The 68170-nt window shown below is 59.5% G+C and overlaps 2 protein-coding genes across 10 annotated transcripts; one reads left to right on the top strand and one right to left on the bottom strand.

The window, feature by feature from the left end:
• Window positions 1–27594: 27594 nt before the first annotated feature.
• On the top strand, window positions 27595–38332 carry TMEM179 (transmembrane protein 179). The gene is made up of 4 exons (XM_081288921.1): window positions 27595–28032; window positions 34777–34914; window positions 35776–35854; window positions 36722–38332. Exons 1-4 carry the CDS (start codon window positions 27728–27730, stop codon window positions 36899–36901), a joined length of 702 nt encoding a protein of 233 aa, XP_081145047.1. The 5' UTR covers window positions 27595–27727; the 3' UTR covers window positions 36902–38332.
• Window positions 38333–38642: 310 nt separating this feature from the next.
• Window positions 38643–48333, bottom strand: LOC308646683 (nutritionally-regulated adipose and cardiac enriched protein homolog). 9 transcript variants are annotated; one of them, XM_081289950.1, is made up of 5 exons: window positions 47977–48333; window positions 42271–42394; window positions 40543–40667; window positions 40151–40186; window positions 38643–39727 (listed from the first exon to the last, which is right to left on the bottom strand). In XM_081289950.1, exons 2-5 carry the CDS (start codon window positions 42309–42311, stop codon window positions 39438–39440), a joined length of 492 nt encoding a protein of 163 aa, XP_081146076.1. In that variant the 5' UTR covers window positions 42312–42394; window positions 47977–48333; the 3' UTR covers window positions 38643–39437. The 9 variants fall into 9 exon arrangements, with proteins under 9 accessions (XP_081146076.1, XP_081146079.1, XP_081146071.1 ...); XM_081289953.1 differs by having other exon boundaries at window positions 42289–42394; XM_081289945.1 differs by having other exon boundaries at window positions 40543–40672; window positions 47977–48332.
• Between the last annotated feature and the right edge of the window lie 19837 nt (window positions 48334–68170).

Raw genomic sequence — 68170 nt, 5'->3', positions numbered from 1 at the left:
GGGATTTTTTTCTTCCACAACGTGCTTAGAATGGGGCTGTTGAGTTTCAAAAAAAAAAAAAGCCTGCGGGAAGTTTGATTTGCATGGCCTTAATCTAGAGACTTGGGGACAGTGGTGGGTGACAGTTCCAAGTCACCCCATCATGGCACTTTCTCCTCTTTGCTGCTGGCCTCAGCCTTTTCCTGGAGCTCCAACATTTTCTCCCTGAAAATCCAGGCCATTGTTTGGTAGTTTAATCCGCAGCTACTTAATTGCTTGGCTGCTGTCTGGACGACGGGGCTCATTTTCTGGTTGACTCCCATTGGCGTAGAGGACTAGTATCGAGCTCTGCAGCTTTAACTTGCACTGTTCCCGATCCAGTACTTCGCTGCTCTGTTTGCATTTCCTGCAGAGATGGCCCTGTCTCAGTAGCTTTGTCTCTCTCTTCCCCATCCTCACACCTCTGCCTTCATTTTTTGGCTTGTGGTGCCTGCTGGGACTTTCAAGATTGCATCAGCAGAGGGTGATAAGGGACGTTCTTGTCTGACTTCTGATCTTGCAGATTGTGGCTTAGGCTCCTCATGTCTGGTGTTTCCTGAGCGTCTTGGGAAACTGTTTTACCAAGTAAAGGATCTTCGTTTATTTGTGGCCTTCTGAGAGCTTTAGGGGTTACAGGTATGTGCGGGGCTCTGTGTGGTCCATTCCTGTGTCTGTGAGACCAGTGGGACTTTGGTCCTTCAGTCCTTCCAGAGGACTTGGTGGCTCTCTGGTGGACTGATGGAATGGGAGCCGTTTTGCTCTCTGTGGGTTGTAAGGTGCACACTTGTTTTATGAACCTCTAAGAAAGAAAAAATGCTGCCAGTAAAGCCATGTCACGATGCTTCATCATGGAGAGGCTGTGGGTTCCAGGAAGCGTGGTTCCGCAGACTCACGTGATCACAGCCTGTTATCAGAGCTCACTCTTAAGCATTCGCAAAAAGGGAAGTAAAAGCAAGAATAGTGAGTTAAGGTGATCCTAAAATGTCTTCACTCTCAGAACTCAGTCGGGTTTCAACTCCGTGTCACCAGGGTCCTGTTTCTTCCGTCTAGAGTCATTCCCTGGGCCTTGGGAGTGTGCTTAGGGTGCCATGCTCCCAAGGAGACGCCCACGTCCCTCGGTCTCCCCGCCTGTCTGGGTGTGTGACAGTGGGGTTTCCCTGTCTGACCAAAACATGTTGGGAAGTCTCTGGGGTCACAGCCAGAGCTCCTTCCTCGGGTGACCCTCAGGGTCTGTGGATAGGACGCCCTGACCGTTCAGCCCACTGGGGAAGTCCCATCTGGCCTGATGCCGCGGAGAGTGTCATCTGGTGGGTGCAGACTCCTCTGCTTCCCTCGACTGTGGTCCAAGCTTCAGTTCTGCACAAGCCACACACAGGCAGGGCCGACCCCACAGTTTGAGGGATACAGTCCCTGGCTTCTGTCCCCACTGAGGTCCCAGGCCACCTGCACTGTGACCAACTGGTCCAGACTCCCCTCAGGTTTGATCATTCACGAGCCCGGTTTGCAGACTGGGGAAGTGCTGCCCCTCTGGTGGGAACTTGTTGTAAAGGGCAGGACTCGGGCGTGAGGTGGCGTCCTGCACGGCCCCCCTGGCCCAGCCTCCATGGGTCTGCTTCCTGTAGTCAGGACTGATGGAATTGCTGCTGCGGGGCAGGCTCTGGTGAGGCCCTCAGACCGCCGCCTCTCCTCCACCTGCTGCCCCTCTGGTCTGCCCTGGAGAGCTTGGGCCTCGTTGTGGCACCCGCTGGCTTCCCCTGACCGTGGTCCGTGGCCTGCAAGGGGCTGCCTAGGGAAGCCCTGACCCCCAGTGCGATGGCATTTGGGGGTGGGCCTTTGGGAGGTGATGGGCTTCAGTGAGGTCCTGAGGGTGGGCCCCCGTGATGGGTTGGTGTCCTTATGAGGAGAGGAAGAGGCTCTGTCTCCCACCTGCTCATGCCTAGGAAGCTTGTGCCTGGAAGCTCTGGCCTGGGAACCCAGCCCCAGGTGGCCAGACCACTCAGGACCCCACCTGTGCCCTCTTCTGGTTCCTGGTGCCCTCTCGTCCCCACCCCAACACCTGGATTGGCCTCTCAGGTCTGGTCCCTCCTGGTCACTCAGCTGGGACAGGCAGTGTGCGTGCCCTGCTGTCTCCGCAGCCCTGGCCCCAGGACCTGACGATCCTGGCCCAAGCCCTGTCCTCTGGTGTTGGCTTGGCTCTCAGAGACCTCCTTCCTGGTCTGCACAGGGCAGTGGGCAGGGCCTGCGCTGTCCCTGGCCTCCTGCGGCTTGCCCTGGGCTTCTCTACCTCCGCGTCTCACCTGCAAAGCAGGAAAACTGTGGGACCTCTTCACAGGCAGGGAGGTGAGGGACGGTGGTAGAGTCCCTGAGGGGTTAGCAAGTGCCTTCCACCCAGGAAGGCTCTGGCTGCTGTGCCCGCGGGGCCCAGGGCTCTGCGAAGGCAGGGACACGAGGGCCTGGCACCGTGTCCCAGATTCCTCCAGCTTCCTCCAGCACACACCAGTGCCCTTGTGGAGACCTGCAGTGTGCGTGGACGGGGCGGGAGCTCTTGGTGTCGAGGGCCTGGTTCACCCGCCTCAGCGTCTCCTGTGCTCTCTAAGGCCCAGGAGCAGGGTGGGCATCGGGGCAGCTGGGAGAGAGAACGGAGGGAAGGGGGGTCAGAGCATGGAGGCGAGGGAGGGGCTGGAAGGGAGGGCTGCAGGGGTGAGGGAGGCGAGGAGGGTACTGGGGTGCAGGTGGCGCATGGAGCCCAGGGGTGCCTGGGGCCCTCCAAGGGCCTGTGGGTTTTCATGCCAGTGGACAGGCCTCTGTCCCCACCTCCCATTCCTGCCTGTCACTTAAGGGGTCTCTCTCAGACCCAGGGAGGTGACATCTGGGGTCACATTGGGTAAAGGGCCTCTCAGAGACATCCCGGAGCGTGGTCCCATTCCAGGCTGCTGTCGATGCCCCAGGGCTCCTGGGGTCGGTAAGGACCCCTGCCATTCTGGGGTGGGGGCAGTCCATGGGGCCAGACCTCCTGGCAGGGGCCGACCCTTTCACTTGCCGGGAATGGGGTGCTTGGGGTGGGGCTTGACCTGGTTCATGATTCAGTGATTTAAGTGAGATAACAAAGGGCTTTTTATTTGCATATGAAAGTTATGAAACTCAATATATCCTGAACACGGGCAAATTAGTGGGCCGGAAAAGCCCGAGCGGTGGCCATGAGCACTGGGCTGGGAATAAAGGTCAGCGCGAAAGACGGATGGACACGTCCTGTTAATGGCCCAGAGACAAGTGTGTGTAAAAATTTATCCCCTCCCCTGTGACGGTTCCTCCCGCTCCTGTGGTGTGTGTCTTAAATGTGCTCTTGTGTATATAATGTTAATTTAGTCGTAAAATAAAAGGCAGCAGCTCAGAGAGCCCGCGTGCACCATTAAACCCAAGCGCCGCTGTGTGTGTGAAGGATTCGCAGTTCTCTTTGCGGGTGGGGGGGAGGGGCGTCCATGGAGGTGGGGCCTGGCCGCCCTTGGCCTGGGAACTACTGTGGGAGCAGCTTGGAGCTGGGGGGAGTCTGGGTGGACAAGGACCCAGCCCACGAGGGCGTCCTGGCAGGGAGAGTGGCCCACGCCATTGCGTCCCTTGGAGGTCGGGGTGGTACGTGGACGGGGCAGGTGGCGCTTCCCCTGCTGGGCAGAATAGCCGGAGGTCCCCAGGAGAGGAAAGCCGGGAGGGGCCACCCACACGTGGCAGGACTCCACACCTTTCCTGACCTCTCCGTGCTGTGCACCCGGGTGAGCCCAATGGAGTTCACGCGTCCTGGGAGGGCGCTGTGCTGTGGACCGAGTGGCTGCTGGTCTTCTGCGTGGGTCACTGCAGAGCCTCCTGGGGGGCTAAGGTCCAGTGCAGGTCCTCTGTGGGCCTGGGCGTCCTCACGTGGGGACTCAGTGCCTCGCAGGACAGGGCCATGGTGCAGTGGCCCTTCCCAGAACCTGATGTCACAGGGAGGGCTGGCCCGGAAGCCCTGGCAGTCTGCGCGGTCCCCTGAGGCCTGCTGAGCTGTCTCCTGCAGGGACCTCTCCTTGGCCCTCCCTGCCTGGCTGCCCCAAGGGTCCCTCAGCAGGTGGGGTGTGTGCACACCGTGCCTCCCCGTGAGAGGTGGGCTCAGGAAGATCAGTGGTCCCATAAGAAGAGACCCAGATGGCTGGCTCCTTCTCTGCCGTGTTTAGACATCCCTGCCAGCCAGGAGGAGACCCCTGCCGGAGACCCAGCTTCCACCCAGCCTCAGAGGAGAGGCGCCTCTGGTTGAAGCCTGTCTACAGCGCTTTGCTGTGAACTAAGCAGGGAGAGGTGGGGAGGGGAGAGGGTGGGTTGGAAGGGGTGCGGCCGAGCCGAGGCTGGGACCTGTGTACTCTGGGTCAGTGGGGGGCAGGTGGGGTGCATTTGAGGGCCACTGTGCCTCAGGAGGGGCAGGCAGCCCAGGCACTCTGCCTAGCTGACCGGAGCCCCTTTTCTCATTCTCCACAGGCTGGAAAGCCCTCTCCTCTCAGGTCAGGGCCCAGCAATCCGGGGACTGAGCCACGTCCTAGCTGGCCTGGCCAGGACGGGCGAGGTTTTCTGCCTTCTGATGCCCTTCACCTGAGGATGCAGGGGAGGCCCCGCCCCCGCCACCTCACTGCTCCCCCCACTTGCCCAGGACCTCTGGTTTGGGGGGTGGTCTCCACAGGCTCCGTGTCTTCATGGAGGCATTTCTTACCTGGGCATGTGGTGGCCCTCCAGCTGCAGGTCCCTCTGGGCACCAGGACCAGCCCTCGGGGCTCCTGAGGTGTTGGAATGCCAGACCCCCTGGTGTGCCCTTCTTTCTGGTGACTGCTGAGCCTTGACACCTTGTCCCACTTCAGGCCACGGGGTTTGAGGGGCACGCAGAGCCCATAACTGTCCACCTGTGGGGTCCATCTCACCTGTCTGGAGTCCACCCCAGGGGAATGTCTTCAGAATATTTCGGAATCTCTTCCTGGATTGCTGTCTGGGTCACCAAGGGTGAGAGGTGGTCTGCCCACTGCAGCCCCCTCCTCCTGGACTTCCGCCTCCCTATAGGGCAGTAAATCCTGGTGTGGACGAGCTTGTCCCCATGGAGAAGGAGGCTCTGCAGGGAAGACACTCACCTAGAGGTGTCATTGGATTCCCAGGTCCCACTGGTCCCACAGAGGGACAGTGGCTCCTTCAGACTCCCCTGTGTGCTGTCCCAGCCCTGCCGTTGGCTCTCTGGGCCCCCTTGGGGCAGCTCTGGGCTGGCTGTGGGGGCTCCTCTTCCCTGTGGGCTCAGTGGGCTACAGGAGGTGCTGGGCAGGCCTGTGCCTCTGCTCGCCAGGCCTAGCCTCCGTGCAAGTTGCCCTTTGTAGGGGGGGGGGTTGCCCTGATCTTCTCTCCCCCCAGGGGCACAGATTTGGGGGTCACAAGGCTGGACTGCTGCTTAGTCACCTCTCTGAGCCTCGGTTTCCTTGTCATATGTGGACAGTGGCCATGGGCCAGGGTTAGGGGCTCAGTTGGAGCCAGCTCCTTCTGTCTCCAGGGGGTGGCTGGGCAGGGAGGCCAGGCTGGGCTGGAGGACGTGGCTCAGTGCAGCTGCAGTGCTGGGCAGAAGGGAAGGGGCAGGTCCTGGTCCTGTCCTAGGTGGATGTGATTGGGGGGCACTCAGAGGGGGGAGATGGAGGCAGGGGCCTGTCTGCCTTCAGGGCCCCCCAGGTGGGAGGAGCGAGGACGGCTCCTGGTCAGCCCTCTAGCCCTCTGTTGCCTGGGGACTGTGAGACACAGGCAGGGGTGGTGTGGGGCTCATCCTGGTAGTAGGCACCCTGGCTGCCTGGAGAGCCCGGGGGACAACTTGCAGCAGCTGTTCCACCTTCTGGGTGGCCTCGAGCGCAGTCATCCCACCGGTGCCATTTCCCCGGCTCTCTAATAGGCTAAAGGGATTGGGCTGGATTTGTCAAGGACCCGCAGGGGTCACAAGGCAGGCTCTATGCTGGGAAGAGACAGTGGCCATTCTGCTGGGCACAACCTGAGGCCTGGCTTCAGGGGAGGTTGTGCCCACAGTCAGGTGGGGCTGCATGGGCTGCAGAGGCAGCAGGACAGCAGGTGGGAGGCCAGTGGCCGTGCACTTAGGTCTCTGTGGAGCTGGCCTCGGGCATGGCTGTCCCCACTGAGGGGCCCCACTCCTGGCTCCTCAGGGTCTCGGGCCAAGACAGGACAGCCTCGACTCCTGGGCCCCGGGCTGCTGCCATTTCCTCGGGAGCTTGACCGCCAGCACAGTGGCCCACCATCAGGCTGCTTTGCGCTGGACCCTGTGATCTCAAGAGCAGCTTCACGTCCCCCTGGGCAGAAGCTGGCCCTGGGGGGCCTCACACCTTCACGCCTGAGTGCAGGTGTGTACCCGGGAGACCAGCAGGTGCCTGGGGTGGGCGCTCTGGCAGAGGGGGCATCCCACCCATGACGCTGCTGGCTGAAGACAGGCCGTGTCCAGCACTCGCCGACAAGGCCCAGCAGGACTGGCATTGGCGTGGTCAAAGGTGACCGCTGTGTTCATGGCACCCCAGAGCAGGTGGCTCGCCCTGGCTGGGAACAGCACCCCTCTCCTGCGAAAATTGCCCAGTGGTGTGGCGGCCCTTCACCTGAGGTGGGCCATCCTGCCTTCCCCTCTTGGACGTACCTGCTGGCTCCTCCTGTTGGGGTGTCGGGGGCGAGCAGACAGGGAGCTGTGTGAGTAGGACCTGGGGCTCTGCGGGCACTGGGAAGATGACCCTCCGCCTGTCAGAGGGAAGGTGGTGGGGCTAGGCCCACCTGAGTGTGTGGCTTGGGCACTCTGTGGCAACCTCCACTCCCCCTGGGCAGCCTGCCTGGGGACTGTGCCTTGCAGCCCTATAATAAATTGGTTCTATTGTGGACATTGAGAAGGGCCGTGCCGTCTCTTGCCCACCATCCTGTCTGGTGAGGAGTTAGAGGGCTGGAGGTGGCCAGAGGCTGGTGCCTCTGGAGGGGGCATCCCTGCGAGGGAGAGAAGCAGGAGGAGCTGGGGCACAGCACCCTCGCTCACGCCCTCTGCTCAGGTGTCCACCTGGGCTGTCTGTGTCTTCTTTTTCACCTGCATTCCTACAGGTGCTCCTAGATATTCTGGATTCCGATTTTGAATTATCCACAGGCACTACTGAGATTTCTCCAGGTCTTTTTCTTTGTTAGTGGTACATTTTTGACATTTAGATTTTGATAGTTGCCGCTAGGCAGATTCACTCATGTGCTCCTTTAGGCCTGTTGCTTTTGTGGTTTAAGCGACTGCTCCCGGTCAGTTCCGTACTCAGGCTCTCCTATGCCTCCTTCCAGAGCCTTTGCCCATTTCTTTAACCAGCTGGGATTTAATGTGCAAGTCCTTCCTGTGTGGAAGGCAGCGTTCCCAGCGTCATTTTCTGAAGAGACCAGATTTGTGCCTGTTTTGTAAACCCTGCAGCCACTAGCCACACGCAGCTGGTTAAATCTAAATTAGTCTACATCATGTGCAGCATAAGATTCAGTTTCTTGCACCAGTTGGACCAAGTGCTGGTGGTCACAAGGAACACAACGGTTACAGTGATGGGCCAGGACGGGAGATGGGGTGCGCACCGGCCGGTCAGCCCAAGGGAGGCGTGGCAGCTGCTGTGGCCAGAGGCTGCACCCAGGGGACAGCTGGAGAAGTGGCTACAAGTGGACACACACACAGGGGTCGGGCAGGCCACACCTCTGATCAAAGTGCAGTAAACTAGGAGTCAGTCATCAAAATGGAACCCACAGCTGAGAAAGGAGAGATGCTTATGAACAGTTTGTGTTCAAAGAGCAGATCATGAGGGGACTCAGCCATGTTCGTGGGGCACAGTCGAGGCCAGGGAGCTGGTGGGTGTGGCCGAAGCGAGACGGCCTGTCAGGGCCTCTGTCCCGGGGACAGTGGTTAGTTCTGTGACCTGCTCCCTGCCCCAGGCATTTCTGGTCATGACTTTCTGATTTTCTGCTGCTACCTTCTTGGGTTTATCCTGTTATTATTTTTCTATTCCTTGATTTGGATTTTATTTAAATTTTGCAGTGCTGGTGATGAAACCCAGGGCATCGTGTGTGCCAGGCAAGGGCCCCACGTGAGCTGCACCTCAGCCCTGGGTTCATGGGGACTGGGATAGAGCTCCGCCGGTAGAGAGCTTGCCTCATAGGCACAAGGCCCTGGGTTCAAATCCAGCTCCGGGGAAAAAAAAAAGAATCATGATGATTCATTCTGCTATACTATAAGCAGCTTCAGGCTGTGCGTTTTCCTTTGAGGATTGCTTTAGCTACATTTCACTGGACCACTCTGCCTATCTCTCCACTTCCGTCCTATCCTGATTAGTTTTTGTGATTTTCAGTTATGAAGTGAAACTGATCTTCCAATCTGAGTGTCGATTTCTCAGTTTCTCATTGACAATGATACTGTGCATTTTAGTTGATATTTATTTGAAACTATATTCACCAGTATGTAGTAATTCTCTTAATCCTTATTAAGGCTTTATTCTTGATATCTCTTTTTCTGACAGTATTATAGATTTCTGAACTTTAAGAAAATAGCATAGTGTTTTTTCTCCCCATTTGACGTATGAATGTTCTGTGTTCTTACATCAGATGTCTTAGGAAAGCATGGGATTTCCTGCGATGTTTTTCTCTGCTTTCCATTTCTGATTTCTACTGGGTTGATGACGTTGTCTTTGTTCTTTCTTCTCCCCTCTCATGGTATGGATATTCTCAGTTCTATTTCTATCCTTTTAGTAGGTACTTTTAAGATTTTTAAACACGCATAACTGGCTTAAAAACATTCAGTCAAAATCTCGGAGGCCTTCTATGACCTGAACAAGACTGAGTCAGCTTGTCATCGCTGTGATCTAAATGCCCAACATAAACAGCTTCATGTCAGCAGGAAAGACTGATCTTGGCTCACGGTTTCAGAAGTCTCAGTTCATGGTCGGTTGGCTCCATAGTTCGGGGCCTGAGGGAGGCAGATCATCATGGCAGATGGGCGTGGTGGAGGAGAGCTGCCCACCTCAAGGCAGGCGAGGGTCCCGGGAAGACAGGGCCGTGGCTGAGATCTACCCTTCCAGGGCACACCCCTAGGGACCCTCTAGGCCCCACCTTCTGACTTCCACCACCTCCCAGGAGTCCATTCCATGATGGGGTCAGAGCCCTCGGGACCCAATCACCCCCAAAGAGCCCCACCTCTGGACGTTGTGGCCCACTGGGGACCACAACTTTAACACCCGAATCTTTGGAGGACATTCCAGATCCAAACCAGAACACAGGTCCTAGAATATGTAAGCTATAATGATATCCTGTTTCACATGTTATACTGAATTGTTATCTTAGTTCCACCTTTTTATAATTTTTATCTTTCTGAAGAATATCTTTTTAGAATTATTCCAGTGAGGGAACGTGAATTCTCATTATTCAATTTTTGTGTGTTGAAATTTTTTTTTCCCCCAACTATCCCTGGTTAGTAATTTAGCTAGGTATAAAACTCTAAATTGACTTGTTTTCTCTGCGGCATGAAGACATTTTCCCTCTGTCTTCAGCCTTCTGATGCTGCTGTGGAGAGATCTTGCTGTCACTGCATTGCAGGGACAATGGGGTTGTCTGCTAGATTGTGCCCCACCCCATCCGCACACGGAAGTCCCTATCCTCATACCTCAGAATATAATTGTGCTTGGATGAGGTTGGCCAGAGGATGAGCTAAATGAGGCTGTTAGGGTGGGCCCTAGGTGGCTCAGTGTTGGAGTACTTGCCTAGCATAGGGACCCCTGGGTTTCATCCCTAGGAACACACACACTCCCACAGTAGGCCCTCTCCAGGCCCTCTGGTAACAAAGAAAGAGACACAGGGAGGAAAGGTCAGGGTACTTACTAGGTATCTGCTCAGGGTTCTTACTAGGTGCTCTGTGGGAGGCTGACTAGTACGTGACTGGGTCTATCTCCCCTGCTGAGTGGTGTGGCATCTGGCGGTCATGCTGCTGGACAGCCCTGTCTTCTAGGGTTCGAGTGACTGTGTCTTTGTGCATGGACGTGCCTTCCTACAGCCCCATAGGTGGAGCTACACTCACCTGTTCCTTTGTAATATCACCCTTGCCCTGTTTGGGATAGAATGTTCCATGGAAATGCCTTTTGTGTGTGTCCCCGTCTCTTACTCTGCCCTTGGGTGTGGCCTTCCTAGATGTCAGTCAACCTGCTGACAGTGGACATCAGGAAGCTAGACTCAGCCCCCTGAAACCTGACCCCTTGCCTCATTTGAATAGCTTCTCCTCAATAAAAGGGGTCAGCATGTCTCTCGCTCTCTCTCTCTCTCTTTCTGCTGAAACTTAAGGTCAGAGGAGCCCTCACAGCGACCCCAAAGAAAAAGGTATCTCTGTCTCTTGTGTGGTTATTTTGCGCAGCCCAGTCGGCCCAGTTCCCCCGGAGTGACCCCTGAGCGTTTTAGTCACGTGCAACCTGGCTCCTCACACAGGCACCCCAGCCTGGCACAAGAAGAGGAGCAGGTGTTGGGCATAACCACACTGTTGGTGCACACAGCTAGGGAAGGGTACAGCGGCCAGATGGCTTCTGCACATCAAAGAGAATGGCCCCAGGAGGAACAGACCTCTCACGTGGACAGCCTGACTTTGGACTTCCAGCCTCCAGAACCACGAGCACTGAGTTCTGCTGTTTAACCCCCTGGCAGCTTGAGTTGTCATGGTTTCTGTGGTTACACTGGGGATATGATTGTACACACTCAGGTGCATGCAGGACATGCCAAGGTGTGTGATTGATTTTACTTATTCTGCCTAGAATTTACCATGATTCCTGGCTCTGGGAAGTCCCCCTCAGCATCGTCTCTGTGTAGACAAGTTGTGCGGCAGTCCTGGGCTGCTTCTCAGAAAGACCTGTGTGAAAGGCTGACCCTGGGCTGCCCTCGGGGAATGCCATTTTCCTGGCAGGGCTAGGAGCAGGTCTCTGTCCCTGGCTGTGTGCACCAACAGTGTGGTTATGCCCAGCTCCTGCTCCTCCTCTTGGAGCCTGGAGTCTGGCTTGTGCCAGGCTGGGCTGCCTGTGTGAGGAGCGCCTAGTGAGAACACTGAGCAGAGACTCAGCTCCACTAGGAGAAGACGCTTCCCCAGCACTGTCACGGCTCGCTGCTGGAGGGATCAGGCGTGGCCCAAGGGACTCCATGGGGTCGGGCTTTCTGGAAGCCTGCACCTTGTCTCCTCTGGACTCACCCCCGTGCCTTTTCCTGTGGCTGCTTTCCTTGGCCTCCTTCCCTGCAGTGAGTCTTAGCCACGAGTACCACTGAGTGCTGAGTCCTGTGAGTTCCCACAGCAAACCAGCAGATTTGGGGGCACTGGGGACCCCTGCAGTCCCTCCAACAATGTCTCGGCCTCAGTTCTTTCCCTCCTTCCAGAAGCCCCGCTGGAGACAGGCGCTTGCTTCCTCTCGACCCGTAGGTCCCAGCTCTTCATTTCTCAGGTTTTCCCTCAGCTCTGCATCAGGCTGAGTCTATGCTCCCAGTCGGTCTATGCAGTGATTTCTTCTTCTTTTTCTCTTAGTTTTTTTTCTTCAGTGCTAGGTCTGAAACCAGGGTCTGTGCATCCTAAGTAAGGACGGTGCCTCTGCACCCCAGGCCTCCACTGGATTTTAGAATTCTAATGACTACCGCTTCCTTTGTAAATATTTGTAGGATTCATGCATTTTATTTATTCATTGCTCATTCACTCATTATTTTTTCCAGTGCATACTCATGAATACTTCTCCATTATAATTCAACACTATCATTTTTGATCACTTTTATATTTCAAGATAATTTTTTCTTGTCCTGCCCCAGACATTTCCCCAAAAAGCTGTGGTTCCTTTTACTTATTTATATCTGAGTATGTGAAACATTAGCCTGAAAGTCAGAACCAGACAAAAAAGCTTACTTTCTCACCCCTGCCTCTACCCTGCTCCCACCAAACCCCTGCAGGTAACGACCATCTACATTTCTGCTTTATTCTCATTTCCTTCTTACCCAGAGAGAGCATCCTGGGATACTCTCCTGTCCTTTGCTTTATGAACTTAAATACTTCCTGGCGACCACAACACAGCCCTGGGTCTACAGGGGTCCTAATCATTCTTTTTCAGAGCTGTATGGAATTCCATGTGTGGATGTTTCAGTGTGTATACAAATCCTCTCCTGTTGCCTGAGGTATGGGCTAACTCATACGGGTATCTAGGTTGCTTCCAATATTTTGCAGTTGAGACAGCGCTGCATTGAGTAATCACGTGCTTATGCATCGTGGAGTGGACCCCTAGGAGCTGGACAGCTGGACCAAAAGGCAGGTGCATGTACAGTTTCCTAAGACACTGTCACATTCTCCTTCAGAGGGTGCAGATCTGCATTCCAGTCACACGCAAGAGGCCACATCCGCCCAGCCCGCCAGTGGTGCCTGTCATCATCGGTCCTGATTTCCACCAACAGGAGTTGTGTGTCGGCGTGGCTTTCTAATGAGGTGACTATAATAACCCAGGATTCACAGTCTTCACTTATGTTCATGTAAAACCTGCTCAGCAACGTTCACGGGAACTCTTTGTAATACCCCAAATTAGACACAACCCAGATGCTCCTCGTTGGGCTAGGAACACAGACAGCTGTTGTGTGCCATGGAGATCTTCCCAGCGGCAAACGGAACAAACTGCTGATGATCGGGATAGCTGGGATACTGCCGGGTGAAAACGCTGGTCTGCAGCGCTGGCTATTGCAGGGTCATGGTCCTAGAGACGCAGAGGCCAGCGGCTGTGGCTGGCTAGGCTGGGGGAACGCTGGGGGCTGGAGAGGGGTGGCACCACATCTGGCACGCGGCGCGCACAAGGCATGCAGGGAGTGGGCCAGCTCTGTGCCGTGCTGTCATTGCTAAGATGTGGGGACTGTAGCTCACCTGCAGGGTGCGGGGCGCTGCTGAGATCTGGCCCGGAAGGTCCTGACTCATGGTTTTCCATATTTTCGCGTTTTTGTTTTTCCCTATAAAACCCAGTGTCAAATTTCCTGGCTCCAGAAAAAGCCTTGCTGGTATCTGGCAAGGGTTTCTCTAAATTCGTAAGTTAACTTCCAGAGAACCGACTCTCAGGACGCTGAGTTTCTTACCCAAGAGCCGGGATGTCTCTCCACTAGCTGAAGTCCTAGGAGCAGTTTTGTAAACATTTACTCCTGAGTGTCGGCCTTTGCTGCCGTGTCTCGGGGCTCTGTCCGGTGCTTGCTGATGATTTTCGGTGCTTGTGGAAGCTGCTGGTGCGGTATCTCGGCTCTGCAGGGTGTGGAGGCACCAGCATCTTTTGCCAGTGGAGACAGTTTGCTTCTTTCTAAGGCTCCTCGTCGGCTCGGCTCCTGTTGTCCCTGCCCTGCTGAGGTGCCGGTGAAGGTCTGGGGGCCTCGACTTTCCCTGATGGCGGAGGACCATTTGTGCTCCCTCCCATGTGGGGGATTTAGGGCTGGGCACGTCCGCCTGTGGCCACCAGGCACCTTCCTGTAGGTGTGTTTCATGTACATCTGGTCATGTCACTAAAGTATCTATTCTTATTTTCTTGAGTTCTTTTTTAAAATCTGGAGTGGCTGCTGAATTTTGTTGGAAGCTTTTTTTAGCGTCTGTGGAGATAATCAGATGGTTTTCATTTACGTCTTTTACTCTTATCATTTATTTATTATTATTACTTTTTGGTACTAGGGATTGAACCCAGAGATGCTCTACCACTGAACTTCGTCTCCAGCCATTTTTATTTTTTAAAGAATGATTTTTTTTAAGTTGTTGATGGACCTTTATTTTATTTATTTATATGTGTGCTCAGATTCGAATCCAGGGCCTCACACATGACAGGCAAGTGCTCTACCACTGAGCCACAACCCCAGCCCCCATCTCCCGCCATTTTTAGTTTTATTTTGAGACAGGCTCTTGCTAAGTTGCTGAGGCTGGTGCCTGGTGCCGTGTCACTCAGGTCTTTCCAGAAAGAACGTGTTGCTGGCTTGTAGGACAGCAGTTAGCCTGCAGCCTGTGCTGTGGTTCTGTGGGACCAAGGCTGCTGTTGCCTGGGCAGTGGCAGGCAGTGCCATGCCACGTGGCCATCGGGGCCTGGCCACTTGTGTTCACACGGGACTCCTCGGATGTGCAGACCTTGCCCCGGTGGGTTGCTGCGACTCCAGCAGGTGAGCCTTGACAGGTTCCCCTCAGCAACCTCTGGGAGGTGACTTTGTTGCTGGCCTGCCTCCGGTGCCCTGAGTGACCCCCTCAGTGTGTCCTGAGCCTGACCAGCTGGTTCCAGCGTGGGGCCTGACGTCCTGGTCCCGCGTGTACTCCCCGCCCTCCTGTGTTTCTGTGTGTTTGCTTCATGGTGTTCGTTGCTGAGTTAGGTGACTGTTTCATGTTCGTTGTGAATTGTCTTTTCCCACTGAACGGTCCCTTGTGGTGTTCAGAGCTTCCTGCCCTGAGCCCTGCCGGCTGAGTGCCCTCTTCTCCTCTTGCCTGTGCACACGGGGCGCCCCTGGCTGTTCCTGCAACTTGAGCTTTTGGGGCCACCGCAGGGATGTCTTACACAGCAGGTGCCTGGCGCTCATGGACCAAATGGAAGTTTCCTTCTCTCGCGGGGAGAGTCAAGCCCACCTGCAGTTGCTGAGCCTGCTGTTTTCTGAATGTCTGCATCTCCCCAGACTCACATGCTGAAACCCAGCCGCCACAGCAAAAGCAGTAGGAGGGGCCCTTGGGGTGCTAGGTCCTGAGGGCTCCCCTCTCTAACGGGGTTAATGTCCTTGTAAAGAGACCCAGGGGAGCCGTTTGCCTTTCTCTGGAGTGAGGACCCAGGAGGCTCCACCTCCAAGGAGCCGCCGTCAAGCCTCAGGCTGGTGGCACCTCCATTCCAGCCTCTGGAACGCTGAGCAGTCACTTGCTGTCATTGATAAATGACCCAGTCTCAGGTGTGTGTGGTCCTGGGGATCCAGGGGCGCTCTACCACTGCGCTCTGCCCCCAGCCCATTTTTATTTTGAGACAGGATCTCATTATGTAGCACAGGCTGGCCTTGAACTTGGGATCCTCCTGCCTCAGCCTCTGGAGTCACCGAGGTTACAGGCACGTGCCACTGCACCTGCTGGAGTGTTCTGTGGCAGCAGCAAGGCCCACGTAGGTGTTGAGGACTGACCTGATCAACAGCATCAGTAGGACTGTAAGTTATAGGTTATAGATTAGTAAAAAAAAAGATTGTGGATATAAGATTTTGACAAGTGAGGTGAGACAATTTTAAAGCAAGAACTGTCATGGCCTGAGACTCGGCTCTGCTGCCTTCCATAAAATCTGCTGCAAGAGCTGTCTCAGAGAACTGAAATGAAAGCTGTTTTACCATAAAGAATATATTGTCTTCTGCACTTTGTGGGTTGAGGACCACTAAAAGTACTCCACCCAGGATACGGTGGGCTTGGCCACCTACATGACTTTGAAGTCCATTCTTGCCCCCACTGACCACCCGCTGGAGCCCAGCATAGTTATCTAACACCTGGTGGTCTGAGTCAGTCTGCCACCTGCTGTTTCAGCTCCTGTGATTGGCTTGCTTGCACAACACGCCAAGGAAAGTCCCTTGCTGTGGTTTTTGTCCTTAAATTCCAAAGACACAGGGCAGGAAATTGCTGTTCTCCCATAGAGCTTCGGTCTCCGCGGGTGGGTGACAGTCACTGGCCAGGTAAATAAAGCTCTTTTGTTTGAATTTGGACTTAGGTGTTTTCTGAAGGGCTCCTCATAACAGCAGGGTGCTAGTGGTTCTGATGTCATTCTCAGATGGTGTCCTTTGCCTCTGCCATTTCTCTGCTGCCAGTCACTGGGGGTGACACCCATTCTCATGGATTGCGAGACAGCTAACTGATGAAGCTTCCTGTTTTTCTCTTTTCTCCTCAACTTTTCCAAGTCGCGTTATTTGTACGTTGTCACACCAGGCAACATTAGTGTGTGCGTCTTTCATTCTGTCGTCCCCAGGGACACATTTGAACACACAGCCATAGGGAGGTGAGCCTGTGCTCTTTCCCGGGCTCCTCATGTCTGAAATCTGCAGCTTCCTGGACTTTCGGGTGTCCTTTAGCCCAGGTTACAGTGATTGCTCAGAGAGCCACGGCCTTGCAGAAACGGGAGACGTTTTCTCTGCTGGTATGAAATCTAACCTGGCTTGCCCTCCCTGACATTTTGAAGATGCCCTTCCCTGTGGCCTTGCTTTGCTATTGTTTTTGAGACATCTGGCCTCAGGTAGAACTTTGCTCTCATGGAGTTACTTCTACTTTGTGTGTGAGACAGTTTCATTAGGGACTTTCCAGATCATTACCCAGAATTCCGCAGGCTGGGCCCCCAGGCAGAGCCGAGCCTGTGGAGCGTTTTCTTGGACTGTGGCTGTCGACTGCGCCCCCATCTTCCCCGGGCTCCACTTGTGCAGGTGTGAGTCCTCCTTTGCAAGCTTCCTCTTGTACCACGTCCTCTCTGGCCCTTTCGCCCTCCAGATGGAGGATGCTCTCCCCTCCGCGAGGCCTCTCCACGTCCACTCTTCCTGGGCATCTCAGACTTCAGTCCTCATTTCTGGGATGGATCTGTCTGTTTCTTCATTTCTTTTCTGATGTCCGTCTCTTTGCGTCCTCCTGCCTCTGTCCACGTGTGTTCTTAGCTGGGGGATTTCTGAGTTGAGAGGGGCTTTCAGATCCCAGGACTTCTGTGAGTTCGTAGGATTCGGTTTGGGATGCCGTCCTGCGTTTTCCCTGTTCATTTTTTCCCGGGAAGGGGAAGTTTACCAGGAGAGCTGAGTGATGATCACCTCCTGATTCTTGTGGTGATGAGACTCAACTTTCCTCTGTCCACTCGTGCCCTGGGGGAGGTCACAGGACCCTGCTGCTGTCAGTGTGGGCTGTCTGTGTCTTCTCGGGATCTCGTCTTCACTCTGTGGTGGCCTCGGGAGGGAAGGGCCCTATGTCTTCTGGAGCGTCTGGTTCATTTCTTCTGCGGGGACTGGATCCTCCCCTTCCATTCCCACCTGGGAACAACCCGTGTCCCTGTGGTGCCTTGGCGTCCCCTGCAGCTCTCCCGCTGCCCTTGGCGCTCTGGTCGGCCAGGCCGCCTCCGATGGCGATGGACCTTGCAGGAGTTCTTCCGAGTTCCTTGCCTCTCTACTCGCTTTGCTGAGGGAGCTCAGGCTGTTAGCTTCCGCTGCAATGCCAGTGGTTGGGTCGGCCTTCACTCGGGGCAGAGGGACCTGGGATCAGGGCCTTCCCGTGGGAGACAGGCCGGGGGCACTCAGCTCCCTTCCCTGGACCTGCGGGGCAGAGTCAATGGGGAGAAGGAGCTGCAGAGAGGACTGAGGCACACAGGGAGTACTGTGTGTGCAGCCAGGGGCCTCTGCAGCTCTTCAGGTCCGCAGATGAAGGGACGGCCGGTGACAATTGCCAGAGAGCGCATGATATGTGCACTTGGCTTGTGGGGACCACTTGTATAAATATTGTTTGCAAAAAGCAAATAGCAGTTAGTTCATTTACATTCAGCGAAGCAGCAACTTGCACTTTTTTCCAGGGATGGTGCAGATCCCATGCCTTGCCACGGACCCTTTGGTAGGAAGGCATTGCAGATTAGTTAGTTATTTAAATTTTTTTTTTTTTTGAAAGAAATTTTTTTTTTTTAAGAGAGAGTGAGAGAGGAGAGAGTTAGAGAGAGAGAATTTTTAATATTTATTTTTTAGTTCTCGGCGGACACAACATCTTTGTTGGTATGTGGTGCTGAGGATCGAACCCGGGCCGCACGCATGGCAGGCGAGCGCGCTACCACCTGAGCCACATCCCCAGCCCAGTTATTTAAATTTTTGGCTCCTATCTGGATATCCCAAGACTTGGAGATATTCTTTTAAAAAAGGAAGTGCCCCCATATGAGCCCAAGTTCTCCATATTTGAGGTTTCCCAACAAGTTTCCCTCTCCTCCACCTCGGAGAGCTGAAGTGGTCCTCTGGAGACCACCCCACGTCCCTCCGCTGCCCCAGAGGTCTAAGGATGGCTGTGGGGGCATCTCCTCCGTGGGAAAGAGGGCCAGGCTGGGGCGTGGGCTCCTGCTAAGTCAGACGTATGTGGGGTGCATGAGGGTGGTGGCCTGGTGCCTTGAGGACAGGACACATGGGGCCTACCCCTTCTCTGGCTGCACTCCAGCTTCTGCCCTGGGTCTCCCCCTGCACCTGCATCTGTCTTCCGGCCTCTCACCTGTCTTCACATGACGGCCACCTCTGCCCACTGTCTTCCTCCCCACTTTGGGCTGGGGCTGCAGCGAGCAGGGTTGGCCTGGGCAGCAGTGAGGGCTGTTGATTCAAAGAGTCAGGACCGTCCACATCTGGTGTCCCTAGGAGAAATGTGGAGCATGCTGTCCTAGCGTATGACAAATGTCCCAGCAGACGTGGCCTGCCCTGCTGGGTTCTTTCCGATAATGGAAAGTGTTTTCACCCCCTGAGGGGGTGGCAGAGACTACAGCAGGTGACCTAATGGGAACTCTGCATGTGAGGGTGACTGCACAGGGGAGCAGCCCAGCTTCCAGGGAGAGTCGCAGTGTGGAAGGGGTGTGAGAGGTACAGCACCATAGAGCCTGCAAGAAGGGAAAGCCAGCATGACTGGTGGCCCAGAGGGACACAGGCCTCGGGTGCCTCAGAGAACAGGAGAGAGGAGTTAAAAAAAAAATCAAGGACAAAACCAGATGACCTCCACAGATGGGCAGAGCTGCAGTGGACCTCCGGCGGGCAAGGTGGCCAGGCTTCAGGTAGAGGTAGCACCAAGGACAGAGTTGGGAAGCGACTGCGGCCCGCTGAGACATGGAGGGCAGAGCCTGGAGCTCCAGGCTGCATCCAACAGGACTCCCTGGGGCGAAAGGCGAAGGTGGACGGGGCCGCTGTCCATGCCGCTCCTGGTGGACTTTTCCAGAGCTAAATTCATGCACCAGCTTCACAGAAAAAGCCCACCAAGCACCAAGCAGGACAAACACACATGAGTGAGAAGCCCCTGCACTGGACCTGGGTGACCAAATGTGATGTGGAGCATCGACTCCAAGGCTGCAGAGGGGTGGGGACCCAGCTTGTCCTGAAGGAGCGGGTAGGTGACACCTGGATTCTCAGCAGTCACCAGAAGGGAGGAGGCGAGACACAGGGCTTCCCCTTGCTGAGGAGCCGTCCTGACACCCACTGTTTGTGTGCAGATAGGGAACAAAGGCGCCTGGCTCAGGAGGGCTTCCAGGAGCCTGGAGGTACACAGATGCAGGGACAGGGGCCGTTAAGATGTCACCCTCTGGGCACTGCTGAGTGTTCTTCATGGACTATCTAGGGTTGTCCTCGGCTAGGGTCACACTGTCCCTCCAAAACTCATGCTGAAGTGTAACTGCCACCGTGCAGGGGTCAGGAGGCAGGATCTTTAAGAGGTCATAAGGTCACAGGCTCCACCTCGTGGATGGACGAACGCTGTTGTTCAGGAGTGGGTTAGTTACTGTCTCTGTCTCTTGATCTTGCCACTCTCAACATGGGATGCCCTCGGGCATGTCACCATGCAGCCCTCACCAGGCACAGCCCCTTCACCCATGCACCCCCAGGCTCCAGAATGCTGAGAAGAAATTTCTTTTCTTTACAAATTACCCAGTTTGGGGTATTCTGTTACAGCAGCAGAAGACGGACTAGGGTATCTTCATATTAATGCTGTGGGTCAGGAGCTGTTCCCATTTCACAGGTGAGGAGGTGAAGTACAAGAGTGTTAGTAAGTTCAACCACATGTTAATTCTTAAAAGAGTGAACACTCTAGAACTGAAAGTCCACATAGGAGGAGCATGGGGCGTTGGAGGGAGCCTCGGGGAATAGAGCGAAGGAGAATTGTGTGGGGGGCCTTGTCTTATATGGACATTACATTATCCAGATCCTAATTCTCGAAAATCCACATGTAATGAAGAGTAAATTGGAAACAATGTAAAAAATGTCAAAGCCGGTTAAACCTTTTTCTCTAAAGTAGGGCAAGAAAAGGGAAAAGCAAAACAGAAAATAGTAAGATTTAATGTTATTGGAAACCACAATAAATATCAATGGTTTAAATAAATGTGTCAAAAGATGGAGACTCTTGGATTTAATCAGGACAAATAAATTCTAAATAAAATGTTACAAAAAATATACACATGTCTAAAAGTAAACTAGGAGATTAGAATATAAAGAGATGAACAGTTTTTAAAAAGGCTTACAAAAATCAAGCAGTCCCAGCAATATTTACATGATATAAAATGCAATCTGAGGCAAAATATTTAATGGAGAAAAGGGCGATATTTCATATAGACAAATGGAGCAACTAACGAAGAATACATAAGAGTCATAAACTGAGATGTGCAATGAAAATATATAAAGCAAAGGGTGATTTGTGAATTGCCATCATAGTGAGAGACCTTCCCTGGACACTGAAGAATTGAAAAGGCTATAAATAAGTCTACCCAATATTTCAGTAACGCAAGTAGAGCTTGACCTGATAGACATATAGGAATTTATGGCCAAGAAACAGAATATATTTTTTAACACAGAAAGAACATTCAAACACTGTATTAGGTGACAAGATTTCAGCAAGTTAAAAAATGATTTGTGCAGGATAAATTCAACAATCACAATGCAATAAAATAGAAATCAACAACAAAAAGAAAGTCCTTCAAATTGTGTGCATCTGGAAATGCACTGTTAATTTCAGCAGGTATTGAAGACAGACACAAATAGAAATTGTAAACCATTCGTAACTGATGACTATGAGAATATTTCACATCAAAACCTATCAGATACACAGGCACAGTGGCACATGCCTGTCACCCCAGCGGCTTGGGAGGGTTGAAGCAGGATCACATGTTCAAAGCCAGCCTCAGCAACTTAGTGAGGCCCTGTGCAACTCAGTGAGACTCTTTCTCTAAATTAAATATCAAAGGCTGGGGATGTGGCTCAGTGGTTAAGCGTCTGTGTGTTCAGTCCCTAGTACCAAAAAACAAGACAAACAAAATAAACCTATCAGATATGGCCAAAGTGTTACTAAGAGGAAAATATATAGCCCTATTTTATTTATTAAAATTGAAAAATAGTAGGTTAAGATTTTTTCCTTTTTGATGTTGGGGATTGAACCCATTGTCTTGAAAAGCTAGAAAAGAAACAAAGTACACTCAAGAGAAATGGTGTACTAATCGAAACAGCAGTCCATGGCCCAGAACCTAGTATTGGCCATGTCCTTCCCAGCACTGCCCAGGGACAGAGTCCCCCAGCTCCTTTTGGATCTCAAGTGCTCCCAGTCGGCTGGGCAGGGGGACACTGTTGGAGATGTAGGTGCCATCTCCACTTAGGCTGAGCTCACCGTCATGCGCTGACCTCCGTCCTTTGCTGACTCTGCTCTCCAGTAAGCCTCTCATCTGTGCTCCATGATCTGCTCTCCATGGTGCCTCCCCCGGGCACTGCTGACCAGAAGCAAATGCACTCACAGGTGGGGTATGGATGGCTGTTCTGGTCCTGCTGACAGTCACCTCCCAGGGTCAATCAGTACACTGACCCTTGGGATTTCTCTATCAGACTCTGAATCAGCTTAGGGAGTGCTGCTGTGTCCTCTTGGAACCATGAGCCTGTGTTCTGAGCCTGCTGTACTGAAGCCCTCACCCTCAGGTGGTAAACTCGATCACATCCCACCAGAGTCAGCCTGGGATGCTTTCCCAAGTGTGGCTCCAGGACTTGCTGACCATTCTCTATCCCTCCCCTCCCACCTAGTGATCCACCTACCTACCCACTTACACATCCACCCATCCCTCCACCCTGGCCTCTCCGTCAATGCGTTTATTAACCCTCATCTCCCTCCCATTCATCAATCCATCCATCTACTCTCCCTCTCACCCATGCCCACCCATCCACTCACCCACCCCCTCACCAACGCATCCATCCGCTCACCCACCCCCTCACCAACGCATCCATCTGCCCACCCACCCACTCACCCATCCACCCATCCACTCACCCATCCACTCACCCACCCTCATTCATTTAGCGCCCCCAATGATGCACCAGTCCACTAATCTGCCCACTCGTTCCCCATCTGCCCTGCCACCCTCTACCCCTTACGCCTCTGGGCAGTCCCCATTTGGCCATTCTTCCGGGGAGTGCTCATCTCTCTCCTGGGGTCCAGGGAGAACTGCCCTGCGGGCCTCAGGTGGAGCAGGGGCAGAGGGAGAAGGAACTGTGGACTTCCAGCTGTCTTGAGAAGAGAGGGCTCTTCTCTCTGTGTCACCTTCCCTGTGTCCACCCTCAGAGTGAAGAGGTGGCTCTGGACCTCCTGTTTGTTCCTGGGCCACTTCTCACGCTGGCCTCCCTCAGCCTGGATTCCTCCCTGCCAGCCCCTCCCTCGGCTGGAGGCCTCGCAGGCCAAGTCTGCCACACCCCCCCCCCGCCCCCCCCGCATAGCCCTGGGGCTGGCCACAGCCACAGCTCCATGCAGGGACATGGTGGGCCGGGGAGCGCCCCAGGAGGAGGCTCTTTCCCAAGTCTTCTCTCTCTATCCCGCCTACTTGAAGTCCCTCAGGTCATCCTGTCCCTTTTCTAGTGTCCCCCGCCCCCTCCAGCTCTCCAGGTCCTCCTGGACCCATCAGGTTGGCAGCGTCCTCCCCCCTGGCACCCCTGCCACCTGGCTTCTGCCTGGAGGGAGTGCTGCTGTGTCCTCTTGGACCCATGTGGCAGAGCAGGTGGCCTCTGTCCATGGAGGGAGGAGGGGAGAATGAGGCAGGGTCCCTGACCTGCCCACAAGCCCTGGGTGGTGAGTAGGGCACAGTTACTGCTGCTTGGCAGGTGCCCATCAGCCACCCCGGCTTCATTGCTGTGCCCTTGTTAGCGGGGACTAGGCAGGTGTGTGGCCAGGCCTGATTTGGTTTCTAGCCCTGGAGGGAGCCTGGAGGAGGGCAGAGACTGTGGTGGAGAGTGGATTACGGGATGCCAGCCACCTGCAGGTAAGGGACAAGGGTCACAGTGTGGACAGGACAGGCAGGCCCTGCTGTGGAGTGGCATGGGCAGGAGCCAGAGGAGCCAGCAAAGGTGGGGGCGCAGCAGACAGGAGGCCAGGGAGCCCCACAGAGGGCAGATGGGCAGAGGACGGAGGCAGGGCCTCTGGGCCTCAGAGGCCTCCCCCAGAGCTCTGGGATCCAGCAGAATGAGGACTGAGGGGACTGTATTGGTCAGCGTGCTCTACAGGAACCGAATCAACAGGAAGCATGATGATCAAAGGGGGTTTACTGGGTTGGCTTCGTAACCAGAGGCTGGACAGCGCCCAGGTTATCATCTGGGGGCTGCAGAGCTGGAAGGACAGCAGCTGCTCAGCCCAAGACACTGAAGCCTCAGAACAAGAGGGATCAACGGTGCGACCCTCCTCTGAGACCCAAGGCCTCTGGGAGCTCCCTGGAGAGTCACTGCAGAGTGACTCTGCTTCAGGAGAGTGAAGAAGTCAGAGTCCGGTATACTCAGGCGGTGGCAGCCGCAGTCAAGAACCTGTCAGGGAGAACCGAGGTTGCCTCTGCTGCGGCTCCCTGCTCTTCAACTTTCCTTCCATCCAAGCCTCCGGCCTACTGGAAAGTGCTGCCCACGCTTAGAAGGCTCTGCTCTTTCCTTGCTGTCCCCCGTGCCAGGCATTCCTCGACACACCCTCACTCACACCCAGAAGCCTCGTGGTCCAATCAACTCGACAGTTCAGATGACCTGCTCAGGGCCTCCGACATTCCGTCTGACCTCGGCCCCTCTGTGGGTCCCCCTGGAAGCAGAGGCTCCTTGGGCACAGGAGGCCGGGGCCACAGGGAGGAGTGCAGGGGTCAGCTTGTGGGGCGCCTGGGCCTCAGCTCCTCTGGGCAGCCCTGAGGTTGCTGCTTGGCCTCTGGAGGTTCTCGTGGCTTTCCCAGCTGTGGGTCCACTGTCCCTCCACTGCCCTGCCCTCCTACCCCACTCCGCAGGTGCTCTGCTCAGTGCCTCTTCAAAGAGCTGCCAGGCCCTTACTCATGGGGGCAACAGCTCTGGGTCCTGTCCCCGACCCCCACTGCCTTTGGAGAGGGCTGGGCTCCCTCTTCCCTTGGCCCTCTGGAGCAGGGCACACAGCTGCTCCCTGGGAGAGGTCCTCACCCAGAAGCAAGGATGGGGACACTCAGGTATAGCCATGCCCCAAGGTGAGCCTCCCAAGTGGAAGCCTCGCCACTTTGGGGACCACAGGGAACTCCTAGCCTCCCCTCTGCCCCACCGACCCAGAGGAGGAGGGACAGTCCGGCCCCCAAAGCAGGTGACAGAAACACAGGTGACTGCCACCTCTAGCTTCCAGGCTTGTCTCTTAAAAGCCAGCCCCGAGGCTCTCCTGTGGGTCCGTGGACCACACTGACCTGGGCGTGGGTGGCTTGGTGCCTTGCCAGGCAGGGGGGGAGTGCAGCTAGCTGCGTGGAGTCAGATGCCCACCCCGCTCACACACGGCATCCCCGACACGAGTGCACGCACGGGGCTCGGCCCAAGCAGACACTCCTTCCAGCCACGCCCGCAGTTCTGGCTCCGGCTCATTGGCGCGTGGCTCTGCATCATAAAAGTGACCAGGCTCCCGCCTCTGCCTGGTGTGCCAGCGTCCTGGCTGTTTTTGCTCTTGGCTGGAACAAGCGGCGGGACCAACATGCATGTGCGCGTGTCCTTATGATCAGACCTTCTCCTTGGAGCTGTTGCTTTGTAGAGGTGGCAGAACCAGGGCCAAGGAGAGGTGCCGGCTGTGGCTCCCACAAGTGCTGCCAGGGTCTCTCCTGGAGCAGCACAGCCCCCCTGGCCAGGCCAAGGCTCAGCCTCGCAGAGTCAGCCGGACATGGCTGTGGGCTTGTTTCTGTCTGTTTGTGTCTTCCCAGAGCAGCACGGGGTAACATTCATGCTCAGTCCCACTTCTGTGACTGGCCTGTCCTTTATCTTACCAACCTGCCCATGGGTCAGGGGTGTGCAGTGAAATCTCGCCGGCCTGGTGACGTGACTGCCCATGTTCTCTTTCACTCCTCTATTTCCCTCTTGACTTTGATGATAATACTCTTTATTTTGCCACAAAGGATTTGAAATTTTACATGGTTTCGACTTTCTGTCTTTATATTTTTTTTAAAGAGAGAGAATTTTAATGTTTATTTTTTAGTTCTCGGCGGACACAACATCTCTGTGTGTATGTGGTGCTGAGGATCGAGCCGGGGCCGCATGCAAGCCAGGCGAGCGCGCTACCGCTTGAGCCACATCCCCAGCCCCTGTCTTGTCTCTATTGTCACAGGATTTTCTGTCCTGCTGAGAAGTGGTTCCCTCACCTCCGATTGTGAAAAAATAGTCTTAGGTTTTCTTCCTCAATTGTTGTTGTCTTTCACTCTTGGTTCTGGCCGTGGGAACACAGCGGGTTTGCTCTGCCTTGGGCCTGAGTGTGTGCCCACCTGCCTGGGCCGGTTTTCATCTAATGTTATTCTGTGTGTGCCTGTGAGGCTGTTTGTGTTAGTCAGCTTTTGATGCTGTGGGTAAAACATCTGACAAGAACCACTTAGAAGAGGAAAGATTTACTGTGGCTCACAGCTTCAGAGGATTCAGTCCATGGTTGGTTGGCTGCATTGCTCTGGGGCTGAGGTGAGGCAGGACATCCTGGTGGGAGGGAGAGGGTGGGGGGGAAGCTGAGAGAGAGGTGGACAGGAAAACCCTTCCAGACTCACTCCCAGTGACCCACTTCTTCCAACCATGTCCCACGCTCTAGTTTCCTTCCCTCCCCATAATCCATTCAGCCACAAAGGATTAACCCAGGCATGAGCTTGGAGCCTCAGGATCCATTTCCTAAAAGCTCCTTCTCTGGGCACTGCTGCACTGGGGGCCAGGCTTTCAACACAGGAGCCTCTGGGAGACTTGCAGATCCACACTGTGACACCGTTCCTGGGCCATGAGCTGTGAACCGGTGCCGGAGTGAAGCAGTGGGAGCAGCCCCCATCCAGCCCCTGGTCGATTTGGGGATGCAGAAGTCTAGCCCCTACCCAGTGTGGGGTGATTCTGAAGGGCCATTCCTGTGGGACTGTCCTTACCTGCCTGAGTCACTGGGCACTTCTCCCTGGCCAGTCCTGCTGCTCTTGGTGGCTCCTAGGTGTTGTTCCCAGAGGACCCCCACATTCGTGTCTGTTCCTCAGCACCAGCCCAGGTCAGGTTTTCTGGGAGACACACACTGGGCTTCAAGACACTGGGCAGGAGATTAGGGGGTGGACAAGGGCAGGTAAGTATCGGGGCCACCTTGCTGGTGGTTGGCACAGAATGATTGCCCCTCGCTTGGGGCACCTGAGTACCATGTCAAGGGCAGGAAGTGCCCTAGGTGGCACTCACCTCAGGAGCCTGAGGGGCCGGGGAAGAGCAGGAAGTGCAGGAGCACGGAATGGACTGGATGACAGATGCTGGGTGCCAGGGGACTGAGGATGGTCTCTGATTCAAGGGCAAGTGTCCACCCAAAGAGGAATAGTTATGCACATTGTTGGATCATCATTATTGTGGAGTGTTATGCTGTTATTAAAAAGAATAAAATAGACCTGTGTTTGCAGGCAGGAAACCGTCCATATTGCTGAGTGAAAGGACTTGCAGAATACAGGTACAGCATGAAGATTGATGTGGAAGGCGTGTGTGGTAAAGTGCAAGGTGTCTGCAAGTGTGGATGCTAGGTTGTTAAGGTGGTCACCCTGGTGTGGGGGGTGGGGAGAGGAGAATTTCACCTTTTCCGTGATACATATCTATACAGCTGGGATTTAGAAACAAGCATATATTACTTTGGCAATAAAAGAGTTTTAGTGCTTGCAACAAAAGTGTGGGGCTTCTTCACTCTGGGAATCGGACTAAATGTGACTTAGTCTTCAGGGAAACTAGAAAAGGCATTAATTCTATTAATTAATGCAATCAGTGGAATCCACCTCAGCAAAGATGTCTTAATGAGGTGCCTGGGGCATCCATTATTTATCTTATAAACAGCTCCAGGCCCTGCTGTGTCAGGCTGAGGGCTGGGTGCTGAGATCACAAACAGCACACACTCCTGGCTGGCAGCAGGGCCCTCCCCTCTCCCGAGGGGGGTGGGGGTGACCTCCGTCCCATTCTCATTAACCCAGCCCCTCCGCTCCGCGCCCCTCCCCCACCCCAGGCTTCCTGCGCTCTGGGATCCTGGCAAATGGATCCTCACTCTAGCTCAGACTTCAAACTCACCCCCCACCTCCTTTCCTTAGCGCTCACAAATGTTGCTCGTGGCACAGCTACTGGCAGAGTCTGGTCTCCATAAGTACTGGCTGTACTCCCGCTCCCTCCCCCGGTTTCCGTGCAGCATCTCCATCCATGTAGCTTGGCCTGGTCCAGCGTGGCCCTCACCTAACCCACCTAACCTCCTGCTCCTTCCCCTGTGCGCGCGCCTGGAGCTGTCCGCGGTGCTGACCGCGGGCGCGCCCGGCGTTTGGCCGATGCGCACGCGTCCGGGCGGGGCGCGCGGGACTCCGCAGCGCCGCCACTGCGCAGCCTCCCGCGCGGTCCGGCCTGCGCGCTGCGCCCGGAGACTCTCGCTGCCCGGCTCCCGGCCCGGCCGAGCGCCCCTCGGGCCAGCGCCCGCAGACTCCCGGGCCTGCGGCCTCCTCCCGCCACCTCTCACCCGCGCCCGGCCATGGCGCTCAACAATTTCCTCTTCGCGCAGTGCGTCTGCTACTTCCTGGCCTTCCTGTTCAGCTTCGTGGTGGTGGTGCCGCTGTCCGAGAATGGCCACGACTTCCGCGGCCGCTGCCTGCTCTTCACGGAAGGCATGTGGCTGAGCGCCAACCTGACGGTGCAGGAGCGCGAGCGCTTCACTGTGCAGGAGTGGGGCCCGCCGGCCGCCTGCCGCTTCAGCCTGCTCGCCAGCCTCCTCTCGCTGATGCTGGCCGCCGCGCACGCCTGGCGCACGCTCTTCTTCCTGTGCAAGGGACACGAGGGGTAAGTGGGGGGCTCGGGCCCCAAGAGACGCAGCCCTCAGGCCGCGCAGGGGCCCCTTCCGTGCCCTCAGCGTCCCAGGCCCTCCTACCCACAGGAGCACGAGCACTTCCAGGGTTCCCGCAGCCCAGAGACCTGCAGGTGTCAACACTGGGCCCTCACCACCTACGCACGCAAACACAGGAGCCATGATGATCATCGGTACAAGGCCAGTGCCTCCTTCCCCTCCCCACGAGCTTCCGGGCATCGACCCCCCTTGTGGTGCAGATGTTGCACAGTCATGGCCGAGCTGGCCAGGCCCTTCCAGGCCTTCCTCTGCCTGCGCAGCCAGGCTCCCACTCTCCAGAACTGCGGACAGCTCCCAGCCAGATTCTGTGCCTGTGCTTTGCTCTGCTCTCTCCTGAATGGGGGAAGGGCCCAGGCCTTGGTGGCCAGGAGAGTGGGGGTGCCCTCCAGCACTCCCCATCATCCTGGGACAGAAGCATGTCTGGGGGAATCCTGGGCAGGCACACCCTTGGCTGGGGGCAGGGCAATGAGGGAAGGCCCTGCTTCCTGGTTCCACTACCTCCCTTCCTGGGCTGCCATTGTCCTCGTCACCCTGTCCTGCCCTGGCACTACCCTGGAGCTGGGGGAGGAGGTTCACCGGGGCTGGGTGGGTTCCTCAACCAGTGGCATCTTATTAACCCCCACCCACTTGAGGCCTGCTGGGCCTGGGAGGAGCCAGGGCACCTGTGTGTGAGGGACAGTGAGATCCAGGCCTTCAAACTTTGCCCCGCCCCCATCTGTCACTTGTTGTCAGGTTTTAGTGGCTTCTCCCTCTGCAGGGAGGTGGGAGATGGGCAAGGACTCTGAGGGTGTGGGGGTGGGCAGGAGTGGGGCCAGCAGGAGTGGGGCCAGCTCTCCCACCCTGAGAGCTGTCAGACAGAGAGGCAGAGAGAGGATGAAGGGGGCTCTTGGGGCAGGGAGGGCCAGCAGGCTGTGCCTGGGTGGGGTTGCAGGACCTGGAGGAGGGGTGCAAGTCCTAGGACCCCAGGTGTGGGAGTGTCCTGGAGCCGCTGTAACCAAGTACCACAAACTGGGGCTTGAGGTCCTTCCTCTCTCCCGGGTCTGGAGGCTGGATGTCCAGAATCAAGATGTCTGCAGGGCCCCTTTCCTTAGGAGGGTCCTTCCTAAGTGCCTTCCAGCTTCGGCTGCTCAGCAGCCCTCCTTGTTCCTTGGCTTGGGGCTGTCACTCCTTTCTGCCTCTGTCTTCACATGGCTTTCTCTCCGTTTCTTGGTCTTTCCTTCTTATGAGGACATGGTCACTGGATTTAGTACCCAGGATGATCTCATTCTCAATCCTCAACTAAATGACACTTTTAAAGACCCTATTTCCAAGTAGTCCATGTACCTGGGGCTAGGACTTGGACATAGCTTTCTGGAGACACAGTTCACTCCACTAAGATTCTGCACACAGGGCCTGCAAGAAGCCAGGTGTCAGCTGGGGAGGCCTCCAAGTGCTGAGGGTTTGGGGCCCCAAACTCTGGGCTGTGAGGCTGGGGTCTGCCCAGGGTGAGCCTGGCAGGTCTCCTTCTCTCTCAATTCCTCAGTGGCTAGGGTCCCAAGGAGATGTTTGAGATGTCACCTTCACCCACATCACCAAATCAAGCCTTACCCCGTCAGCCTTCTGCAGGTCCAGGGGGTAGAAACGTCTCTGGACAGGAGCTGGGGCTGAAGAGGGGACATGGGAATAGTCAGAGGAGGGGATGCCCCAGGTCCTGGGGTCCCTCCTGCCTGGGCCTCTGGAGGTGGAGGGTACAGGCCATAGGGGGTCAGCCACTGCTCAAGCACATCCTTCCAGCCTTCTGGGCCTCTGCAGGAGGATTGGCCCCAGGGTGCTCATGGGCTGGCCAGGGCTGACAGGAGAGCAGGTCTCTAGATGGGACTTAGCTTTGTGGCCACAGCAATGGGTGATTTCAGAGAGGCGGGGTGACCACCTGAGGCTGAGGGACAGGCGAGGGAGTGAAGAGACCCAGAGCTTGCAGGGCAGGGATCTGTCACACAGGGAAGCTCATTCTGCATGACCTAGGCAGCAGACCTCGGGAGCCCCGGCTTCTGTCTTGTCATCTTGTAGAAGATGTCCACCTGCCCTGTGGAATGGCCAGCATTGCCCACTTTAAATGTGGAAACTGAGGCATGAGTTTCCAGGTCCTCCCGGGCTCTTGCATGGTGTCATTCCTGAGGTCCTGAGTAGCATCACTGGCTGAAAGGCAAGCTGACCAGCCCACAGTGGGATTTAGGAAGCAGATGGCTGGGTGGTCAGGGCACTCCGAGGAGGACCACATGGCTCGAGTGCACTGGGGCCCGACCCAGGCAACTTTTGCTGGTAGAATCTTGGGGCCTCTCTGCTCCAGTGGTTGGATTCGTGTCCTGCCTGGAATGACCCCTCTCCAGTTTTTGTGTGGGCAGCCATGGTTGGTCCAGCCTTCTTTCCTCCAGCACATAATGTCCCATCAGGAGCTATTGGCTAAGGCCACAGGGCTTTTGGCTGCCTGCCCTCCTCTTAGCCTAGTGCATAATCTAGATGGTGGTCAGCTGTGATGTCAGTACTCATCTGAGTTCTGTAGGACTTGGGTAAAGCTCTTGCAAGCCATTCCAGGCTGAGGGCATCAGTCTGAGGGGACCCTGGTGGGGTGAACTCAGGGCAGGCATCTTATTTGTTTCTGTGTCCTCGGGGCTGGGTGCAGGGCCTGGTGTGTGGGAGTCATCAAATGATGTTTGCTGAGAGGTATCAGCAAGATGCTTGGGTCCTGAGCTGTCCTGCCCTGGGGGCACACAGCTGGTCCTGTAGTCCTTGTAGATTCATGACTTAGCCAGCCTAGGGGTCAGCCCTTCAGACCTGCTGTGTCAGTAAGTTCTGGCCTCCTGAACAGCTTGGGTCTGTAGAGGCCAGCAATGGATGAGGTGGTCAACCCAGAGCAGCACCTCCAATGCAGACGAGCACAAGTGCTGGGTCAGCAAAGGGACTTGGGACAGCTAAAGGGCTAGGGCAGGCATCTACAATGAGCTCGTGTGGTGGGCAAGGCTCTCAGGGCCATCAGTACCCCGTCAGTCTCTGGTTTCTGAGGTCAGCACGTGCACTGCTTCTCCCAAGGCGAGGCAGCAACCTTGAGGCTCTGGCTTCCCTCTGTCAGCACCGAGGCAGAGCCTGGGGCCTGTTGAGGGTCCCTGGGTTGGTCCTGAGCTATGGGTCTGGAGCATCACCCCGGAGCTCTGGGCTGAGTCGGTGGCACCTGTATCTTTGGAGGTCTTGCTTGCAGGGCAAATGGCAGGGCAGATGTGGGCTGTGGGCCTGGGCTAGGGCACTCTGGCCGAGAGGAACCCTTTGCGCCAGGCTTGGCAGCAGCCTGTAACTGGCTGGGGAGCAGGGGGTTAAGACAACCCATCTGCCTGCCTACACCTGTCGCTCAGCCTTCAAATTGCTCCCGGCTTCCCAGGGAAGCCGTCACCATGGAGACGGCACATCCTAGGCTGGGCACCCTGAGAGGCAGGGGGGGGAAGATATGTTAACCCTGTGTGTGCTACACTCCTCCTTCCATGGTGTCCTGTCCTGGGTTTGTGTGTTGGGGGACAGGGTGGGGTGACATTGTGACCCTGGAGGGCTCCATCCAGATGAGGCTTCACATATATCCAATTCTTCAAAAATCTGGAAAGCCCAGCAGGGTCCGTGGGAACCCACCAGGAGTGGCAAGATAGCGGAGGAGGCTGTCAGCAGTGGCTCCGGCTGGGTCTTCCTTGCCTCCTGGGGGCTCCGTGTCCGGCCATGGCAGGAGAAAACCATGATGCTGAAGTGTCTGGCGTCTGCAGATCATCAGAGTCTCTGGCTGTTGGAGCCTGTGTGTGAGCATCCTCAGTGTTGGCAAGGGACAGGGGCAGGGACTGCAGGGCCCCTGTGCGTCCCAGATGTGTTGTACCAAGGGATTCAGGGACGGGCTCAGGAAGACCCTGTGCAGGAGCTCCAGCCCATGGGAAGTGCTCTCCCTGCCTACTTCCCACCCCGCCTGGAATTCACTGCACAGCTCAGGGGCTGCTGTCCCACCCCCACTGGGGAGGCACAGATGTGGCGCTGGTCTGTCAGTTTGTCTGGCCTACTGTCTGCACTGTGGCCAGCCCAGCCCTGCAGAGACCAGCAGGGGGCAGCAGCAGCTGGGATGACCTGTCTGGGAGTTGGGAATGCCGGGTACCTTGGTGGTCCTTGGGAGGACCACAGAGTGCTGTCCAGTAGGTGGAGGGACGAGTGTGTCCTGGCACAGGCTGAGTCCTCACCCTCCTGCTGTCCACTGAGCTGGATTTTTGTGCCAAAGGCAGGGCTCTTGCTTGGCTCTGTCTGTGGAGGCCAAGTCCCTGCCTGCCCCCGGCCACCCTGTCTTCCTTGGCTGGAGCAGAATAGCCAGTGCAGGTCTGCATGGGGGTGAGCTCTGGGTGACTGTCCTGCTGTCCTCCACGAGCCGTCCTCCAGCGGGCCAGGCCCCTGCTCCCCCAGCTTGCTCAGTCCCAGGCTGCTCTGCACAGGGTGCAGCAGTTCTGAGCCCAGTCTCCAGGCACCTGGTGCCCATGGGTGACTGCACTTCTGCAGCCCAGTTTCTTGGTGGCAGCACTGACCTTAGCCCTGGACATAGCTCCAGATGAGCACTGAGGGCTGGGAGGGCAGTGGGCCATTCACAACAGGGGATCTGTCTTGGGAGGCGTGGGCAGGGAGTGAGTGTCCCTGGGAGTGGGACTCTGGGTTACCTGGTGGACAGCACCTGCCTCCCAGCAGGGGTGGGAAGGCGAGTGAAGAGCCATTGTGGGGCGAGCAGGCCGGGCAGGGCACAGGGTCCTGTGCAGAGCGGGGCCACAGGGCAGCGTCCACCCAGGGTGGGGTCTGTCTGCTGCCAGTGTCCATTGTGCACCTGCAGGTGGGATGGGACTCGACTCGCTGGGCCCTTGGCCGGAAGCCTGGGTGGAGGCCTGGTCTCCCACCTGGGTGCCTGCCAGTCCTGCTTGCCCTGCTCTTGCTGCTGTGACTGCTGGGTCACAGCCTGTGGCTTTAAGAGCACTGCATCCTCGGGCCCCTGTCTCCTCAGGGCTGGGGTCCAAGCCTCCCATCCTGGGGCTCGGCTGCTGACCCAGTAGCCACTGATGCGGGTGGCCCCTGGTAGCAGTGCTGTGGGATCGTTGCCGAGACTTCATAAGCCTGGTGACACCTGCCTTGAGCTGGGCACAGGGACTGGGTTTGTCACTGGTGTGTCGCCTCCTAGGCAGGACCACAGGCTCCTGTTCCAGCACAGGGCCTGGCAGAGGCAAGGGGAGGGTGCGGAGGGGGGGAGGGCACGGGGAGGGAGGGCACAAAGCAGGCTCCCAGGGGCATTGCCCATCTGCTTGCCCAGGTAGCACCTGCCACACTGGGGGCCACAGCCCGACCTCCTGGCTGGGATGCCACCTGGTTTCCAGGTGGTCCCAAAGCCAGGTTGCTTTGTCTACACATTGGCAGCACCAGTGGGCTATAAGCCTGTGGCAGTTTGGAGGTGGACAGGCCCTTTCTGGCCACCCTGCTCCTTGCTGCTGTCCTACATGAGGGTATTGCCTGTGAGGGCCCCACTGGGGGACGGTTCCTGTCCCCCACCCCCTGGCACCTTAGTGGGCAGCCGACCTGAGGCTCGCCTAAGGGACTTTGAATCTCAGGGGCTTCTGGATGGTGGATGTTCTGGGCAAGGCAGAGGTCTGGTGGCATGGGTGACCCCACACAGGTCCCCTGTGTGGGCAGACAAGGAAACAGTGACACCCTGGGTGTCGTGGCTGTGTGCACCTGGCGGAGGCCCTGGGGCCCCCGGGGCAGTGGGCCCAGGCCTGAGCCAGTCCCCCTGATGGCTCCTTGACCTGGGCTCCCAGCTTGGCCCTGGTTGGCCTGGCCTGTGCCAGTTCCCCTCACAGCTCGTCCTTTTAGCTTTAAATAGGTCAGTCAGCACCTTCGGCAAGTCCCTAATGCAGCCAGTCCCCAGTGCTTTGGAGACCATGAAGGTAGAAGACCCTCCTTAGTGTCTTAGGCTGTTCGAGATGCTAAAGCAAAGTACCCTGACCTGGGTGTCCTGCTCCAGTCCTGGAAGCTGCATGTCCGCGGCCAGGGTGCTCTCAGGTTGGGTCTGGGGAGGCCTGTTTCCTCGTTCGTGCACGGCATCTTCTTGCCGTGTCCTCATGTGGTGGACACATGATGAGTCCCTTTGATGAGGCAGTAACCCAGTTCCTGGGGCTCCACTCCGTGGCCTGTCTGCTCCCCAAGGCCCATCCCTCGTGCCATCCCCATGGGTTGGGATTTCCACAGGTGAACTTTGGGGTGGGCATTCGGCCCACAGTAGTGGGTGACCGTGGGGGTGGCCTGGGCTGTGGCCTTGTGCTGCACAGCCTCAGGAGGGCGCCTTGAGTGCCAGTGCACACTGTCTCCCATGCCTTGGAACAGCCGTCTCGTCCCTGTGCTGGCCTCCTGCTGGCCCTGCCTCCCCTGTGCAGTGACGGTCGCGGGGTTCCAGCTCTGGGTCTTTGGGAAGGTGAGATGGGCAGCTCGGGGCTGCGTGTGGACTAGGGCCGAGGGATGGCTATAGAAGGAGAGCAGCCCCTGAGCCCTGCTGGGACCCATCTGGGGCCCAGATGCCAACCAGGAAGTCCAGAGGGCTGGGCCCATGTTGGGGATGCTGAGTGCCCCCTGCGTCCATCTCCTGTCCTTGGCTGCAGCTCCTTCTTCTATGCCTTCGTGAACCTCCTGGTCAGCGCCTTCGTGGTCTTCCTGGTCTTCATTGCCAGCACCATTGTGAGCGTGGGCTTCACCATGTGGTGTGACACTGTCACTGAGAAGGGCACTGTGCCCCACAGGTATGCTGCCCCCTGTTGTGTCCCTGGAGGACCCTTCCCCAGCCTTGCCTGTGCCCCAGGGATCTTCCCTCTGAATCCTGTCCTGGTCTGCAGCTTGGCCCTCCCTCCCCCACACCCCCACCTGTGCACTCCTGGTCGCCCCTTCTGGGAGCCCACCCCCTCCTTCCTGGCTAGGAGAGCCACCAGGGGTTGGAGGACCCTGGAAAGCTCAAGGTGGCCATGCAGTCCGAGACCCTGGGGTCTTGCCCTGAGCTGCCTGTGGGGGGGCAGAGGCCCCAGGAAATGTTGGGATGGAGGCTTGGGTCCTGGTGGGGTTGGAGGTTTGGCAGGGTAGGGGGTGGAGAATAGAGTAGAAGGCTCTGGAGGGGCAAGGTGGCTCCCTGCCATCGCCCAGGGACCTCTGTGATCAGGGCGGCCACTTGGCTGTGACCTGGGGCAGCCTCTGACTATCAGGGTGCCCAAAGTGGAGCATGTGACTGCCCATATCCCTCCGGGATACTTCTGCCCAGCCCTAAGAAGGCCCAGACCTGGGGGGCAGGACCTCAGGTCACCTCTTCCGGAGGCTCCACATTCTTTCTTTAAGAAAATCAACTCTGGAACCTGATGTCTAACTGGGTGACGCACACCTGGGCACATGGCCTGCCTGACCTCTGTGTGTCCAGGGGTTATCCCAGGCCAGGCTGGGGTGGGTCTGCGGGTTCCTCTCCCCAGAGCCAGTCCTGCTGTGCTGGTGGGGGTGGGGACCTAGAGGCTCCCCCTCCGCCGGATGGACGGCCCTCAGCACTTGGGGGTGGTGCTCCCTGCTCCCTGCCAGCCACTCGGCCACAGAAATCACCCTCATACCCACGCCTTGCGTTTTAGCTGTGAGGAGCTCCAGGACATCGACTTGGAGCTGAGTGTGGACAATTCTGCCTTCTATGATCAGTTTGCCATCGCCCAGGTAGGGTGGGGCCGTCACTGCTCCCCAGGGAGGAGCAGGCCCAGGGCAGCCTGCAGAAGCAGAAGGTGCACCTGGAGGGGAGGGCCAGGTTCCCGGTGGCTGGATGGGGTGTGGGAGGTGGGACTGGAAAGGGGCGTCACGTCCTGGGTTTGAAGGGAGGGTCTGTGTTCTGGACAGGCCTCAGAGCGCCCTGTGCAGGTGGGTGGTGCCAGGCCCAGGGTCATCCTGGAGCAGAACAGGAGGCCATTGTGGTGTCCCAGGTGTCCCTGTACACGGGAGGCTCCTACTCTGCCTGTCTGCCCTGCCAGCCCTCACTGGGCTCCATGCTGGGCATCCTGTAGGCTGGACACATTGGTGGTCAGTGGGGCCCCAGGCAGAGCCTGGAGGTGAGGATCTTTCTGAGGTGACCTGAAACGGTCACAGACAGTGACAGGTAAATCCAGCGGAAGATGCTCCGGGCCTAATCTGTGCCAGTTAGATGATGTGGGGACAGACATGCTCAGAGGGGAATCGGGTAGACGTGGAGCCGGCCTGGAGCTGATTAAATTGTTCTCTTTCAACTGTTTGGAAACAGCAGATAAAGGTCAGTTTATTTCAGTGGCTGGAGGGGGTCCTGCCGTGTGCAAGCTCCTTGGAGCTGAGCAGCCCCAGCTGCCGGGGGGACGTGGCCCTGGCTCCTCCCCAGGGACCCCCTCCTGGGGGAGAGAATGGAATCCACAGGCTCCTTCACAAACTTGGCTCTGGAGGGGGCTGCAGAGAGGAGCCTGAGGTCCCCAGGCCTCTCGGCACATGTCCTCGCTCACAGAGTGGGACACTCGGCAGGGTGGGTGCGGGCTGTGCCCTGACGTTGCCCTGCTCTCTGTGCAGTTTGGCCTCTGGGCGTCCTGGCTGGCCTGGCTGGCCATCACCATCCTGGCCTTCCTGAAGGTCTACCACAACTGCCGCCAGGAGGACCTGCTGGACAGCCTGGTCCACGAGAAGGAGCTGCTGCTGGCCAGGCCGGGCCCCCGTGCCTCCTTCCAGGGGGAGAAGAGCGCCGTCATCTAGGCTCCCCGCTGGCAGGGGCGCCGACCCCAGGATCCTTTCCCATCATCCTGTCCTGGGGGAGCAGCTGGGGATCCCTGCCTGGGTCCCCACCCCTGCCAGCGCCGCCCTGCATGTGTCCCCCCGCCCTGCCTGCTGTGAGGTGAGCACCCCGATTCCCACCCAGAGCCTGGCAGTGGCTGGCTAGGCAGCAAAGGGCCAGGGGCTGCCAGGCTTCACGCAGCACTCGGCTCTCCTCCTGGCCAGGTCCCCGGGTCCCTTTGCCACTGGGGCGGCTGGTCCATGCTCCGCCTCTGTGTGACTGTGCGTGCCTGTGGGTGCAGGTGCAGACCAGCTGCTCAGGAGGGTGCTGCTGTCCCCTCCTGCAGACTGCAGCCCAGGCCTCAGAGCCTGGCCAGCCCAGCCTGCAGGAGCAGGACGTGGGCAGGGGGCCCTGGCTCCACGCTGCGCTCGGTGGTGAGCGCTGGTGGTGGCTGCGCAGCCCTGCAGGAGAGCCTGGTCCTCCCTGGAGGGCATGTTCCTCTGTGACCTTGTTCCAGGGGCTGGGACCCCACGTGGAAGAGCCCCCCGCCCTGGCCTCCGTGAGCCAGTTGTCTTGAGCTAGTCCACAGGCTCCCTCTGCACTGCCATGCCCTTCTGGAAGGGAGAGCCCAGCATGTCCAGCTGTCTGCTGTCCACCAGTGACTGCTGTGTTTCAGGCGGAAGGTAGCTCAGGCCAACCTGGAGGGGCTTGGTGAGCATGGTCAGCTGGGCCTGGGAAGCAAGGCCAGCAAGGACTTGTCAGGACACTCTGAAGGCAGGTGCCAGTCCTGGGGAAGTCCAGGCCAGGTGGGGCAGGTTGCTGCCAGCCCAGGGTTCAGCTGGGAGTTTCCCGCAGGTACTCAGGGGACAGTATGGTGACAGTCTGAGGTTCCCAACGCTGCTCTCCTCCTGGGCCCCTCACATCAGCCCTAGTCCACTGGACACAAAGACCCTTCCCAACCCCAAGGGTTCTGGTCTGTCTCCCCAACACAGAGTGGAGTGGCTCCTGCCTCACTCTGCCTCCCCCAGCCCCCGGAACCCTGGAAGGAGGAGAGAGGGACAGGGCAGGGGAAAGGGCAGCTGGCCAAGGACAGCCGCTGTCAGCGCTGTGTGGACCTACGTCCGCCTGCACTGGAGCTCCCTGGGGGGCTGTGCATGGCTCCTCAGACACCTAGGCCCTGGGGGTTCCAGGAGGGGGCTGGGTGCTGGCCTGCAGTGGGCCCCGGGTCCCCTGGGGGCTGTGGTGTGGGTCCCCACAGTGGCTCCGCTGCAGACTGCTGTTGAGATGCCTGGACTCCTCCCTGCTGTTTTCAGGGGGGCACCTTATTTTAATTTTCCTTCTGGCTAAACTGAAAGTGAAGAACTTGAACCTCCACGTGTCTCTTTCTCCAAGTCAAAATAAAAGCAAACCCTGTCTCCACTGCGGATGAGGGCTTGTCACGTCTCCTGGCTGCCTCCCCCAGCCTTCCCCAGCCTCCCCCAGCTTCCCCCAGCCTCCTCCAGCCTCCCCCAGCCTCCCTCAGCCTCCCTGTTCCCGTGGCTCTGACTGCCTCCAGTCTGATTTGAACCGCTGCATCCTGAGCTTGTTCTGTCAGTTTCAGGGGCTTATCAGGAATGGCCTTCTGGGCACAGTGGGCCTCACACCTGCATTTCAGGGGTCCGAGTCTCACGGCCCCTGGGTGACCCCTTAGGTGTTTGGACAGATTTGAGGGATTCCTCTATGTCCTTGTTTGAGCAACATTTATTACAAAAACAGCTGGGATGGCAGTTCTGTGGGCCTGAGAGCTGGACACTTCTCTCTGCCATCTTGGCAGTGGACAGCTAGCTATGGGGAGGGGGCCCAGCCCCCTTCCAGCCCTGACCCAGAACCAGGTTGAGAGGCAGCCCCTGCCCAGGGGCTGAGCCTGGGCCGTGAGCCTCCTCTCAGAGCCTCCTTCTCATCTGCAGTAGGGGTGGGGACGTGCCTGTCCTCCTCCCAGGGTGGGTGAGGTGGCACGGGTCTGGGGGCGGCTGGGCTGGTGCAGGGAAGTGGTAACCAGGGGTCCCCTGACCCCCACCATGGTCCTCTGGAGGCCACTTCTGGGAACAGGGCCTCTCTGCAGGGTTCCCCCACCCTGAGGTCCCCTGACCCTGAAGCTGCAGGAAACCCTGGAGACCCCTACCCATGGTCTCTGAGGCCTGGGGGATCCATCCCCTAAGCAGTAGAAGAGAGTGAGCTGGGTGTCCAGGCAGGACTTGCCTCCGTGTACCCCCCATTCAGGCCAGGGTCCCCACTGGGTCGAGGGAGGTGAGGCCCCACAGCTGGCAGTTGGATTCGTCCTCTGACGGACTCTCACAGTGGACCCCAACACATAAAATGGCGGGGAGGTGACGCTGGGCGGGGCAGTGCGTCTCCCGTCTGGCCTCCAGTCAAGGCGGTCACTGTCCCTAGGTCCCCCTGCCACGAGTCCTGGGTTTGCCAAGCAAGCTGGCAGGGCTCTCTCCTGGCTGGGGCCCGAGGACTGCCTGAAGCTCCACCCTAACCCTCATCTACCCAGGGCTGCCCAGAGGGGACATCCTGGCTGGCCACTGGCCAGACACCCAGGAGGCAGTGCCAGCAGGCCAGGAGCACGTGCCACAGGCGCATGAGGAGGACCAGGAGCCGGGCTCGGAGGTCCTCCAGGGGTGTGGCAATGGATTTGGCCCGGCCACAGCACAGGCCCAGAGCTGCCCCGAGCAGGACGCACACGGAGAGCCGCAGGAGCAGGGAGCTGCCGCCCGGCAGGCGCTGGAGCAGGGACCTGCGGCGGGGCAGGCGCCGGCCCGACACTGTGGGCCGAGGCGGAGCGGGTCAGTTGTGGCCTGTGCCCTGACCCTCTCGGGTGAGGACTGGCCAGGGGCTTCCCCTCGGAGGGAAAGGGATGGAAGGAGACCCAGGCTGCCGGGCCACTGTCCTGTGCCCATCAGGATGGACATTTGGGAGGGTTGGGGGTGACTCCCAGAGTCCCTATGGGATGGGGATCCCCACTCCTGGCCAGAGGCAAACTGCACCATGGGGGGGGGACACTGCTCCCCAGCTGTGTGCACCAAGGACCCCAGTGTGGAGCTCAGCTTTGGAGCAGACAGGGGTGGCACTGTGGGGCCCGGGGAGATGGGGGCATGGGGACAAGGTGTGGGGCTGGGACGTGCAGGAACTCCTTGTGGGTGGAGGCCCAGAGCGCGGGGCAGATGGGGCTTGGGCTCAGAACTCACCCTTGACGGTGTCCCTGGTGTCCCTGCTGGCGATGTCTAGGAGGGAGAGTACAGATCCCTCAGCCTGCCGGGCGCCCAGCCCTGCTCGTCTCTCCCTGACCCCAGCCCAGAAGACCGGCAGCCGCCCAGCCCCAGGCAGGGCCCACTCCTCAGGGCCCTGACCCTGCGAGCACAGCGGGATGGAGAATAGTCCTTGCCCATCAGCAGCTGCCCCACTGACCACGACCCTGTGTCCGTGGGACCTATTGCCCAGGTTTTACTGGGGGTCTACCTGGGAAAACAGAACAGGGACTGTGGTCCCTTCTGGGGGTCCAGGGTCCTGCCAGAGCTGTGTGGGCACTGCGGGCACCACCCTCTCCCAGACCCTGATGCTGGCCCACGTGCCCTCTTACAATGAATGGCCGCCTCCAAGGGCTCTCGGAACCGTACGTGCCTGGAAATCCTCTGTGGGTCGGCCCCGTGAGGCCCTTGCTTGGGCTGGCCGCGTCTCAGGATGGAGCGGGGCTGCTTCCTGTCACTGTCCTGGCCAAGAGTGGGAAGCAGGCAGCAGTGAGCACATTTCAGCAGAGTCCTCACTGCCCCCTGGGCTTTAGGCAGAGGGACAGGTGTGGAGACCCCAGAGCTGCCCTCGGCCCCCCACCTTGCCAGTTGCTCTTACATTGGAACCCGGACAGTGCTGAGCAGGCAGGGCAGTAACCAGCAGGCCCCTGTCCAGCCCACACTCTGTGCCTCCCAGTCCGAGTGGGGCACAGTAATGTTTGCATGTTAATAAGAGGAATAACCCATCCTAAGGTGACCCCAGGGTAACTGGCCACTGACGGAGGACTCTCCGCCTCGGGGTTGGGAGCCTGCCCTGAGTCCCACTGAGTTCCTGCAGGGTCTGTCGTGGGGCCCCAAAAAACAGGCCTGGAAAGGCTGGTGACCAGGGATCAGGCGGGGAGGGACGGGGGTGCAGAGCTCTACCCTGTCCAGAACCACCTCATACAGATGAGGGGCAGGGCCTGGACAGGGCTTGGGGACCCACCAGCAAGGCGCGAGGCACCTCCACCCTGAGGGGAAATGCCAGCCCTGGCCCCTTCCTCTGCATTATCTCTGGCTGCTGTTCTGGCCCCTGTAGGGACTCGGGGGACATGGAACATGGGGATGGCGTGGGGAGGGGCCCTGGCTTAGGGGGCCAAGATAACAAGTTCCACCCAGCTCCACGGGGCTGGCTGTGGCCTTGCCTGGCCACTGGGGTCTCGGCCTCCCTTTCTGGGTCTGCATGTTCCCAGGCGGCTCCGGGGTGAGCAGGAAGGCAGCTGTGCACCCACATGCCCACCTGCTCCGTTACCAGCTCATCTGCCCAGCCCCAGGTTGGAAGATGAGCTCCTGGCCTCTGTGGGCCCAGTGTCTTTGTCTGTGGCACAGGGACAACAGGCTTTCTGAGGGCCATCCCCAGGTTCTCCCAGCTGGGCACCACCACCGCACACAGCCTGCTGCTCTGGGGTGAGGGAGGCTGCCCTTCAGAGCACTGGACCTGGCAGTGAGCTTAGAGCCTCCATTGGCCTCAGGGCCTGAGGTCTGGGTCCCTCCTGCTTGGACGCCCCCGATCCTGCTCTGTGGAGACTCCCTTGCTGACACCCCCTCCAGGTCCCCTCCCTGTTCATCCTGGAGGACGCTTGGTGACAGCCTCAGGTGTCCTGTCTCCACCTGCTCCCTCGCTCCAGCACTGGCCTTTCTGCGCTCCTCAGCTCTGTCACCTTCCATGGCTCCCACGTCCCCTGCCTCCATCCGGCCCCCCACCCTGCCAGTTGCTCTTACATGGAACCCAGTCAGTGCTGAGCAGGTAGGGCAGTCACCAGCTCCCTGCCGCTGACCTCCTCAGTCTGGCCATCTCCCACCCCCGTGCTGCTTCCGTGTCTGGGACCCTGGCCTGATGCTGTGTGCCCACCTGGTGCCTCCTCACCAGACCAAGCCCTTCAAGGTGGCCTCCCTACCCCACCAGGCCCCAGAGTTCCCCTCCTGCTGTTCCTGGGGCAGAGGACACCTTCAGAGCAAGAGTGGGGACCCTGCCTTCCTCACTACCCCCACCCCAGGGGACACAGTGTGTGCAGCGGGACGTCTCTGGCAGCCCGCCTCACCCTTTCCGCCCTGGGCACCTGTGAGCCCCACGTGGCCTCATTTCTTCTGGGCTGACGTCGGGGCCCTGGCCGGGGGTCGGGGTGCAGGGCTGGCACCGTGGTCTTCATTTACTGGAACATGGTCCTAGGACAGGAGATGGTTCACTGCATGAGCAGTGCCCCCCGTTAAAGACAAAGGGATGAGGAGATGACTCCCAGGAAGCCAGGTGGCTTCCAGCTCTGGCCGGCCTTGCCCAGCGTGGCCGCGGCCCTCCTGCCCAGCACGGACGAAGCCTGTGCCCTGTGTGCTCAGAACCGCTCCTGCAGGCAGTCTCCTCCGCTGCTGCCCGGTCTCCATCACCCTCGTCTTTCATGGCTGTATAATACTTCTCAGGGCATAATACTGCCCTGATTTGCACCTACCCGCCTGGCAGTGTGCCTTCTGTCATTGTCACTGTGTGTCTCTCTGCATTGCCTCTGCTCAGCAGGGGTGGCTCTGGCTCCCACGAAGGGTGGGAGCTTTGCAATGCCAGGGCTCAGTGGGCCCTGGGAAAGGCTCTTCCAGAGGGTCCTGCAGCCGTCCTGCTGTGCCCCTGAGCTCCTGAGCCCACCCCTGCACTGGCCAGGTTTGTCCCTGCTGCTGTCTGTCCCTCTACCCTCTGTCCTTCTGTCTTTGTCTCTGGTTCTTTGTCTCTAAGCACATCTCTCTCTTCTTGTCAATGTCTGATTCTCTCTCTGTCTCTGACCTGTCCCTCCCTGGGTCACGCTGCTCACTCCCTGGTACAGAGGCACCTTCTTGATCCACCAGTGTGTCCCCAGTTGCCAGGAGCTGTGCATGTCCTCTGTGCCTTGCTCAGGGTGGCTGCCCAGCACAGATTTCCTTCTTCCATAGCCTTGGCTGGGCCTTGACCTCTAAGGTTTCCTGTCCTGCTCCAGGTGTGGACGCCACTGGGCATCCCAGCAGGGGCAGCCGGACACCAGCCCTCCCAGGCCTGGGGCTGCCCAGCACACCTCCCTACCTTCTCAGGGGAAGTGAGGTCAGAGAGGGCAGGAGTGTCCCTGGCCACAGAGGCTGACACAGGGCTGCTGGCAGGCTGGTCCTCCCAGCTCCTTCCCAGTTTGATGGGTGGCTCGGGGCCGTCTGCCCTCCTCCACCCTGCCCAGGCTCTCCCAGGGCCCTGATGAGGGGCATTTGGTGGGCATCATTGCCCTCCGGGTGGTGGCAAAAGTTTGAATTTCATGAGAAGCGTCCTGGTTTCTGTGGACCCTCCCGGGCCCTGTCCCTGAGGGGTGGGAACAGGCTGGGGGCTCCCCTGTCCACAGCTGCCTGGAGGGGTGAGGCTGGGCCGCCTGCAGCCTTCCTTCTGGGAGAGAGCTGGCTCCTGGAGCCCTGTCGGACCTGAGCATGGGGCGAGCCGACACCCTGACATCCACACCACCAGGCCCACCAGGCTTGGTGACCTCATGGGGAGCGCTTTCTCCCAAGGTGGCGTCAGGTTTTACTGCAAACAGGGCTGAGCAAGGAGCGGGTGCAGGAGCCAGCATGTCTACACACGCTCAGGGCGTTCTGCTAAGAGGCTGTGCGGCCTCAGTGCCCAGGGCTGAGGCCACCGGAGTTCAGGCCCACGTAGCCTCCAGGCCAGTGCTGTCACAGAGCACCAGGCTGTTCTGTTTGGGGACACTGCCTGGCAGGCAGCCTGGGCAGCATCTGCAGAGAGGGTGCTGGACCCAGTTCACACTTGGGAGGGCCGGGAACTGCTGAAGCCCTGCCAGGTTGTCAGAGGCTGGGGTCAAGGGTGGGCAGGGACCCTGTCAGTCTCCTGGGCCCGGAAGGGGGAGCTATGGGCTCTTTGGCTTCTCCTGTGGCTGCACAGACTGGGCACCCCAACCCTGCAGCCAGCCTGCCCAGGTCATGCCCTGCACTGCCTTGGAGAGCAGGCTGGGTAGGCCAGGGCCACCCCAGGCAGGGCCACACCAGACTCAGCCCCTTTGCCGTATGGCCAGGAGATCTGTGGTGTGCTGTCCCTGGACAGGGCTCTTTGGGGGATTGCAGGACGACATGTGTGTGTGAGCATGTCTGTGTCATATGTGTGATTATGACAGTAGCCACACGTGGGAGAGCATGTGCGTCCCTGGGAGTGCCCACATGTGTGTACATGTGAGTGAATGTGACGGTGTATGTTGATGTGGGAGAGCACACACCTGCCGGGATTGAATGCACACTCAGGTGTTCCTGTCTGCAACTGTGTGTGCAGTGTGCACGGAAGTGATTGTGTGTCTTATTCGTGTGTGCGTGTGTGTGTGCATGCAGATGTGCTGTGTGTGCCTGTGGGTGTGTCTGTGTGGTGTGCACACGTAGTGTGTAAGCACGTGATGAGCGTGTGCAGCGTGTTGTGCGGGTGCTGGGCTGTGACCTTGCTGGTTGGGGGTTGGGCTCTGGAGCTCCTCATGTGGCCACCTGTGACCTTGAGTGAGACTCAGCCTCCCTGGCCTTGACCTGCTGGCTTGGTGCCAGCAGCCTCGGCAGCTGCGCCTGGACCCTGCCGGGTGCAGGTGGGCTGTGTCACAGCAGATCCCAGCTGGTGCATCTGCCCCGTCGTTCCTCCTGGGAGAGTGGATGCCAGGCACGGGGACAGCCCCTCCCCCATGGCCTGCGGCCCCTCTGGAGCTGTGCACTTCACCTGGCTGCCCTCATCCCTGCTCCCAGGAGGCCACCCACCCCTGTACAGGCAGGTGCTGCCTGCACCCAGACCTCCCCTCCAGGAGGGGAGGAAGCTTCCTCAGGAAGCAGGGCTTTTGGTGTCCCCAGGCCTGAGGGGTTCTGGTCCCTGTGACCTTGGTCATGTGAGTGAGCTCCTGGGGGCTCCTGTCTCCAAGTGACGCAGCAGAGAGGTGGCCCTGGTATGCACAGTAGCAGGGGAGGCCTGCTTGTCCCCGCCCCCCAGCAGAGGCCTTGGTGGCAGGGACAGGCTGTAACTCGAGTGTACTTGCTCTGGGGCTGGCTCGTGACAGATGGGTGATAAAGGGTAGAACATAGTTCCTGGGGCCTGGGCCTGGGGAGTGTCACCGCCATGCCACACTACTGGGGAGGGTGCCTGTCTGACGGGTGCTGCCCCTCGCTCTGGGCCACGTGGGGCCCCAAAGACCCTCTGAGCATTCTTGGGGCTTGTCCAAGTGCCCCACCTCATCTTGAAGCTGTTGGGAGCTGGTGACAGCCCAATGCCACGTCTCTCCACCTGCCATCCCTCCTCTAAGCCCCGGCCCCTCCCCGGCCTCCAGGGCCTGTGGAGGAAGGAGCTCACTGCCTGCTCTGCTCCCTCCGTGCAGCCCGCTTACCCCCACAGCCTGGCACCTGCGTCTACATCCTTGCCCAGGGCGCTGGCCGGGCCCAGGTCCAGTGGCTAGCCTATGCAGGCCCCAGTGCCCAGCCGGTGCTGCCAGCGGGCCCCTCCTTGGCTCTGACCACTGATGGACACCCTGTTTGGCACCCACAGCTGCTCCTCGTGTACCCCCACTCCGAAGCTGAGCCCGTGGGCATGCAGGACCCAGGCCCACAGTCCTGGAGGGCAGGCACTCGGAGCCTGGTGAGTAGCGGGCTTTCCTGCTGCACCACCTCCACAGCACTCTACAGGGGCTGGGGACGGGCCAGGCTCCTTGGAGACCTCCTGGGAGAGTGAGGAGGCTCGTGAGCCACACACACACACACACACACACACCCCACCTGGGCTCTGGCAGTGTCCCACCTGTCTCAGGGGAGCTGGCCCACCTGCTGCGTCCCACACGCTGCTGATCATCAGAGCCTCACCGGAACCGGAGCTGTGAGGCGCTCACAGGCGGGCGGAGAAGTTTCCATTACAGAAACACAGGCAGTGGCCTCAGCAGCCCTGAGGGCCTGGCTGCCCGGGGGCCTCTAAGCAGGGGATTGTGGGAGGCTGTCACCACGGGGCTTGGGGCCCCCACTGTCCCAGTCACCTAAGCAGTTTGGCCAGACGAGCTGAAGCTGCAGAGCCAAGCTGTGCCTTCTCCCCGCTGGAAAGAAGCAGGAAGCCAGGGACGCCCCACTGACCTTCTCTCTGTAGGTGGGGGGCCAAGCTGGGGTGCAGGGCACAGGGCTCCCAGAGGAGGCAGAATCCGCAGGCAGCTACCCAGAAACACGCTTCCAACTTAAGCCGGAGGCAGAACTGGGGAGCCCCTGGCTGCTCTGTCCATGGCTGCGCTCACTCAGACACCTAATGGCCCTGGCTTGGGGACAGGGAGCAGGGCTGGCCTGGAGCAGCTCTCACCATCCAGGGGTGTCTGGAGCCTCTGTGTGGCTGAGAGGCCCTTATCCAGCTTCTGCCCCCAATGGGCTGGCTCCCGCCTCCCCAAGATGGCTGAGGCTCGGGCAGGGTGTAGGTGAAGGGCACAGGCTGGGGGTGTGGGTGAAGGGCACAGCCTTGGGCGGGGTGTGGGTAAAGGGCACAGGCTGGGGGTGTAGGTGACGGGCACAGGCTGGGGTGTGGATGAAGGGCACAGGCTGGGGGTGTGGATGAAGGGCACAGCCTCAGGTGGGGTGTGGGTGAAGGGCACAGCCTCAGGTGGGGTGTGGGTGAAGGGCACAGCCTCAGGTGGGGTGTGGGTGAAGGGCACAGGCTGGGGTGTGGGTGAAGGGCACAGCCTCAGGTGGGGTGTGGGTGAAGGGCACAGGCTGGGGTGTGGGTGAAGGGCACAGGCTGGGGGTGTGGGTGAAGGGCACAGGCTGGGGTGTGGGTGAAGGGCACAGGCTGGGGTGTGGGTGAAGGGCACAGGCTGGGGTGTGGGTGAAGGGCACAGGCTGGGGTGTGGGTGAAGGGCACAGGCTGGGGGTGTGGGTGAAGGGCACAGGCTGGGGGTGTGGGTGAAGGGCACAGGCTGGGGGTGTGGGTGAAGGGCACAGGCTGGGGTGTGGGTGAAGGGCACAGGCTGGGGTGTGGGTGAAGGGCACAGGCTGGGGGGTGGGTGAAGGGCACAGCCTCGGGTGGGGTGTGGGTGAAGGGCATAGGCTGGGGGTGTGGGTGAAGGGCATAGGCTGGGGGTGTGGGTGAAGGGCATAGGCTGGGGTGTAGGTGAAGGGCACAGGCTGGGGGTGTGGGTGAAGGGCACAACCGGGCGGGGTGTAGGTGAAGGGCATAGGCTGGGGGTGTGGGTGAAGGGCACAGGCTGGGGGTGTGGGTGAAGGGCACAGCCTCAGGTGGGGTGTAGGTGAAGGGCACAGCCTCGGGTGGGGTGTAGGTGAAGGGCACAGGCTGGGGGTGTGGGTGAAGGGCACAGGCTGGGGGTGTGGGTGAAGGGCACAGGCTGGGGGTGTGGGTGAAGGGCACAGGCTGGGGGTGTGGGTGAAGGGCACAGGCTGGGGGTGTGGGTGAAGGGCATAGCCTCGGGTAGGGTGTAGTTGAAGGGCACAGCCTTGGGCCAGTCCTGGCCGCCCAGGAGCCTCAGAACACCAGGGGCTAGGATGTCCCTGAGTCCACTCTCCTGTTCTCTGTGCAGATGGGGTTCAGAGGGGCTGGGTGTTTCTGGGGCCACCAGCCCTGGTTTTCCTGAACTGTCCCCTTTAGGGAGCCCCTCAGTCTTGGGTGGAAAGCCAGGGGAGGTGGCCTGCTAGCCCCTGCCTCTGTCTGCTGTCCACCCTGCGGGTCCTGGCCTGCATCATCGTCTGTTCCTGAGCAGGAAGCTACGTCCGCCTGCTCCCGGAGCTGGCTCTCTCACCTGGCTCCCTCCGGGGTCCTCGTAGCTCAGAATCAGCCCCACTCTGCAGGTGCCAGCAGTGTCCACTGCGTCAGGGATGGCAGAGCCCCTCCTGCCCACTGAGGAGGGGGGCCAGGGGCAGCCCCGCAGGGCACACAGGTGAAGGGCCTGCTGCCTCCCTCTGGCTGTGGCCTGGAGGGGCCACCGGCTTATCCACAGGACCCAGTTGGTGCGAGCTGCGTCCCTGAGCCTGGCCCCTCTGCTCTGTTGTGGCGTCTGTCCAGCTCTCCAGGCTGAGCTGCGGTCACCTCTCCCCTTTGGCAGGAATAGCAACAACCCGAGGATAGGCCTCTGGCCTCAGATTGGGTGGGAGGTGGCTGTTCCCCAGGCCCCTGGTGGACAGCAGGCCAGGCCTGCAGACAAGGCCAGGGGTCAGGGCTACTGTTCCCTCCCCCTTGGCCCAAATGTGTCCTCCCAGGCTAGCTCCAGAGCTGTGTAGCTTACAGAAAGCCCAGGGCTTGAATGAGTGGATAAGTGAGGGTCGTGTGGGCTGTAGGGAGCCCAGCCCTGACAGGCCCCGCTGCAGGGCGGAGCCCTGGGCTCGGGAGGGGCCCATTTCCTGCCCATTTCCTCTGCCCCACATGGCCCCAAGCCCTGAGGTTTCAGGGGAAAGGGGCAAAGGACAAGTCCCAAGCTGAGGGTCTGGGGCATGCTGTCAGAGTCCCAGTAGTGCCTGGCAGGAGGAACAGCATCTGGGCCAGGGAGGCACAGTGGGAGTGAGGGGACCAGTGTCCAGGGTCTGCCCAGTGGGGCACACAGGGCTCTCCTTTGTATCTGCTGCTTGCAGCTGCCCTGCTTGGCAGGTGTAATTGGCTCCTCATTTATAGATGAGGAAAGTGCAGCTCAGAGAGGCCAGGCAACCCACCCACTGTCACACAGCCAGGAGGAGGTGCTGGCTCAGGCTCAGTGGCTGCTGCTCAGTAGCCCCATCTGCAGGTGAGCATGGCATCCCCAGGGGAATTGGATCTGAAGGGGGACTTTGTGGGCTGCTACAGGCATGAGGTCTGCAAGTGGGCAGACCTCTGGGTGACTTATGGGGTTCAACTGTTTTGAGGGACAGTCGAAGGATGACGGAGACACCTGTCTCATAATGTTCCCTGGAGGCATATCCTGCTTAGGTACAGCTATGGGATCCCTGAGCCTGGGTGTGCAGGATGGGAGGGGCAGGGTGAGGGGAGGGACGATGTCCAGGCCACCAGGGGCCACAATGGCCAGCCTGGATGTACCACCCATGCCCATGCAGGGGTGCTGGGGGGGCACTCCCTGGCTAACCCTGGGGCAGGTGCAACTTCCCCTGTAAGGGCAGGTGATCAGTTCCTTGCTCCCTGGGCCACACTGAACTCTGCCCTCAGACATGGGGATCTGGCATGTCTATGTCCCAATAAAGCTTTATTCACAAAGACCAGGTGTCCAGCTGGCCCAGGATGACTTACTGACCCTTGTTCCAGGGAGACCGCCTAGGAGCCTAGGAGGGTGGGGGCAGAGGGAGTCCTATGCAGCAGGGACATGTAGGAAGACCAAGGTCTTGACGACAACAAAGCCCAGATCCCGGCTCAGCTCTGACCCACCAAAGCCCAGATCCCGGCTCAGCTCTGACCCACCAAAGCCCAGATCCCGGCTCAGCTCTGACCCACCAAAGCCCAGATCCCGGCTCAGCTCTGACCCACCAAAGCCCAGATCCCGGCTCAGCTCTGACCCACCAAAGCCGGAGCTGTTCCCACTGGGCACAGAGTGGGGAGCTCTGGGCAGCTCCTTCCTGTCCTGTCCTTTGACCAGAGAAGGAAGGGCTGGCCCAGGCCTTGGAAGCTGCCTACTGCCTGCTCTCTCTGGAAAGGGAAGCCACCACTGTCCCGTGGCCATTTGCTCTGGGTGATTTATTATGCCCACAAAGGCCCAGCAGCTCTTGATGCCCTTGAGCCCTCTGGTCCCCGCCAGCCGTATCCCCAGCCCCATCTGATGAGGCTTGCCCTGTGCCCTCCACCGATACCTGCTTGATCAGGACACCACCGGGCCTCCTCAGGGTGGGCAGAGGTGGCCTGGAGTCTGAGCTTCAGGGTGCACACAGACACTCGGAGATGCCCCTGTTCTGTGCCAGGGATGGGGGAGGGGCCAGGCCCTGCCATCTCAGGCCTGCCCAGGGCCAGAGAAGGGTTCTCATGCCTGGGCAGCCTCACCATCAAGGATGAGGAGCCCCAGATTTGGTCCTGACTCTGCCACTGTCCAGCCAGGTGACCCAAGCTGTCCCCTGTGCGGGGGGAATGACTGGAGTCCCACGCCAGCCTGCACCCCTCAGTGGAGGGGTTTCCTGTTCAAGTCTCCTGGGGGGCAGCAAGCCAGCCCCAGGGACAGAGGCACACAGAGGTCTCCAGAGGACTTGGAGGTCTCTGCAGAGCAGTGGACCCTCTGGTGTGAGGAGGTGGAGCTGGTGAGAGGACAGGGATGGAGCTGGGGCTGGTAGATGGGGTCCTAGGGCCCCTGGGGCTGGAAGAGAAGGGAGAGGACTCTCACTACCAGTCACCAGGCCCAAAGGGACAAGGGGCCAAAAGTCACCACCGGCCATGGCCACCAGGTCACAAGTGGCCCCACCAGCATACCTTGGTGGGTGGGAGGAGTGTAGCCTGAGGGTTGGGGTCCAGGAGAGAAGGAGGGGGAGGAAGTGGGACAGCGTAGGCTTTGGGTTGGAGGGCAGAGGCACCGTCCCAGTAGGCGGCCAAGGAAGGATCTCAGATAGTGGGCAGTGAGTCCTCTGCCACCGGGCAGGCAAAGGATGAGGCTGCCTTGAGGACTCTCGGGGACAGTGCACGGTGTGGGAGGGCATGCAGGGCGGGGAGCATGTGCCTGCTGCTCTCCCTGCTGCCCGTGGCTTGCCTGGCACACGGCCAGAGCTGTGGCGCTTTTCTGGCTTTCAACTTCAGCTAAGGGTCCTGCCTGATCACCACTGGCCGTGGGGTCAACTCCCTCTACTGTGGAGCGGGCAGCTCGTCATTCTGACTGAAGCAGGGACCTTTGACAGTTAGGGCTGTGTCTGGCCACCCTGCAGAGCCAGGCCCTTAAGGAGGCCAGGATGCCGGCAGCGCCTGGCCAGAGCGGGAGGCCCGATGTCCCGCTCAGCCCGGGCTAGCCGGAAGCACTGGACCCCGTTGGCACTAACAAAAGGGCCCCTTTCTCTCCTGCTAAATTATTCATGACCTCCAAGAGGCCGTAAATGTCCTCGGCTCTCTACAGGGGCCATAATTACAATGATAAATTTTATTTATGAAGTCAGTGCCTCCCGCGAGCTGGCTGCCTGGGGGGCTGTACATAAGCCATAACCGAGTCGCCCCGAAACCTGCCACGACAGCTGTTTCTCCGGCTGGGCCTGGGGGGCTGCAGGAGCAGGGAGGGAATGCCAGGGCAGGGGTCTCCGTCTGTCCCCTGACCTGTGGAGGGGGCGGTGTGGGGTCCGTTTGGCTACAGGGGCAATCACAGGGTGGGTTCTGGATCCAGCCTGGGGGACAGTGGACCTGGGCCCCATGGCGGGTGTCCTTGCCCCCTGCCCTTGGTCCCTGGGCCTGAGGACCCGCTGAGGGGGCCTGGCTTTGGCTGCTCCCAGCTGAGCTTGCACACAGCTCACACCCTGAGTTCTCACACCAGAGTTGTCCCCTGTGCAGGGCTCAGGTATAGGCAGGGCTCAGGTGCCTCGGTGGGCATAGCAGGGCGTGTTCGCGGGTGCCCAGTGGGCACCCGTGCATGCTCCTCTCTGCCCCACCAAGCCTGTGTTTTGGCCTCGTGGGCTGCAGAGGACGAGGGCTCTTAGAGGCAGGACCCTGCACCTGGCCAGAGGAGGCTCCTGCTGAGCCTGATGAGGACCAGGGCAGGGGGTGTGGCCTTGCCCCGCTCCTGTGCACGCGGCTGCTGGGAGCAGGTCAGGAGACTCCTTAGGAAGATCTGAGAGCCTGGTAGGGCCCCCTGCTGGCCTCTGACCTGGGCTGTTGGTTCCAGCTGAGCATAGTGACCCCTCTCCATCCAGGCAGGTTGTAGAGGGATGGGGGACTTCACATTGAGATGGCAGGTGGGGCAGGCAGCGGGGACAAGTGGGACTGGTCCTCCTCATTGCTATCATGACAGCGACTGGACAGCCCAGCCTGGGTGCCCTGTGGCCTTGCAGCCCAGGTGGTATGGCCTTGCCTGGGCATCTTGAGGCTCTGCACCCAGGTATGGCTTGCAGCTTCCCAGACCTTTCTACCCTCTACCGGGAGCCTCCTGGGCTCTTGGCAGATAAGTCTCTGGACTTGATGGGAACTGCCCATTGGGAAGGAGAGGTGTCCAGATCTTCTGAGAGCTGTTGGCGCTAGGGCCTGAGTGGCCTCAGTGCCTGGTCAGGAGCCACACCCCTAGGCCTAGCAGTACCCATGCATGACCTTGCACTGTTAGGGGTCAGACCGAGGAGCAGGGTGGGGACACGAGGTGAGAGAGGGACTCTGTGGACCGCCCAGGGTGCTGACCCCCACGGGCTTTCTTTTCCAAGAAGCCATTTACCTGCAGCCCAGCCTGGTCTGGTGACAGGCTAAGTCACATTCCTCAGCAAACTACCTGTTAACTGCAGGAGAAATGCAGGCCCCAAATAATGTCAATGAGAGGAACCCAAGTCACCCTGAAGCTGACCAGATCCTGAAACTCTGGGAGATAAGGGTACTTCCTCCTAACCATCAAGTCTGCAAGAATGTATGGTTAAGAATCCAGTTAGAACCAGTCAGCGTGGGCCAGGTGACCTATAGTGGTCATGGCAATGGGGACTTAAAATCTGATGTCTTCCTGCTGTCTGTCAAAGTCAAGAGGGGGACCTGGGTGGGACACTCTTCCCAGGGATCCCCAGTAAAGCTGGAGTGCAGGAGAGGCACAATGCCCCTCTCCTCTCTGAGGACCCACTGTATCTCTTGGGAGTGTCCCTTTCCCTTTCCTATCCCTTCAGTAAACTCATTCCTGCTACTCTGAGCGACGTGGCTGAAATCTTTCTGACTTGGTCTCAACAATCAGGGATGGGGGTCTTCACGCTGCCTCAGTTTCCCAGAAGGCCCAGGGGCCAACTGTCTTCATGACACGGTGCTTGACCCAGTCAATGCTAGAGATATCAGGGCTGATACCACATCGGTGTGGCGTCCACTATTGGCCCCCAAGGGAGACCCAGGGCATGGAGCCTTCAGGACCTGGCACAGTGCCTGCCACCAGGATCTCCCTGCTGCTGCCAAGTTCTAATGTCACGAGATGCTAGATAAGCCACGGGATTCGCCCCTCACAGGCCAGGAATTGCCAGGTGACTGGGCCTGCACAGCCTGGAACCTCGGCCACCCACCCCGTGGACAGTCATGACTCGCTGCTAAGGAGGAGAAGCTCCGGCCCCAGGTGGCTGCCCTAGCAGAGGGCAGTGACCAACACACAAGGGGCCCCTCAGCCATGGCCTGAGGGCCAGGGTGGGCACCTTCCAGTGGCAGGGTGTGAGCCCCGCAGCCCAAGGGGGTGATGGACACAAACTCCTGGGCCGCAGCAACCAGCCTGGGGGAGTCTGGGGGAGCAGGTTGGGAGGAGAGGACGAGGAGGTCCCAGGATGGACACGCAGGGTGGGGGCAGAGCGTGTGGCTCTGTCTCCTGCCTGCTGGACAGTGGAGAGGGCACAGCCAGAAAGAGGGAGGGTGACCAGGCTGGCCAAGTTCCTGGGCTACAGATGAGGAGGGAACAGTGGCTCTCTGACCCTAGCCCACCTCCCCTCTCCCCGACACTCATGCTGGGGGGCGGGGCAGACGGGGGCAGGGCTGGGGGCTCAGCCCTTCCCTACTGATTCCCGAGGTCCGGAGCCTGCAGGAGGTCCGACAGGCCCAGCTGAGCACTGGAGGCTAGGGTCCAGACCAGGAGGGAGGCCTGCCAGGTCAGGGCAGCTGGGCAGGGACGGCTGGCTGTGTTCCTCGTCAGGGAAACCAACAGGTCTGTGAGGACCTAGAGCCTGGCGACAGGCCTTTCTGAGCCTGAGCTGAGAATCCCTGAGAGAAACTGGCCCATTAGGTCAGCCCCAGGGTTCCTAAGGCTGACCAAGGAGCCTGCACTCTCTCGCTCAGTCCTGCGCACACCCCATATCCTTCCTCTCACCCCAAAGGAGCCCCAGGAAGCCCTGACCCTCAGTGCAGACAGCCCCAGTTCACACCTGCACTGAGAGCCCGAGTGTCCAGGCAGTCTCCAGGGGCTCTGATGGGCACCCAGCCTTGCATGGATGGTGACCACCAGGGTCCTTCAATGGATGTGGGTGATGCTCTGAGGAGGGCCCCATCTCCAGAGCTACACAGGACCATGGGTCTCCTTACTCGCAGGTGGGGACTGAGATGTGCCCACCTCTAGGGACATTCTGAGTGAACAGGACAGGCGCAGGTGACAGTGGGCCAATGTTGTCACTATGGCGTTATGGGTGTTATTGGGCACTGCCCAGCACATGTCCCACAGGCCACATACCCACGGGCCACATGGTGTCGCTTTGGGACATCCACTCTGCAAGCCCAGCAGGGCAGTGGGTGCGACTCCTGTTACATACAGCCCAGTGACTCCTCTGGGGCTGTGGGCAAGCGGGTCTGCAAATGGCCACTAGGCTGAGTCTGCCCGAGGCACCTCCCACCGAGAGGCTGAGTGTCCAGCTGAGGGCCAGGGGGGCCGGGCACACACCGCCCTGCGCCTGTGTTCACAGCACTTAGGGTGTCCCCGAGGCTGACTCCCCCACCCCACAGCCTTTGATCCTTTGACTGGGGGAGAGCAGTGAGCAAGTCCGGTGTCTGTCACCGGGGTGTGGACGGCCAGGCACAGAGGGCCACGTTTGGCCTCGCCTGACCCCCACTCAGGGAAAGCAGGAAGTTTGCTTGGGGAGCCTTGGACAGAGGCCGACCCAGGAGTCCAGGTGGCACAACAAGGAACTAACTTAGATCCACCGGAGGAAGGAGCAGAAGAGCCTGTCTGGAGGACACAGAGAGATGTCCAGGCCCAAGCCCTCTCAGGGGACCTGTGTCCAGCCCAGCTTACCCTCACCCCTCTGACCTCATGGTCCCCAGGAGTTCTGGCCCCATGTCCCCTGAGGGCCTCAGGACCCAGCAGGCCAGGACTAGGCCGCCCGGGGGGTTGCGCTGGAGCACTGCAGGCCCCTCGCTGCCTCAGCCTGGCTGCGGCTCTGCTGCCCCGTCTCGCCCTCCCTGCTCGGCGCCACCCTCAGCACCTCTGCCCCGGTGAGCCTGTGCCCTGTGAGGCGGAGGAAGCATCTGGTCCCTGGGGCTGAGCCACTTCAGTCACTCCCTCTGTGGCCTCCCCTCCTTGGGATCGCTCAGGTGTGGCTGGACACAGGCCTCTCTGTGCTCGTGGAGAAGGCCTCTGCCCTGGTGGGGACATGGCAGCAGGTGGCAGGAACCGGGAGCCCTGGGATCCTGAGCACTCTCCCTCGTCCAGAACCGCTCAGCTTGGCATTTGGGGTGTGTTGATCTTAGCTCAGGGCCTCTGCCTGCGGGGTCTAGGCCCCAGGGGCTCTCTGCATGTGCGGAAACAGGCTGGGGACATTCACAGGACCCAGGATTCTCTACCACCACGCAACAGAGCTGCGCTCCGCTCTGTACGTGAGGAGCTGCTGTCATGCTCGGGCCTGGGCAGAGAGGGCAAGGCAGCGCGGAGGGGGCAGGAGGGGGCTTATTGCTCACCCTATGAAAAGGTAATAGAGTCCTTAAGAAAAATACCTTTTCAGAGCGTTGAAATCAGAGGTGGTCTGACTTGGTGGTAAAGCAGCCTCCTGCTCCTCTGTGGGCTCCTTTCGTGCCGGACAGAACGCGCCCCCAAGCCCCGCTGGTGGTGCCACGGCTTTCTGACATGACTCCTGGCTTGGCCCCCAGGAGCAGGACCTCCGTCATGGGGGAGGGAGAGCGGAGGGGCCCCGGAGACCCACCCGCAGGCAGGCAGCAGCACCCACGCTCCCCGGTCTCCTCTGTGCAGCCTGCGGGCACCTCGCAGGCCACGCCCCCCAGAAGCCAGGCCTCCCAGTTTACCAGGGAGACAGAGGTGCTCCAGGGCCACGGGTGGCCTCGGTGACTTAGCTTCAATGTGCAATGGGAGCTACCTGGACGCGGAGCAGGAGGCTCCCACTTGTGAGCTCACAGCATCTGGGTTCTGGAGGTCTGGGTGGGCCCAGGGGTCTTGTGACTAGAATGTTCCTGGGGAAGCTGGTGCTGCTGCATGTCAGACAGGAGGTGCTCTGAATAGTGAAGTTGGGTCTGGAGGTCCTGGCCAGGTCTGCCGGCAGAGGTGCTGACCTCTGTTAGGTGGGACCTGGGTGACCACAGCTCCTCCTTCCTCAGGACCACTGACCACAGGTGCCCCTGCCACAGCCTTCGGTGCTGGGTCATCAGGTTCTGTCCACGCCTGGATGTGGCAAAGACCGGCAAGCCCTGTCCTGCCCTCTGTAGACCAGGGAAGCATGCAGGTTGGTAAGGGCCCTGGGATGCACCCTGTGGGCCTGGCTACCATCCCTGAGCTTCCTGAGCTACCGTGGGCACTGGCCTGGGGCCTGCTCAGCTCTTTGTCCAGCCTCCTAAGCAGGCCTTGGGAGCCCAGACGCCCTGCTGTGGGGGATGCCCTGAGGGCCCACACCTTGGGCTCCTCAGCATTTATCTGGGAGCCTAGCTGTACTTTTCCTCACTGAGTTAGGGTTCTATTTCTGCAGCTGAGGGACATCTCACTTTATTAGCCCCATATCAAGGATCATGCATTTTAATCTCGGCACTGGCCCCGGGAGGGCCAGCTGGATGGATTTTCTGGGCCTATCTTTGTCCGGTGCCTTCTCAAGGAGGGGTGCTCATCTTGGTCAGGCACCATCTCCCAGCAGCTGTGGGGGCAGTTTGGATCCCAGGCACTTCTGGGGGAGTTCTGGGCACAGCCACGGATGGAGGGTCTCTGATGCCCCCCTTGCACCCCTCCTGCCCAGCACGACTCCCAACTCCCCTTCCCCGGCCCCGGGTGTGTCTGCCCTCCCTGCTCAGCCCCCAGTGCCTGCCTGGAGCTTCCTCTCTGGGAACCCCCGTGGCCTCGTACCCCAGCATTCCTACAGGTCTCTTCCTGGATTCCTTCTTGGGCCTGTCTTCCTCGGGTCAGAGGCTCTGGGGGCAAGGCCCGTCCACTGCACCCTGCGCGGGGCAGGCTTGGCTGGAGGAGACTCTGGGAGTCTGAGAAACCCCGGAGGGTTGTGCGCAGGTGCTTTGAGTGGGAGCCCATCTGTCTCAGTGGGAGAAGAACAAGAAACAGGAGGGGAGGCCAGAAGCGCTGAGCCCCTGCTGTTGCTCCCAGCACCCCCAGCTTTCCAGGCCTACCCCCACACCCCCCAGCTTTCCAGGCCCACCCCCGCACTTCCAGCCCCCTTCCCAGCACCTCCTGTGCAGACTGTCTCAGTGGAGCCAAATGAAGACCCCAGGTCAGGCGGCCCGGTCATCCCCAGATCGTCCTCTGATTTCTGTTGTGGAAGCGGCCTGAGCCTATAGACGCCCCTCCCTGTGAAAACCAGCCCCCAGCTGGTCCTTCCACAACATTGGCCCCTCCAAGTCCTCCTCCAATTGGGGCATCCCTGGCAAGTTCCCTTCTCTTGTGGCCTGGGAGCTCAGGTCACGCACATAACCAACTGGCTTAGGGAAAGAGAATGGGGTGTCCTCCCTGTTCAGCGGCTACACAGCCCAGGCACCTGGCAGAGCTCAGCTTCCCGCTTCCCCTGGGGCCTGAACCCTGGCACTGTGGGTTCTCACCTCGCATCCTCCTGATGAGGGGCAAGAAACCTCTTTGGGGTGGTCCCCAGGGGTGGGAGGGATGTGGGCCCACATGCCATGAAGGAGCTGCTCATTCTACAGGGGCTGAGATGAAGGTATGTGGGGCCTGGGACCCCCCAGGGCCACCCCGTTCCCACAGGCACCTCCCTCTTGGAAGCAGCTCCACTGGGCAAGTGATTGGCACAAGCTGGGAGGCCTGGGGGGGGCACCTGGCAACATCCTGTGTCAACTGCCCCCCTGACTTTCCCTCCTGGGTGCCTCAGACTGCCTTGTGTGGAGTGAGGACCCTGTGGCCCTCGGGCTGCAGGCTGGGCAGGCCCCCCCATCAGCATCTTCTTGTCCATCTTGCCTGCTTCTGCCACCCTGTGAGCCTGGCTGCACCAGGGCAGGCCCTGCCAGGGAGGCAAAGATGAGTTGGAGGACAGGAGGGCACGGTGGCCCTGGTGAGGGGGTCAGGGCGGTGGATATGCTGCTGCAGGAGCACTGGGGAGCGCAGTGGTGCTGCCCACAGGAAGGCCTGCCCAAGCCCACGGCTGCTCCTGCCAGGCCCTCGCAGACTCACCTGTGGGCCCCTGAGGCTCAGGTCACGGTGGATGGGGAGCCGAGCTCCACACCAACCCAGGCTGACTGGGAGGAGGGCCGTGCTCCGGGGTGCCCGAGGGGGAAACCGAGGCTCCCGACAGGTGGCCTAGGGGCCCACAGGGAGCTGACTCCAGAGCACCTTGCCAGCCTGAGGGGTCACCCCGTGTGCCAGGCTAGACCTGGGCGGCAAGGCTGACCTGGGCGGTGCGTGCGTGAGGGGAACCGTCTGCCCAGGGCTTCCACCCCTGGCCCACTCTGGGCTCCACCGGGTCCCGCTGTGCTTATGGAGTTCTCCAGGTGAGGTGGAGAGGGAGAAGTGCGGCAGGAGGTGGGGGCTGCTCCAGTAGCCCCAGGCGGGCCCCAGGGCAGACCAACCCCAGGGGGCCACTTGCAGGGGCCGCCTATCCTGGTGGACAGGACCTGGGTGGAGGACACCTGGGCTCAGTCAGCAACTTTCAAGCCCAAACACGGTTTTCATCAGCTCGATGGTGGCAGAGACAGTAAGGCTGAGGGTGGCCTTGGGGTGCGGAGCCCCTGGCTTCCCCCCTCCTGGCTTCCCCCCTCCTGGCTTCCCCCTCCTTCCCCCTCCCGCCAGCCGCCCCTTCCCTACTGGGCGCGGAGACTGCATGTTTTCAGACCACTGCTGATTAGAATTTTTACAAGTTTTTTTTTTATAAGAGTAATAACAGCTCTTTCGAGACAATAATGTGGCTCAGGAAGGGTTTTAAGGAGCTTTAGGAAGAGGCTCTGATCAGTATCTGGGCCCCTCTGCCTGGATCAGCCTAATGGCCTTCATTTATGGGCTGTTGATCGCCTTTGCCCTCTGGGGACAGAGCTCCTCTGATGATCAAAACTCTTTTTCAAAAGCCAACTGCCCCATTGGTCCCCCCCCCCCCAGGGCGGGGGCTGGGGACTCCTGGACACTGGCCTCTGCAGACCCTGGCCTGCTCAGGTCCAGGAAGGTGCTGGGCCTGGGGGAGGACTATGGAGAGGTCCCAGCTGGTGTTGGAGGGCAGCAGGGGTGCAGTGGGCCACCAGGTGGCGATGGAGGACCAGCCAGGGAGGCCAGGGCGCATCCCACCCCACGTGGGCTAGCACAGAGGAGGGTGGGGAGGCTGGCCTCTGCCGGTGGGGCGGTTGAAGGCCCTCCTGCTGCCCAGGAGCCTCCCTCTGAACGTCAGGCAGGGGAGGACCACACTGTCGCCTGGACGCCGGGCTTCCTTTATCCCGAGACAAGCCCTGAACTCACCAGGTGCGGGGCCTAGGGACAGCGTGGAGGAATTGCAGCCTCCTCAGGGGCACCCCTGACTTGTGGGCTGGCTCTGCTCTGGAGGCACCAGGGACCAAACTGCTCACACCTGAACGGCTTCATCCAGCTGCAGCCTGGAGGGGAGGACTGCAAGTCAGGGATCTGCAGGCAGGGGCTGCAGACACTTCCGGGACTTCGGGACAATAGGGGAGGAAGACCCCAGCCTAAAGGGCGTGGCCGCTGGCTGTGGTGTCCTGATGCCTGGCGCATCTGAAAACTTTGTCGGCCAAAACCACCCCCACGTCCATCTTTCTTTATCAGAGTGGGTCCCGAAAGAGCCCAGTTACAGACCACCCTGGGGTCGCTTGGGGACGTCACTAGGCCTCATGTGGTGGCGGGTATGCTTCCTGAGAGCTGGCACTGCAAGGGAAGTGGGTCAGTGGTGACCCTGCTCCCTACTGGGAGGGGTCCCCCTCCCGGGAATCTTAATAAGGGACAGGGAGAGGGGTTCGCATCCCCTGGGCTGCTCTGGGGCTCGGGAGGGCAACAGCTGCTGGTGCTGGGGGAGGAGTAGAGGCAGGGCCCTTGGCAGGGCCAGGACCAGGGCTTTGCTCTACAGTCGTACAAAGGAAGGGCCCTTAGTGACCATTTGGAAAACAGCCACACGCCCGCCTTGCAGGCTAATCATGTGAGCCACCAGCACCTGGTTGAGACCTTGCAGGGACACATCCCCAGAGGGTTCCTGTGATCTTGGACAAAGCCTGGCCTTGGCAGGGAGGCCCTCCTGGTCTGGTGGACACCATGGCCTCAGGCATATCTCCCCAGGTCCCTGGGTCTCAGCAAAGGTCTCAGCCCAACACCGAACCCTAGTCCCAGCTCACACAGCCTAGATCTCTGCCCCACATGGAGTCCTGATCCCAGGTCACAGAGCCTAGATCTCAGCCCCACAACGAACCCTGGTCCCAGACACAGAGCCTAGGTTCAGCCCAAGTGGAGCCCTGGTCAAAGCTCACAGAGTCTAGGTCTTAGCCCAAGTGGAGCCCTGATCCCAGGTCACAGAGCCTCCGTCTCAGCCCAAGTGGAGCCCTGATCCTTGCTCACAGAGCCTAGTCTCAGCCCCAAATGAAGTCCCGGTCAAAGCTCACAGAGTCTAGATCTCAGACCAAGTGGAGCCCTGATCCCAGCTCACAGAGCCTAGGACTCAGCCCAATTGGAGCCCTGGTCAAAGCTCAGAGTCTAGATCTCAGATCAAGTGGAGCCCTGATCCTAGCTCACAGAGCCTAGGACTCAGCCCCAAGTGAAGTCCTGATTCCAACTCACAGAGACTAGGTCTCAGCCCCACATGGAGCCCTGGTCCCAGTTCACAGAGCCTAGATCTCAGTCCCATATCAAGCCCTGATCCTATAACACAGATCCTAGGTCTCAGTCCCATGTTGAGCCTTGGTCCCAGCTCACAGAGCCTCTGTCTCAGCCCAAGTGGAGCCCTGGTCCAGCTCACAGAGCCTAGGTCTCAGCTCAAGTGAAGCCCTGATCCCTGCTCACAGAGCCTAGGTCTCAGCGCAAGTGTAGCCCTAATCCCAGCCCAGAGAGTCTAGTTCTCAGCCCCATGTGGAGCCCTGGTCCTAGCTCACAGAGTCTAGGTCTCAGGGCAAGTGGAGCCCTGGTCCCAGCTCACAGAGCCTAGGTCTCAGTCCCAAATGGAGCCCTGACCCAGGCAACAGAGCCTAGATCTCAGCCCCATGTGGAGCCCTGGTCCCAGCCCACAGAGCCTAGGACTCATGCCCACATCGAGCCCTGGTCCCAGCCCACAGAGCTTAGGTCTCAGCCCTATATGGAGCCCTGGTCCCAGCCCACAGAGCCTAGGTCTCAGCCCCACATGGAGCCCTGGTCCCAGCCCACAGAGCTTAGGTCTCAGCCCCACATGGAGCCCTGATCCCAGCTCACAGAGCCTAGGACTCATGCCCACATCGAGCCCTGGTCCCAGCTCACAGAGCCTAGGTCTCAGCCCCAAGTAGAGCTCTGATCCCAGCCCACAGAGCCTAGGTCTCAGCCCCACATGGAGCCCTGGTCCCAGCCCACAGAGCCTAGGTCTCAGCCCCACATGGAGCCCTGGTCCCAGCCCACAGAGCCTAGGTCTCAGCCCCACACTGAACCCTGGTCCCAGCCCACAGAGCCTAGGTCTCAGCCCCACATGGAGCCCTGGTCCCAGCCCACAGAGCCTAGGTCTCAGCCCCACACTGGACCCTGATCCCAGCTCACAGAGCCTAGGTCTCAGCCCCACATGGAGCCCTGGTCCCAGCCCACAGAGCCTAGGTCTCAGCCCCACATGGAGCCCTGGTCCCAGCCCACAGAGCCTAGGTCTCAGCCCCACATGGAGCCCTGGTCCCAGCTCACAGAGCCTAGGTCTCAGCCCCACACTGAACCCTGGTCCCAGCTCACTGAGCCTAGGTCTCAGTCCCACATGGAGCCCTGGTCCCAGCCCACAGAGCTTAGGTCTCAGCCCTATATGGAGCCCTGGTCCCAGCCCACAGAGCCTAGGTCTCAGCCCCACATGGAGCCCTGGTCCCAGCCCACAGAGCCTAGGTCTCAGCCCCACATGGAGCCCTGGTCCCAGCCCACAGAGCCTAGGTCTCAGCCCCACATGGAGCCCTGGTCCCAGCTCACAGAGCCTAGGTCTCAGCCCCACACTGAACCCTGGTCCCAGCTCACTGAGCCTAGGTCTCAGCCCCACATGGAGCCCTGGTCCCAGCTCACAGAGCCTAGGTCTCAGCCCCACATGGAGCCCTGGTCCCAGCTCACAGAGCCTAGGTCTCAGCCCCACACTGAACCCTGATCCCAGCCCACAGAGCCTAGGTCTCAGCCCCACATCGAGCCCTGGTCCCAGCCCACAGAGCTTAGGTCTCAGCCCCACATGGAGCACTGGTCCCAGCCCACAGAGCCTAGGTCTCAGCCCCACATGGAGCCCTGGTCCCAGCCCACAGAGCCTAGGTCTCAGCCCCACATGGAGCCCTGGTCCCAGCTCACAGAGCCTAGGTCTCAGCCCCACATGGAGCCCTGGTCCCAGCCCACAGAGCTTAGGTCTCAGCCCTATATGGAGCCCTGGTCCCAGCCCACAGAGCCTAGGTCTCAGCCCCACATGGAGCCCTGGTCCCAGCCCACAGAGCCTAGGTCTCAGCCCCACACTGAACCCTGGTCCCAGCCCACAGAGCCTAGGTCTCAGCCCCACACTGAACCCTGGTCCCAGCCCACAGAGCCTAGGTCTCAGCCCACTTGTACTCCTAACTGTCCTCAGGCTGTGGTCTGGGCAGGCAGGTCTCTAAGGGCCTGTGAGGATGGATGGTTGTCCAGTGATGGGCAGCCTTGGGGCAACACCTCCTAGCATGGAGCAGGGTAGTCTTGGGTAATGTTCTGGGGAGGCATTTGACTGCTTCCGTAGCTAGTTCTGTGGGGCGTGGCTCTGGGGCTGACACTGTGCCCTTGTCAGGCAGAGGAGTGCACCTTGAGGCTCTGGGTGGGTTTCCTGGCTCCACTGTTGGTGCCTGCACCCTGGGGAGCCTCGTCGGCCTTAAGGAAGCCCGTGGGGGGGCGGCAGAGAGGCTCTGTGCTGGGGGTGGGGCGGGTGGTAGTAGTTGTGGGGTGGGCGTGAGGGAGATGGGCTTGCAGGGTGAGGAAGGCCGCTGGCCCCCACTTGCAGATGCGGAGCCCCCGGGGCCGGGGGCTGGGGTCCTCTCCCTTGCACTCCACCTCATCCCTGAGTGTGGGGGAGTCTGGAGAATTACCTGCCACAGACGCTTATTCAAACCCTGGTGATTTATGAGCAGGGACAGCTTTAAGGCCACCGTGAGCGGTGGCCAGCAGCACTGCTGAAACGACAGTTTCCCAAGCCAGCGCAAAGGCACACTGGCGGCCCTGCCCGGCCCACCCCCGCTGAACCGCCTGTGCATTGCAGGGGACGCTGAGGGTGTCCTCTGGACTGCAGGCTGCCCTGGCGCTCAAAGCAGGGGACCTATAGGCCACCAGAGTGGGTGGCACTGCCTGGGGGGTTGTATTGGGACTTGTGGGACAGGGTCCCTCTTTCCTTTCCCCTGGGGGAGGACAGTGACAGCAGGAACATGTGGCCCAGAGAGGCAGTGTGTGTGGCCATCCTCATGTGCTCCTGGGTGCAGCCCAGGACATGGGGCCGGGTGGGATGCCTCGACAGGGAGGAAGCTTGGAGCTGCTCCCTACAACCGGGAGGATGCCCTCCTCTCCCACTGGCCCACAGACCCGGCAGGAAGCTGGGGAGGGATGTCAGGGAAGGGGCTGCAGACCATGGCCACTCGGGCTCCCTGACCTGCTCAGGGAGGGCTGCCGACATGGCTGCTTTACCAGTGAGGCTGGACATGGCAACCCCATATGGAGTCTGATCTTTAAGATGTGGGTGCCCCATGAAGACGTGTGGCAGCTGGCTGGGCCACAGGGGGAGGGTGGGCCTGGCTGGGGCGAGGGCAGCCTGAGGTCCTGGGAGGTGGTGGACACGGGTTCCAGCTGGGGCCATTGTGAGGGGTGGGGAGCGGGGAGCTGTCCTGCACCCTGCCTGCTGGCCTGCCCATCTTCACTTGCTGGGAGGCTGGGCGAGCCCCTCCCTCCTGGGCTCAAGTGCTGCTTGGTGCTGGGGCCTCCAGGTGGCCATGTGCACATGGGCGTACAGGCTTGCATGCTGCGGGGTGCCAGTGTGCGCCGTGTGTGGCATGGGCATGTGGGTCATGTGGGGGTGTGCAAGCTTGTGTCCGCTCCGTGGTTGAGCATGCTCGAGGGTGTGGCCCATGTGTGTGAGTACACTTGTGACTGTGCTGGGAGCCACTGGCTCCTCTGAGCTGAGAGTGTGGGTCGCCGTGGGGGGTGCCTGGAGCATGGAGGTGGTGCCGTCCTGTCTCCCGGGGCAGTGTGGGTGGCCCTGGCTGGCAGCAGCTGTCTCGTCCTTTCTGGCCCTCTTAATGTGGACCTAATTAGGTGGAACGTTGAAGACACCTGAAGCTGGTCTCCAGCCGTGTGGTGTCAGGGGTTCCTGTTGTGAAGCAGGAGAGCAGGGACAACCCCACAGCAGGGGGCCCTGTGGGCAGAGCAGGGGCTCCAGGAGGAGCTGGTCCTGGTGGCTGGGGCCTCTGGGTTCCTCCTGCCTGACTCTGACTCTCTCTTCACCTGTCCAAGTGGAGAACACTGGAGGCCCAGGAGGAAGGGGCACCTAGGGCAGTAGGACTGGCTCCAGGGACAGCTGGGACTCCCTGTACAGGCACACTGAGCCCCCAGGCCACCATGTCTGGGAGAAGAGCTTCCCATGACACTCCCGGGCGGTGGGCACAGATGAGGGCTCAGCCCCTCTGGAAGGGGAGTGGTGTCCTGGGCCACCCAAGGGTCAGGCAGGAGCCCTGAGAATCTCTCTGAAGAAGGCTCTACTTGGTGGCCTGGACCCCTTGGGGTCTCCCATACCCTCTGAATACCCACGGTGTGGCATGAGCTGGGCAGGGACCCCGTCTCTCTGGGCGGCACTGACTGTGGGGCATGGCATGGCCAGGAAGGGACGGCCTCAACTTGGGCCTGGAAGACATGGCGTCTGTCTTGCAGGGAGAGGGACAGAGACTGTGGCCGCCTGGTGGGAGGCCACTGCCCATGGACACCTGGAGGTCAAAGGTGGGGAGATGGGCTGGGGGAGTCGAGAGGCCTCCAGTCCCTGCCCTGGATCACCCAGCAGCGCAGAGGCGCAGGGGTCTGCTCTGTGCTGGGCAAGGCCTGGGCAGCTGAGGTTGCCCGGGTGGGCTGTGCCAGGGAGGCCGCCCCTGCTGAGAGGGGAGGGGGCCCTGGCCCCGGGTCCCAAGGCCAGTGTCCCAGCTGCTAGGACAGTGAGGGGCACTGCTGACCCACAAGGAGATGCGGCTTCAGGTCACAAGTGCAAAGCCACAGCTAGTGAATATTTAACGAGGCCTAACAAAGCGCATGCATAATTAACCAGGCCGTGGAGGAGCCGGAATAATTTGTCTTCTTAAAGGGGATTCGGTAATTTGTTAAGCTGTTTTGAAATCTGCAGTCTAGCTGCGGGAGCCACTCTGATTTCTAAATTAATTTGTGTGATTTAGAAAGTAGGAGCCTCCACTTCTGTGGTGGCCACGGTGTCGGGCGGCCTCTGCTGGCGCTGGCTCACCGGTATATTCTGTTTTTGTTGATTGACTAATTGGCTGATGGATGCTTCATTCCCAGGGCCCCCTGCTGAGCTCCGTCCTTGCCTTCCACCTGGCTGCGGCCACCCCACCCCACCGTGCTGGGGCTGCGTGGCCTGGCGTCTCACTGCCTCCCCGGCTGCCTCCTGCTGATGTTGGCTGAGCACCCCTGGGCTGGAGGGGTGAGCCTGCATGGTGGTCTGCAGCGGCCAGCCCGTGGGGCAGCACAGCCCTCAGACATGCTCTGAGGTCCACTGACCCATCTGCACTTTAAGGACCAAGCAGCGAGGGTCCTAACGGTGTCATGACTTAGGGGTCACATGGTAACCGTGGGAGGAGCCAACCCATTTCCTCAGATGTCAGGACCATGAACTTGGCTGGGGAACAGAGGTGAGGAGCTGGTGCTGCGTGCTGGCTGTCCCTGCCTAGCCCCTAGGAGCATTTTGGCCCAGCTGGTCGGCACCTGAGTCTTCAAAGGCCACGCCACCATCCCATTAGGCCAGAGGCTGCAAGAGAGTGGGGGACGTAAGAGTCCACTGCTGCTGAGCCTAGGTTCATCTGCTTTGAGCCTGGTATCACCTCCTGTGCTGGGCCTGACATAACCTCCTGTGCTGAGCCTGAGATCACCTCCTGTGCTGAGCCTGGTATCACCTCCTGTGCTGAGCCTGGGATCACCTCCTGTGCTGAGCCTGGGATCACTTCCTGTGCTGAGCCTGACATCACCTCCTGTGCTGAGCCTGGTATCACCTCCTGTGCTGAGCCTGGGATCACCTCCTGTGCTGAGCCTGGGATCACCTCCTGTGCTGAGCCTGGGATCACCTCCTGTGCTGAGCCTGGGATCACCTCCTGTGCTGAGCCTAGGTTCATCTGCTCTGAGCCTGGTATCACCTCCTGTGTTGAACCTGGGATCACCTCCTGTGCTGAGCCTGACATCACCTCCTGTGCTGAGCCTGGGATCACCTCCTGTGCTGGGCCTGACATCACCTCCTGTGCTGGGCCTGACATCACCTCCTGTGCTGAGCCTGACATCACCTCCTGTGCTGAGCCTGAGATCACCTCCTGTGCTGAGCCTGGGATCACCTCCTGTGCTGAGCCTAGGTTCATCTGCTCTGAGCCTGGTATCACCTCCTGTGTTGAACCTGGGATCACCTCCTGTGCTGAGCCTGACATCACCTCCTGTGCTGAGCCTGGTATCACCTCCTGTGCTGGGCCTGACATCACCTCCTGTGCTGGGCCTGACATCACCTCCTGTGCTGAGCCTGACATCACCTCCTGTGCTGAGCCTGACATCACCTCCTGTGCTGAGCCTGGTATCACCTCCTGTGCTGGGCCTGACATCACCTCCTGTGCTGGGCCTGACATCACCTCCTGTGCTGGGCCTGACATCACCTCCTGTGCTGAGCCTGAGATCACCTCCTGTGCTGAGCCTGAGATCACCTCCTGTGCTGAGCCTGACATCACCTCCTGTGCTGAGCCTGGGATCACCTCCTGTGCTGAGCCTGACATCACCTCCTGTGCTGAGCCTGGGATCACCTCCTGTGCTGAGCCTGACATCACCTCCTGTGCTGAGCCTGGGATCACCTCCTGTGCTGAGCCTGGGATCACCTCCTGTGCCGGGCCTGACATCACTTCCTGTGCTGAGCCTGACATCACCTCCTGTGCTGAGCCTGACATCACCTCCTGTGCTGGGCCTGACATCACCTCCTGTGCTGAGCCTGACATCACCTCCTGTGCTGAGCCTGGGATCACCTCCTGTGCTGAGCCTGACATCACCTCCTGTGCTGAGCCTGGTATCACCTCCTGTGCTGAGCCTGGGATCACCTCCTGTGCTGAGCCTGACATCACCTCCTGTGCTGGGCCTGACATCACCTCCTGTGCTGGGCCTGACATCACCTCCTGTGCTGAGCCTGAGATCACCTCCTGTGCTGAGCCTGAGATCACCTCCTGTGCTGAGCCTGACATCACCTCCTGTGCTGAGCCTGGGATCACCTCCTGTGCTGAGCCTGGGATCACCTCCTGTGCTGAGCCTGGGATCACCTCCTGTGCTGAGCCTGGGATCACCTCCTGTGCTGAGCCTGACATCACCTCCTGTGCTGGGCCTGACATCACCTCCTGTGCTGGGCCTGACATCACCTCCTGTGCTGGGCCTGACATCACCTCCTGTGCTGAGCCTGGGATCACCTCCTGTGCTGAGCCTGGGATCACCTCCTGTGCTGAGCCTGGGATCACCTCCTGTGCTGAGCCTGGGATCACCTCCTGTGCCGGGCCTGACATCACTTCCTGTGCTGAGCCTGGGATCACCTCCTGTGCTGAGCCTGACATCACCT

This window comes from Spermophilus citellus, assembly GCF_964194105.1.
Source record: "Spermophilus citellus genome assembly, chromosome: 4".
NCBI lineage: Eukaryota > Metazoa > Chordata > Mammalia > Rodentia > Sciuridae > Spermophilus > Spermophilus citellus.
Note: the sequence above shows the minus strand (reverse complement) of the source record. Positions and strands in the feature narration are given on the sequence as shown.

Excerpts from the sequence above, each read along its gene's own strand:
- TMEM179 (XM_081288921.1), top strand. The coding sequence starts at position 27,728 with ATGGCGCTCAACAATTTCCTCTTCGCGCAGTGCGTCTGCTACTTCCTG. Across the intron at positions 34,915-35,775 it reads AAGGGCACTGTGCCCCACAG|CTGTGAGGAGCTCCAGGACA; the intron begins GTATGCTGCCCC and ends CTTGCGTTTTAG. Across the intron at positions 35,855-36,721 it reads ATCAGTTTGCCATCGCCCAG|TTTGGCCTCTGGGCGTCCTG; the intron begins GTAGGGTGGGGC and ends CTCTCTGTGCAG.
- LOC308646683 (XM_081289945.1), bottom strand. The coding sequence starts at position 42,378 with ATGAAGACCACGGTGCCAGCCCTGCACCCCGACCCCCGGCCAGGGCCC. Across the intron at positions 40,673-42,270 it reads AGGTGCCCAGGGCGGAAAGG|GACAGTGACAGGAAGCAGCC; the intron begins GTGAGGCGGGCT and ends ACTCTTGGCCAG. Across the intron at positions 39,728-40,150 it reads CACCAGGGACACCGTCAAGG|TGTCGGGCCGGCGCCTGCCC; the intron begins GTGAGTTCTGAG and ends CTCGGCCCACAG.